General features: G+C 30.4%; 2 protein-coding genes and 1 long non-coding RNA gene across 12 annotated transcripts; 1 reads left to right on the top strand and 2 right to left on the bottom strand.

Annotated features, from left to right (window-relative positions):
- Positions 1–37975: 37975 nt before the first annotated feature.
- On the top strand, positions 37976–41707 carry LOC123201139. Of its 10 annotated transcripts, none has more exons than XR_006498723.1 (3): positions 37976–38105; positions 38423–39642; positions 40059–40569. It is a non-coding gene; the product is annotated as an uncharacterized LOC123201139 (long non-coding RNA). The 10 variants fall into 10 exon arrangements; XR_006498722.1 differs by having other exon boundaries at positions 37978–38105; positions 38412–39642; XR_006498724.1 differs by adding an exon at positions 41400–41707 and having other exon boundaries at positions 37992–39642; positions 40059–40113.
- LOC123201137 (G-type lectin S-receptor-like serine/threonine-protein kinase At4g03230) lies at positions 41122–44040 on the bottom strand. The gene is made up of 7 exons (XM_044616599.1): positions 43635–44040; positions 43178–43291; positions 42913–43076; positions 42444–42654; positions 42113–42350; positions 41717–41870; positions 41122–41601 (listed from the first exon to the last, which is right to left on the bottom strand). The coding sequence occupies exons 1-7, from the start codon at positions 44026–44028 to the stop codon at positions 41290–41292; spliced, it is 1587 nt and encodes a 528-aa protein (XP_044472534.1). The 5' UTR covers positions 44029–44040; the 3' UTR covers positions 41122–41289.
- Positions 44041–44043: 3 nt separating this feature from the next.
- Positions 44044–45567, bottom strand: LOC123201138 (putative receptor-like protein 16; the record flags this gene model as incomplete). Its single annotated transcript, XM_044616600.1, has 1 exon — positions 44044–45567. A coding segment is annotated over exon 1 (1017 nt), but the record flags the coding sequence as incomplete, so codon positions are not given.
- Between the last annotated feature and the right edge of the window lie 22356 nt (positions 45568–67923).

Here is a 67923-nt window from a genome sequence, read left to right on the forward strand (position 1 = left end):
TCATTCTGCCTCATGTCCACCTCCTCTAAATTTTTTAAGAAATATAATCCTAAGGATAAATCAAATAGAATTAATGAACAAAAATTATTATAAGAAGACTTGTGGAATTTTAGCATACTTACCTTGAATATCAACAATCCCGTTTAAATTATTTCTCTCTAGGTACAAATATTTTAACGAGGAAAGACCTACTAGAGATGATAAAACACTATTATTGAATTTGTTGTAACTTAAATCTAGTAGCTCCAAGTTTGTCAATTTTGATAGCCTCTCAAAACCTGCAAAACATTTTCAAGCAAATAAATTGCTCCATGTATATAATCATGTAATGTATTGCGAAATTATTATGATAAATTGGAAAGTCCACAATTTTTTTGAAGTCCTCCTATAATTTTTTTTGTCAATAATAAGAAATCATTTTATTAAAACCATATGATAATAGGTAGTTGCAAAGAAATTTATAGGAAATTAACTAAATATCATTGTACATGTAGAAATAATAAAGTTGAAGAGAGAAAGACAAGTGACCTTCGTTTTCAATACAACCGGCTATATTATTGCCACGCAAGTCTAGCCATTGTAATTGTTGGAAGGGAGAAAACAAAGATGCATTTAGAAACCACTCTTCCAATTTCCAGTCCCTTGTTGTATAAAGATTGAGTTGAATGACTCGGCTGGTGATGTTGTCACAAGTAACCCTATCCCATTTACAGCAGTCTGAATTCTTCGCCCAATCATAAGAAGAATCATAAAAATATGGTTCAAGTTGAAGTTGCAGAAGAGCGGTTCTTTCTTCATCCCAACACCCTTCACCCAAACAAACCAACTTCACTATTAACAATACCAAAAGCCACTTACAACCCATTTTTGATCAAAACAAACTGTATAATATTCTTATGACTCACAACGCATTGCCTTCACTCTATTTATAATATAATGAGGCCCCACCTCTCTTGGATTTCCAGGTCTATCCCATTATTACAATTTTCACACTTGTTTATAAGATATGGAAGAAAGGAGAATTCTTATCTCATCAATTTTATAGAATCCAGTTAACACGGCTTTGCCTACTCTAGGATTCGTTCAAGGATGCACTACAATTTTCAATTGCACATTTGTTTTCTAAGGAGACTTTTGAAAAAGCCTCACCGAATCCACTTTTCTTTGCATTATTTTTTTCAATAATGTCCTTGCAATAATATTATTTAATAAGACCGAAGTTTCGGGCTATATGAAAAGCATTTCAATGTATATATTTTAATCACCAAAGAAAATTACTGTTAAAAATGAAACATAATTCAAGTTTGACGGTGAACTAAAGTAAATAAAGGTTTGGAGAATATATACTTTAATTCGAGACTGAAAATAGAAAAAAGCAGATGAGAAAAACGTAAAACACGAAAGTAATTCTAGAATATACGGCTTTTCTTACTTTCTTAACCAATATTAGGGTTACAAAATTTTTTATATAGACACTGATGGCGGAGTGGTAATCCAGTGAAATACGAATGAAATGATTCAGATCCATTCGAATGAAAACATGGCTTTCCCCTTGAGCAAATAGTGCAATTGAGAGAGAGATATTTTGTTCGAAAAAAATGAAGGAATTAAGCATGGATAGAGAATCTTCTTTAAAATACTTCCTTTTATAAAAGCATCTGAAGCGACGACAGCATATATCTCATAGATAAAAACGCATCGTTTTATATTAAAAAGGGGCAACAGATGGCAAACTAGTAGCATACTCCTCACTCATTTGGCAAGTATCAAAGCACCCCCCTTTGTGCTAACTAAACACCCTCTCTTGTAAAGATTAAACACACCCCTTTGTGCTGATATTCTTTAGATCCTCCCTTGTAAAGATTCTCTTGCATGAAGAATATCAGCACTATTCTGCTTTTCCAAGAGTACTGCAACATCAATCAATAAAAAGAACGAAGAACTATTCTCCTCCCTGAGCTCAAAGCATCTCCAATGTCTCCCTACTTATTAAAGCATGATATATGTCAGTCTACACCCACATTTACTATATCATCTTCCTCCCTTGCCTTAAGCTACCAAAAAAATAAAATTTCACACACTTATTCCTCTCTCAGACTCACTGCAATACTGTATCCTCTTCAATTTTTCTGATATATTTTTCTGTTTCTTATGTATCTACACCTTTCAACAACTGCAACATTTTTTCACAATTCACAATGTTCAGTCTATCTATTAAGTTAGAGAATCTATTAACGGATAGAGGTTTTGTGGATATATTGTAGGCACATATCGTACACTAATCAAGTTATTGGCCACTTGTTCTCTGATCAAGTGCGCATCAAATTTAATGTGTTTTCTTAAACTATGTAGAACAAAATTTGAAACCAACAACCTAACCCCCTGATTGTCACACCATACTATTGCCTTGTTGGTCTAGGGAATTTTGATTTTTGTGAAAATGTTTATGAGCCATGCAATTTCATTTGCTACTAGGTTCAGAGCTCTATACTCATATTAAATTGAGGAAAGGGAGACCACTCTTTATTTTCTTGAGCTTCACTGAATTAAATTTTTCCTAAAATACACACAATATCCTTCTATAGATCTTCTATCTCCCAAATCACCAGCCCAATTGTCAAACCCATAGCCTTTTTCCTCTTTTGGTTATGTCTTATTTATTGCGTAAAAGGCCCTATACAACCACACACATCAGAGGTGTACACCCACACATGAGTCAAGGATGGCAAAATGGTCATTTTGTATATGACACATGAAGAAGCCTAAGTTTTGCAAGGGATATGACAATGTACAAGGATAGTGTATGCCCATACACCTGATAAATGAGGAACAATCCTAACTAGTTGAGATGTATGCTTGGGCATAAGGAATTGTATAATCATTCATGACATTTAATTATTGCATAAGAACATCTTTGGTGATTGTGGAATGTGTTATTTGCATTAAACCGCTCATACGACCATGCATGGAGGGAGCATAACCATGAGTGGCATTATTTGAGAATATAAAAAGAGGTAATGCGATGCTAGTAGGGTTATTTTTGTTTTACATTATTCTAGAGCAAAACAAATTACAAGAGAAAGTTCTGTGAGTGATTAGAAGCTATCAAAGGTTAGAGTTGTGACATTAAAAGCACCAGTAACCACATGAAGATCTGCATGACATCAAAATCCAAGTAGATTAATCTTTGGGTTTATGAATTGTTGGATGTATTTTGATCTTACTATGATGAATTTTATGTTTGCCTATGAAATTATGTAATCTAGAATTGAAGCATAATAATTAAAGCCATAATATGAAGTATTGAGATTAGTTAGTGAGATAAATAAAGCATGTATTGGTTAAATTCTAAAAATCCATGATCTAGTTATGTCTACGATGTTTCAATGCAAAAGGCATACATTATGGTGTGTAGAGACTTTCTTGGATTTGTAGGAAAACTGTTAGAACAGTAGGATTAATGACAGTGCAAAACAATACAAATAAAGATGCATGATTGTACATGCTCTAGGTAGAGAACAATCTGCCCGTGCATGAGTGCATACCCATATGGGTTGTATAATAAGGTCATATACAATCGAGCAACATGGGGTGCACACTTGTACATGTCATAAGAAGATACATGATCGTGAGTAGATAGAGTGCGCAATTATGATGAGTTAGATTCAGGGTTAATATATGCTAGTCAACCTTAGGTAGTCGTTAGTTAGAATTTGACATGCATAGTCGTAAGTCTAAGAAGTGTACACATATGCATAATAGTAACACCTATAGGTAAGTTCAAGGGCATTATAGTCTTTTTTCTTATTTTTTAAATGAGTTAATTAATATTTTTTAGAATGATACATGCCTATGTATAAGGGTATACATGACCATGTATCGTTAACAAGTTTAAATTTCTCGGATAAGGTTAGAGTTACAATAAAGTCAAGTGCTAACTTAGTTGTGCGATATCACACATGTCTGTGTAGAGTCTATAGATATTTGTGTGTCATATCTAGGAGGCAAAAATAAAAGTGCGTTTAATCTAATTTCTTTGATTATCTTGCACCAACCACACCCAAAAGGAGAGACTTTAAGTTGTTGGAAATTCCACCACTATGTGAAGACTATAGCATACTTCGAAAGTCAAGTAAGTAGAATGGCTTTCAGTTGATTATCCTCCAAAATCAAGATTATTTGATGATTGTTTGTTTTGATGAATCTATTTTGATGGATGAATGAGAAATACTTGGCCATCATCTAATTGTTTGAAAGTATATGCCTATACATATATAATATGTTAAATGTAGATATTACAGAAAAATAACAATAGTTGTGATGGCTTGTTAATATGTTTTTTCTCATACTTCTCATTGTTTTGATGATCCTATAAACATGTGAATATATATATATATATATATTTGTATGTATGTATGTATGTATATATGTATGTGTGTATGTATGTATATATGTGTGCGTGTATGTGTATATGTATGTGTGTGTATATATATATGTATACATATATATAGACACACACATACATACATTTATACACACACACACACACACACACACACACACACACACATATATATATATATATTATATTGTGTGGTAAATGAAAGAGGGGGTTTCTAAAAATATGCAATTGAGATTAATACTGTAGGTTAAAGATGTTGATACCTCTGATGATTCATGATAGGCATGTTAATATGATTAAAAATGTTGAAAGTTGCTTTAAGAAGATTAGAACCATGCCATAAAAACTTGTTATGTGATGAGATGGTCAGAACTTAACTAGAATAGTGCAAAAATCATAGATGTTGTGATCTCTAAATCGTGATACACGATTGTGTATGGCCTCACACATGTCCGTGCGTCTTTAGTTTAAAATAGGAAACTTTCATAATTTTCATGCACTTGTTCAGAGGTAAGCCATAAAAGATGGTATGGTATAGGACACACGTTTTTTGTGTGACTTTTCAAAATTGGATGTCGTGCTTAAAAAGAGGAACATGAGGGTTCACCTTTGGCATACACTTGTGTATTTAGGTAAAAGACTATTTTACCGTTAGTTCAAGCACAATAAAAGGGAAGAAGGAAAAAGAAAGAAGAAGAGACTTTAGTAAGTAAGACAAGCTAGATATAATTAGAAAGAGTGTCCAATTATGTGGAAGACAACATGAGACCCTGATTGCTTTAAGTGAAGTGGTTCACTTCTAGTTCACTAATAGCTATGTACAGAAGTGGCAAGACACATGAAAGTGATAGGATTGCATACCTATGAGATGCATCATGTACTCGGTGCCAAGGCGTATAGTCACTTAGTTTACTTTAGGTATGCATGGTAAGGATTATAGATTTTTAGATATTTTCTCACGTGGTTAATGGGATGCATCACATGTATACCAATGGTAAGGATCATCCCAAGATAGTTTAGACAGTGGTTTTGATTAGCTTATATGATAAGGGAAGAGATTGATACTAGATTTTTCCTCATGTGCTAGGGTGTCTCAGTTAGTTAGCCCAATAGGTAGTATGACATGTGTGTAGAGCATGACAAATAATGGCATACAAGGTGTCTATGCTTTTATGAGGGCATCAAATATGTCGATTTTAACTTAGACCTTAGTAACCTTTGCAGATGGCTTATGTCAGGGCATGAGAATGTCGAGCTGTAACCACATTTAAATTGCAAATGGAATGCTAGGTTGATCAGTTTTATAAGTATTCAAGGTGTCAAGAGATTACCAACTTATTGAGTATTTTCACTCACACGTTCCTTTTGTTGTTTTATAGGTAGAGGTGAGTAGTAGAGCATGTGAGGGAGCCAATGGTCCAACAAGCAACTATGCAAAGGTGAGAGGCATAATTGTCATTTTCATATTTTCATTGATTTATGTATTTTAATACATTTCAATTACAATTTATAAGTTATTATGTACATTCATTACTTATATTGAGTTTTAGACAGTGACATTTATGGAATGTTAATAAATGAGGTATTTTAGCTTTTATTTCAAATGTCACCTTTTTGTATGCTTTAAGGATTAAGTATTTATTACCATGTTTTTCCTTTAATTTTCAAATTTAGAAGTCAAGTTTTCCGTCCCTTTTCATGTCATATTTCATGAAAAGGTATGTATCCGAAAAGGGGTGTTAATTTATGATATTAGAGCATGATCTTAATACCCATAAAATGTGAGGAGATTGAAAAGGTTAATCAAGGATGCCCTAAAGGTCCCTAATCATGAAAGGAGCTATGTTGAGGCTCAGGTACAAGCATTCGACATGTTAGTTACATTATTAATGGATAGTAAAGCAATTTGATAGATAGTTGATGATATTCTCAAGTCAAATCAAAAGGCATCCAAGAGTGTTAGGCATTTAATTCATGCCCACTAATGCCAAAGTAGCTTCTAATTATTGAGATACCAACCTAGTAGAATACAGTAGAGATAATGGGTGGCAACAAAGGTTAGGCTTACCCTGTTTATAATCTAACAGATAGACACTAACCTTTTTATTTCAAAGGTAGTATAACTTCAGATAAGTTAATAGCTAAGAAGTGGTTAGAAGCAGTAGAGGATGTTATGATGGATGCAAACAAGATTTAATATGCAGGTCTTTTGCTAAAAATGATGCAAAGGTATTGTGGCGGATACTATATAGGACCTATCAAGTATCAAAGATAACTTAGGTTGACTTTAGATATACCTTTGAGAGAGAATACCTATCTACATACATTATGTATGTGAAAGCCTAAGAGTTCCTTAATCTAAGGCAGTGCAGTATGATAGTTAGAGAGTTTTCTACCAAGTTAAACTCCTTAGCCAAGTATGCTCTAGAGTACCCAGTTTAGACCAAGGCAAGTAGAAGGTTTTCTTTTGTAGACTTAGGTTAGACATCACCAAGAATGTCATGATAGGAGATAATCCTCTTAGATCTTTATTAGAGACCTGGGTAAAGCTTTAAGGTTAGAGGCCATGAGATAAAGGATGGCCAAAGAGAAAGAAATAATAAATTAGATAGTGCTAGTAGCCCTATCCTTGAAACAAGGTTAGATAGTCATGGGTAGTAACTAAGATAAGGGTAGCAAAGACTCTTGAGGTAAAAGATCTTTCTTGTCTAGAAACAAGAAAAATTAGAGGGGTAAAAAACAGAGGATAGAAGATCAATCAAGATACGATGATCCCTTGCTTGCCATAAAAGTAGGCAGAGACATGTTGAAGAGTGTCTTATCGATTAGATGGTATAGTGTAAGTGCAAGCAACCAAACCACTTTGTTAGATAATGCATAACCTTCATAGCACTAACGCTAGTAGAGTAGACAATTGAGGAAGGACAAACTCAGGTGTATGCAACTACTCAGACCCAGACTTGGGCCACTTTCATTCTTGTCATTTGTATGCATTTATTGACTCTAGTGTTACACATTGTTTCATTGCTAGTGTTAAAGTAGAGATTTGGGGCTAGAGCCCATAACTATTCCACAAATCAATATAAAGATGCCAAATGGGGTAAGAATCCATAATAGCTATATGTTGATTGGAGAGATGGTTTTTATAGGATGCCAAAAAATGACCATGGACCTAATAGTAATAGACATGTCTGACTTTGATGTAATACTTGACATGGACTTCTTAAACATATATGAGGTACAGATAAACTATAGAAAGGAAAAGGTTTGGTTCAATTTGAATAATGAAGAGTAGTTTAACTTAGGAAAGGGTTGAGTTCTCAACATGATTATCAACAGTGTCAAGGCTAAAAAAATGCTAAGTAAGGGGTACACAACTTATTTGGTGCATATAGTGAACAAATTAGATGAGACAACCCTAGGTGTGAAAGATACTTTAGTGGTGTAAAAATTCTCAAATATTTTCCTTGATAGCCTTCCAAGGTTAGCACTTAAAAGAGAGGTAAAGTTTAGTATTGAACTTTCGTTAGGTACAACACTGATCTTTAAGGCACCATACAGAATAGCCTTAGTTGAATTTCAAGAGTTAAAGAAACAATTGCAAGAACAATTAAATAATGGCTTTATCAAGTCAAGCCACTTGCCATGAGGTACACCAATTCCTTTTATGAAAAGGAAAGATAGATTAGTGAGAATGTGCATTAACTACAGGGAGTTGAACAAAGTAACAGTAAAGAATAAGTATCCACTTTCGAGGATTAATGACTTATTTAATCAGCTCAAGAATGCCTTAGTATTCTCTAAGATCTATATAAGGTCAAGTTATCATTAGTTTTGGGTTAATGAAGTTTGCATATAATAACGCTACTAGAAAACTATTAAAATGGCTCATATGAGGCTTTTTATGGTAAGAGATGTAGATCGCCATTGCATTGGGATGAGATATGAGAGAGATGTGCCCTAACTTAGGCTTTAGGATGAAAGATGACTTAAAGAATGATTAAAGATGCCAAATTGATAAGGAAGAGGATAAGGTAGGCTTAAGACCATCAAAAAAATTATTCAGACAAGTTGAGACATGATTTTGAGTTTAGTGTAGAAGATAAGGTGTTCATTAGAGTAGCCCCCTATAAACATATTATGAGATTCAATAGGAAAGGTAAGTTAGCATTAAGGTTTATAGGGCCATTTGAGTTGTTAGAGAGTGTACGTAAGGTTGTCTACTAGCTTGCATTGCCAGTGAACATAAATTGCATTCAAAACATATTTCATGTAACGTGGCTATGCAAGTAAATCGGTGACCTAACCAATATGCATAGAGTTAAAGATATCGAGCTGAAAGATGATTTGGCATATGAAGAGTACCTAGTTTAGATCCTAGACAGGCAAGTTAAAGAGCTCAAATAAAATAGATTTCCTTAGTTAAGATTTATAAAAGATTTACCAAGTTGAGGAGGCTATATGAAAGGCCGAGCAAGACAAAAGGTAATGGTTTTCATAACTTTTTAAGTGAATTTTAAGGATGAAATTCATTTAAGAGGGGAGGATTGTAACACCTACAGGCAAGCCCGAAGGTATTCTAGCCTTTTCCCTTGTTTTAAATGAGTTAATTAATATTTTCCAAAGTGATACATGCTCATGTATACGGGTATGCATGGTGATGTATCATTAGTAAGTTTGAATTTCTTGGATAAAATTAGATCGTGATAAGATCGAGTGTTACCTTAGTTGTGCAACACAACACACACCCATGTAGAGTTCATACATGCTCATGTGTCATGTCTAAGAGGCAAAAATAAAGATGTATTTAACCTAATTTATTTTATTATTCTTACTCTTAGTTGTACCTAAATGAGAGAGTAGTGAGAGGAGAAACTTTCAATCATTAGGAAAGAGTCGTCGATTGCTGGAAACACTACTGCCACGTGAAGACTATAGCATACTTCAAAAGTCAAGTAAGGAGAATGGTTTTCCAATTGATTATCCTCTACAATTAAGATTATTTGATAACTCTTTGTTATGATGAATATATTTTGACATATGAATGAGAAATACTTGGCCATTATCTAACTGTCTAAAAGTATATGCACATATATATATTTGTATGTGTGTGTGTGTGTGTGTGTATATATATATATATGTTTGTATGTATATATTATGTGGCAGATGAAACAATGAGTTTTTGAAAAATATATGATTGAGATTAATATAGTAGGTTAAAGGTGTCGATGTTTGTGATGATTCATGTTGTGCATGTTAATATGACTAAGAATGTTAAAAGTTGCTTTAAAAAGATTAGAACTATGCCATAGAAACTTGTTATGTGATGAGATGGTCGAAACTTAACTGGAATAGTGTAGAAATCATAGGCTTTACAATCTTCAGATCGTAATGCACGACCATGTATGACCTCATACACACCCATGTGGCCTTAGTTTAAAATAGAAAAGTTTAACAATTTTAGCATGCTTGTTTTGAGTAAATTCATACACGGTTGTGTGGTATGGGACACACACCCATATGTGGCTTTCCAAAAGTGGACGTTACACCTAAAAAGAGGCACATGAGGGTGCACCTTTGGTACACACTTGTGTATTTAGGTAAAAGACTATTTTACCTATAGTTCAAGCATAATAAAGACAAAGAAAAAGGAAAAGGAAAGAATAAGAGACTTTAGTAAGCTAGACAAGCCAAATAGAATTAGAAAGAGTGTTTGACTATGTGGAAGACCACATGAGACCCCGATTGAGTCAAATCCAAGTCAAAATAAAAAACGTTATGGGACGTGGTTCATATCTAGTTTATCATAAGTTATGTGCATAAATAACAAGATATATGAAAGCAATAGGGCTGGATACCAATAAGATGAATCATGCACTCAGTGCTAAGGTGCATAAACATTCAGTTTAGTTTAGGTATGCATAGTAAGGATTGTGGTCTTTCAAATATTTTCTTATGTAGTGAGTAGGATGTATCACATATGTACCCACAACAAGGGTCATCCCAAGATGGTTTAGATAATAGTTCTAATTGGCTTACATGATAAGGTAATAAACTACTACCAGATTTTTTCTCGTGTGATGAGGGTGTCCTAGTTTGCTAACCAAAGAGGTTGTATGACATGTGTGCAAAACACGATAGATAGTAACAAGCAAGGTGTCTTATGCTTGTATAAGGGCATCAAATATGTTAATTTCAACTTAGGTTTTAGTAACCTTTGTATATGGCCTATATTAAGGCATAAGAGTGTCAAGTTGTGACAACTTTTAGATTCTCAAACGGAATACCAGGTTTATCAATTTTATGAGTATTCAAGGTACCGAAAGGTTACCAACTTATTAAGTTTTTTCATTTATACGTTCTTTTTGTTATTTTATAGGCAGAGGAGAATCACAGGGCAGACAGGGGAGCCAATAGTCCAATAAGCATCTACATAAGAGTGAAGAGCATAATTGCCATTTTCATATTTTCTTTTATTTTTGTATTGTTATACATTTAAGTTATAATTTATGAGTTATTATGCACATTTATTACCTATGTTAAGTTTCAAACAGTGATATTTATAGAATGTTAATAAATGAGGTATTTTAGATTTTATTTCATATGTTGCCTTTTTTCATGCTTTAAAGATTAAATATTTATTATCGTGTTTTCCCTTTAATTTTCAAATTTAGAAGTCAAATTTTTTGTCCCTTTTCGAGTCATATTATGAGTAAGGGTATATATCTAGATAAGGGTGTTGCAATAACCTTTTAAATTATTAGTGTGCATGGTTAGTCATGCTTGTGCACAATAGAGAAAAGACTATTTTAACCCTATGTTATGTAATGGAACAAGGATAAAGATAATGAGTAAGGTTGGATTCAAGCCAAGCTTGAGCTCAATAGAGCTCGAACTCAGCTCAATTAATAAAGAACCAACCTTGAGCTCAAGCTTGGTAAGCCAAGAAAATGGTTAAAAAGGGCTACTCAAAGGAAAACTCTATCATCCACACTAAACTCCAAATCTTTATATCTCAGATTGACATAGCTCTTTTATTGATCTGGACTTATTTCATATCCTCAACCATTTTCTAAGTCAACTATGGTCTTAAAAACGGAACCAAGGTATCTCTTTCACCCAATTAATCCCAGTGTTAAGGAAAGTAACACCTCTTACTATAGAACACCTTATTAGGCACTATCTAAATTGTTGCCTAATAACTGTTATTATAGGTTACCTCTACCAAAAGTAGCATGTCTACCTAACTTGTCGTATGGTCCAAACACCAAGTTGTTAATATGTTTTTTAACACTTGATTGGTCTTCTCAGTCTAACTATTTGTTTATGAGTGATATGTTGTATTAAATGCCAAATTTATGATCTTTGAAGAACTTTCCAAAATGTTGACATAAACCATATGTCTTTATCTGATACAATGGCTTTGGTAATCCCATGCAATTTAACAATCTTTTGAACATATAACTTCCTTAATTGATCTGTAGAGGTAGTATCCTTAATAGGTAGGAAATGCGTTGATTTAGTCAATCCTTTTACTATTACCTGTAACACATTGAGACCGCTCTTAACCCTTAAGAGCCTAATAATGAAATTCATGGAGATATGCTCTCATTTCTACTTAATTATATTCAGAGGTTAAAGTAATCCTAACGGTCTTTGATGTTCAACCTTGATCTGCTGATAGGTGAAACACTTAGCAATGTATTCACTCATATCTCTCTTCCTACTAGACAACTTGAAACACTTAAATCTTGATACATTTTTACACCTTTGAGATAGGTAGTATAAAAAGAACTATGAATCTTTATAAGGATCCTCTATTTTAACTTATTTACTGGTGGAATAGACACTCTACCTTTAAACTTAAGAAAAATATCTACAAACTCAAAGTCTATCTCGAGACCCTTTTGAGTCCTCTAAACTCTCTATTTACACCTATAAGATGCATCATGCACTTAGCGCTAAAGCGTATTAGCCATATAGTTCAATTAGTTCAAGTATGCATAGTAAAGGATTATCACATTTTAGTTGGTTCTTCACATAGTCAGCATGATGTACTACATACATGCCCAAGGTAAAGGCCATTCGAAAATGGTTTCCAAGGTTAGTAATCTCATAGCTATGCATATGCGGTAAGGGAAAGACTGTGACCAGTTTTCCTATATGACTAGGTTATCATAACTAATTAGTTATATAATCCCATCTGTATGTGCATATGGCATAATAGTTAGTAGACAAACGATATCAATCACCTTTACCAACGCATTAGATTTAACAAGATCAACTTAGGCTTTAACAGTATATGTGAGATGATCTATGCATTTAAGGTAGGAAGGTACCGACAATAGACAGTCTGTTTTAATCATATAGAGATTTAGTAGTGGAACACTAATTTTAGTTATAAGCTATATACAAGGTGTTAAGAGGTTACCTTCTTACTAAATTTTTTTAATTCACACATTCATTTTCCATGGTTTTGTAAGTAGAGGTAAGCTATGGTACAATCAGGAGAGCCAGCGATCCAAGCAAGCTATTGCATGAGAGTGACAGGCAAAATCATCATTTTTAGATTTCATGTCATTTAAACATTTATGTTTTCAGATCTTAGATTTGATAAATTGTATTTCTCTACTATTTGAGTAATAGGATTTCGTACACTAATTATAAAGAAGATGGATATTTATTTTATGAATTTTAGTTATTCAGTTGTACCATTTTGCATGTGTTTTAGTTTAAGCATTTAATATCATGACAAGGCTTAAGAGTTGTTTGTTGACACTCTATTGATTGGTTAGCCATGATGTGCTTTTACAGATTAATCTTGGTCTGTGTCTAAATTTGACTTGAATTTGGACACTACTTGCTTGATAAAGAGTTTATGATTCAAATGAATAAAAGAAATGATTCAAACTTTGGAGGTATAGGGTTATTTGGTGATAATCATAGGGTGTTTGAATGAAGATGAAATTATGAATAGATTAGACTTGTTTAATAAGATTGGACCAACCTAGCTTGAGTTTTTCTTTAACCATGAACGTTCATTCATGGTGACATGGATTAGCTAAAACTTTATCTTAGTTTTATCTAAATTTACACTTGAGAATCTAAATAAATCATAGATCATACATGATAAGAATCAAGGATGATGACCATCCATCTACTATGAATGACCATTCATAATGTCTAATAAATGTGTTACCTAATTGTCTATTAACGATTGGTAAACAAGTTAGATATATGATAATCAATTAGTAAGGCTTAAGTATTACCTGATTTGCATTGTTTGATGATGAAAACCTATTTTAGGGTGATAAAGACTTATTTGGAATGATTTAAAGTGTAGAGACTATGGTTGATTCACTAAAAATCATTAGTTTTAGTAGGGTTAATGGTGATATACTTCCTTATAGTATAAGATGTACGTTTATACTTGGCTTAAGTAAAAGGTAGTTCCCCATGAGTCAATGCATGTCTATAACACTTGTAAAAAAGCTATGTGCGATCATATATACATGACATTAAGGATGTAGACCCATGACAATTAATAGTGCATGATCGTGACGAGTTAGATTAAGAAATAACAATCGTTAGTCAACTTCAAGAAGTGTTAGTCAAGATTTATGATGTATAATTGGGACATCAAAGGATATTTAACTATATATTACTCAATAGAGGCAATGGTGGACAAGGCTAAGTCACACTCGTACAAGGTAGTCAAAGGACAATTTTACCCTTATATTATATGTTGAAATGGGGATAATAATAGTACAAGATAAAATAAGGTAGTTAGCTAATCAAATGTGTCTGACTGTGTGGAAGACAACAACAACTCTAACCAAAGTGGATTTAAGTTGAATTTAGTAATGTGAGAGAATAAGATGTATAACGAGATAGTTACCAGTTGTGTACAATATGACATAGTATCATGCATTTGATGTCAAGGCATATTAGTAACACTATTTTATATAGGTTTGCATTGAAAAAAGAGTAACACTAATTAGTTTCTCATAATGGTCAGTAAGATGTTTCACGTACGCGCTTGTGGTAAAGGCTATCCATGAATGGTAATAGTTAACAGTCCTATAGTTATGCTTATGTGAAAAAGGGTGCTACAATTGAATGTTTTGGTGTGACCAAGGTATCAATGTTTTGGTGCAACACCCTTAAGTACACTCCAAGGGCATAATTATCCTTTTCTTGAACTTAGAATTGAATTTGATACAAATCGGGCCAAAAATTAGAAATAAAATATTCATTTTGGTTTGATGTACAACTACGCCTATTGGATGCATACTTGTACTTCATTCACATCGATGTATACCTATACATCATAGGATGTATGACTATACATTTATAAATAGGAACCTAGATTGAAGGACAATTCTTAATCGAAAAAGGAAAATGTCAACTATATTTTAAATTTTCCTCTTCCAATTAAAAACTCTAATCACCTCCTTCACTCTGAAATAAAGAGAACAAATTCTTTAAGAAAGAAGAGTCATCCAATAGCCAAAAACCTTCTAATAAGAGAACAAGAGGGGAAAAGAAGAGAAAGATTTTTAACCACTAAGAACTAAGAAGGATTTATAGCGAGTAAAGAAGAAACATGCATGTGTATCCATGAACATACCTCAATAAATTTGACTAAGAAATCAGTTACACTCATGATTCGATGAATGTCATTAAAGATATTATAAGAGGGCACTTATGAGATTCTCTACACATACCCATAGTAAGGCATAATAGTTCACAGTAGGATATAGTCACTTGCAATATGGTGTAATGGGCCAAAGTAGGTTTGAGTCATATCTAATAGTGTATGTAGGGAAATAGGACTACATAATATTTTAGTTCATACGATCAAGGTGTCAAATCCTTGTTTTGGTCTTGTAACACATTCAGGTACACTACAGGTGCACAATTGTTCTTTTCCTAAGCTTAGAATTGAATTTAAAACAAATCAAGACAAAATTAGAAACAAAATATTCATTTTGGCCTAACGTATGGACGTGTCCATTGGATGTGTGCCCATACATCATTCTCATGGATGTACACTTGTACATCATGGGATGTATGACTTTTCATCGCATCACAAATAGGAGCCCCAATTGAAGAAGGATTCCTTAATGAAAAAGGAAAGCGTTGACTATATATTAAGTTTTCCTCTAATTAAAAACCCTAATTGCCACCTCCATTTTGACAGAAATCGAAAAGCGAAAAGAGAAAGAAAGTCTTCAAGAGAAGAAATTCCTCCGAAAACCAAAAAAGAGAGTATCCAATGAGCAAATAAAGGAAGAAAAGAGGAGAGAGATTTTCAACCACCAAGAACTATAACAAACCCTACTAGCATGGCATTTAGGTAAGTAAGAGTGTTCTTTCCACCCTTCTAAAATGATTCTGAATTTCCTTTTATCATAATGCCCATATTATGTGATTGAAATCAAGATTAAGGTTGCATGTTTATAAAATTCAAGAACTAATAAGAATTAGTTAATATGGATGGACCTATCGAGTTTTAATTCTTGCATTGATATGTTGGAATATATAATGAATGCCAAGACATTGGAACTATATAAAAGAGACAAAATTTTGACAAAGAATGTTTAGTATTCAAATGGGCTAGGGCAGTGAACATAAACCAAGATGTATGCTTATGCTTTGTAACATGTACGCCTATACATCCCTCTAAATTTATGATTTTGCTAATGGAAGGACATGCAACATAGCATATGCAACCATCCATAGCTTAGAAAAGGTTTCCTACATCATGCACCTTTGTATGTCAAGTAAGTATAGTCATGCATAACCAAAAAGTATATTAAACTTTAGGGTTTCAAGATGGAAGATAATGAACAGTATCTGGGAGACATACACCTATGCACTCGATTCATGGATGCCCATACATCATTTTTCATACATGTATGCTTATGAGAATGGGCATGACCATACATGCTATATAACAAAGATGTATGCCTATGCATATAAGGGAGTCATGCTCGTAAATGTAATTGAGGATGTACACCTAAGACAAGTATTAGAAGTGATCGTATATCTATAGAACACCATGTACACTCATACATAGCCAAGCATACACTCATACATAGAAGGAAAGTATGGTCATGACTTGATTATATGATTTTTGTATAAGAATTTAGGCTCTTAGAGGTGTCGAGATATGTTCTAGTGATGGATTTTTTAGTGGACACTTAGATATGATCGAGAGACCCAAGTAGAGATATATTAGACTATAGTAAAGTTTAAGAAAGTTTCGAATGATTAGGTATTGATAGATATTCAAGTACCCCGAGGATATAAGATAAGAAGATACCAACAGGATATAGATGATGAGATTATGGGTTGATTACTGGAGTACCTATTATCTAGGCACACCCACGGATAGGGTATAGTCCATCAATTAATGTCATTAGATAGAGAAATGGTTGTTAGGACAACGTGTCTATTGATTAGCTAGGACTTACTAGGACACAAAGAATTTGATGATCAGGATTATAAGTGTGTTGATTGGCAAAGAAATAAGATAACAAGGACTAGAGAACTTTAAAGATTGGTCATTAGAGTGGGTAAGTTGACTCTTGATACTCGATTGAAAATTGGGCAACTTTAGATTTGAATAGAGATAGCTTAGATTAGAAAAGGAAAGAGATAGATTTGATTGGTTGAGTGTCAAATAGATCATTGCTACTTATTGAGTATTTTTCACTCACTCTCTTCCTTTTCGTTTTGCAAGTGACAGAGTTAGAGTTGATGGTGGTGCCACGACTAGTCAATGATGTAGTGACATGCATTGGATAGACTTGTAGGCTTGAGACATTGTCATGTTAGATATTTGGATTTATTCATGATTTATGTCAAACTTTGTTTATGATTATGATTATTCTAGTACACTTGGTTATTGATTTTGAGTTATTGTTCATACTGTTTGGGGATTCATTGGATATTGTTTTTATTTTTATTATTAAAGACATTGAGGCATTTCATATTTGATATTGACTTGTGCAATGTCGAATTTAGATTACGTGATTATATGCTAAGAATGTAATATATACACTATTAGAGTTGCTAGCACTTTACCCTAAAATGTAGGACTTTTAGGATGGGGTTCTATAGACCTAGTCCAACTGGCATAGGTTATAGTTAAATTTAAAGTATCAACTTTCACCTTAATATCCGTTATTATTTTAGTATGTATGTTTTTATGATACATTTTGAGTTTCAATTGTAAAGTTTAGACCTTTCTACATATTAGATTGTATTTGGATTGTTTTGTGGATCATTGTGATGTCTTTTGTAGGTTTGTGCTAGGTTTTATTAATACAGGTATTTTGGTATATATAAATTATAAGTGAAAGTTATTATGTAATTAAGTGAATACATGCTCAAACATTCGAAATATAATAACATTTTCCTCTAGAGGATAGTACTTTTTTAGAAGGTGCTACACACCATTTTTGGATGATAGACTGCAATGTAGTGATATTGAACTTCAAAATCTACACAAAAAGAATCACGTTTGGTAAGGAAACACTCTCCATTATCAACGTCAAAATTTTCAATGGTAGGTCACATTAAGTTTCAGCCATGGTTTAAAATTTCTTAAACACTCCAAAAACCTTTATTTTAAATTTCAAAAGGATATCCACGTTATCCTCGTGACATCCTCATACTTAACGCTGAAAGCTTATGAACGAAACAAAATTACCATTTAATTACATTATTTGTTCATTGAAAATTGTGGCTTTTTATTTAAAGTAACGAGCCTTTCCTGGAAACAGGAAGGAAAGTGAAGTGATTATAGAGAAGAGCCCTTGTTGGAAACGCCAAGTTCAGTCCATTTAATTGAAGACTTTCACTTTTTCAAACTTGGCACAAAGAAAATTGTGGACTTAAATTATATTTATTATTAAAAGAAGTCAATTATAAAACAATAGACTGATGCTTGCAAAGACTTCCAGTCAAGACTATAAAATAATCAAATATTCCCGTAATATAAGCAAAAATGTCCGGTATCGACACTGTAGTTAAATCATACATTCAAATCTATTGAAAGTTGGGTTTTTAAAATTTATTATATTTACTTAAATTATTAAAATTTTGCTTTGATATAATATATATATATATCACCTTCTAGTCGAACTCTTCTCCATCTAATGAAGAAAAAAATAGCCAAGACCAATAAGACTATAAATATTGTAGGAACTACAAGTGAAAGCCCCGTCCATCTCAATATCGTAGTAGCTGCACTACCCAATAGCGAAAAATAATTCACCCAATAGGTAAGAATGGTGCGGGATCATTAAATCTAAATTAGGCCGGACAATTCGTGTGATAGATTGTGTTTTATCTTGTTAGTTTAAATTTCGTGTTAGAGACTTTTAACTTTAACCTAATCTAAATTAAAATAGTATTGAAATTTTTTAACTCTAACCCCAAACTTTTAATATTTGAATTGATCCAATCTGACCCAATTCGATTTGAAATTATCTATTGTTTTTACTACTCAAAGTGTTTTTATCATTTTAATTTTTTCATAAAATTACCCTAACCTATTATTAATAAAATACATAATATAACATTTTATCTTATTAACAAATGTTCTAAAAATTTACATACTAAAACGTTTAAAATACGTCAATAATCTGACTTACAAAATCAAATTCTTAAGACTTAATAATAAGAGAAATTAAATTAAATGCCTAAAACTACAGGGGAATAAGCAAAATTGCCCAAAACTATTAAGATTAAGTGAAAATACCTTTTTTTGTGAAATGACCAAACTGCCCCTATATATAAACCAAGAATTTTACATAATTTCCTTGACATTTCCCACAGACTCACTGTTGAAATTCAAAGAAAAAACGCGTCTCCCATGGGTCTTCCACGGGGGAAGAAATTTTTGTCGACTTTTCATGTTTCTTGATGACCGAAAATAGAAAAGAAGGTTAGTACATCATCCTTACTCTTGCTTAAATCAATTATTATTAAAATTATTGAGATTTGAGAGAGATTTTGAGGTTTGAATTTTTAAGGTTCCGATTTTGAACAATGCATAAAATGTTTTGATTCTTGGTTGTTTTGGTTAAAATTCTTGAGGGGTTTTGTATTATAGGATGTGTAGATTTTATTTGTGTTGAAATTGGAGACTGAAATGACAATTTTTGATCGAAAAATGGGTTAGAAATGTCGGCGATAGGGTTCGCGGGAACAATGGATTCCACGAACTGAATGAAATCTTTCACGGGCAGGAACGATCACCTATGGGGTGGGGGGAATTTAGCTTTTTCAAAATATTAGGGCCAGGGAGATAAGAGGGAAATCCATGAGGGTCTATGTGAAATTTTACAAAAAATTATGGGTTGATCTGTGAAAACTTTGGGTTGGGGGGAAATTGACTTTCGTTAAACTGTAGGGCTTGTAGGAGATTAGAAAATTGATAAGGGGCCAAAGAAAAAATATTGGACCTATTTAAGAGTAGAAACTTTATATGGAGGTAAATTGATATTTTTCACACCCAGAGTTTTTCAATGTATAGTTTTCGAATTTGACGTCTATTTCTTCATTCTTTTTACTTTTCTAGGCATATTTTACGATGTAATTTTCAAAATTCAGATTTGTTTTTTCAGATTTTTGAGAGATTTTTCGATTGTTGACATTCTAGGGTATTTCAATGTATAGAATTTGAATTTTTATTCCATTTTTTTAATTTTTGTATTTTTAGATATATTGACTCATATTTTTCAGATTTTCGAGTAATTTTTCGATTGTTGATAATCTATGATATTTTAATATATAGAATTTAAATGTTAGTTTTGTTTTTCAAATTTTTATAATTTCTAAAATGTATCGACTCATACCTTTTAGATTTTGAGTGATTTTTTTATTGTTGACATTCTATGATATTTAAAATTATAGAATTCGAATTTTAATTAAGGTTTTCAAACTTTTGTTATTTCTAAAAAAGTATCGACTCATACTTTTTAGATTTTTGAGTGATTTTTTTATTATTGACATTCTATGATATTTCAACATATAGATTTCAAATTTTAGTTTCATTTTTCAGATTTTTGTCATTTTTGAAAAGTATTAACTTGTACTTTTCAGATTTTCGAGTGATTTTTTTATTGTTGATATTCTACTGTATTTCAGTGAATAAAATTCGAATTTTAATTCACTTTTTTTGTTTTTTGCCAATGTATGATATATCAACTCGTACTTTCCAAGTTTCTGTGCGATTTTTTTATTGTTGACATTATAGGACATTTCAATATATAAAATTGGAATTTCTGTTCTTTTTTTTTTTTTATTGTTTGTCATTTTAGGATATATCAACTTGCACTTTTCAGATTTTTGAGCAATTTTTTTATTATTGACAATTTACGGTATTTCAATATATAGAATTCAAATTTCAGTTCCATTTTTATCGATTTTTGTCATTTTATGATATATCAACTTGTACTTTTCAGATTTTCAAGCGATTTTTTTGTTTTTGCCATTCTGAGGTATTTCAATGTGTAGATTTCATATTTCAGTTCTGTTTTTTCTTTTTTCCAGTTTTAATCTTTCTATGTTATTCCAACATGGAGTTTTCGTATTTTAGCTCTGTTTCTTTTTTAATTTTTCATTTCCATATCTGTTTATATATCTATTTTTGATGAAATTCTTACAAACTTTCAAAATTTTTTGTAGGATACTTCTCATAAAAGAAAACAGGTCGAAGGTGATAGCAACAACACCCATGGTGGACATCTGGAAAGACTTTAGCCATTGTAGAGTATATAGCATGATGTCGATCCGAGATTATCGCCAACTCGAGGATGTCATGGATGCATTCTTTAACCTTCCTAAAAAACCAAACCAACATCATGATCTTCTTTTTTATTGACACCGAAACCAATGGGGTATATTTGGTTATTACCATCAAGGCCCACCATAAGGAATAAATGACCTAAATATTAACCTTTAAGGAAAATAGCATCAATGCAAATAATAGGTCAAAGATATTGTCTAAATACATAGACAAAACATCCTAATATCATGAAAAAATACTTAAATTGATGGTCATCGTCTGTTTCAATAACAGTTACGGTTCTCGGATTAGTATGCTATAAATTATAACAATAATATGGTAAGAGCATAAATGATTCTTTCAGTGAGCCCTTCAATGAATCTAAAGCCTAATTTTTTGCCCACCAAGCTTGTGAATATGAAATATCAATTTTATACTAGTCAGCGATGTCAACAATAATTTCTTTAGGCTAATAAATTTGATCAATCAACACAAATTTTGACCTCATTAATTGACCCAAAGCTCGAGCCCTAACTTGTCGATGATATAACATTATTTGATCGACTGAACATGTGTGGGTTTGATTCATTTTAATGATTTGGAAGACTTTATTGACTTTGGCTTTGGTTGCAGATATATACCAATGACATTTTTCATTATTACATTTAATCTTCCATCACCCCATGTTAGACTTCTTTACCCTGTATTGAAATCCTTTCTCTAGGGCAAATTGATTTACAACATCTTTCAAGTGTTGTTTGTTATGAAAAATATCACCAAGTTTTACAACATTCCCCTTTCGGATCGATCCTATACCATTTGATAATGTTGATAATTGTGGTAGAAAATCAGGAAGTCACCTAAATGGATCAGTGGGGACATTGTCAAAAAATGGCTCAGAATAATTTTCACCACCCAAAATAGGATCTTCAAGCTGTAAACTATTTATACCCCTTGTAACAGGTGACATATACTTAGATTCTGCTTCATCAAGAGGAATATGAGTCATGTCATCCCCCTTAAAGTCACTTCAGTCAGGAACCCTATCTTTCTCTCCATGAGCCCATGAGTTTGTAAATATACAATGCATCGTTACTGAAATTAATCAAGTCTTCCAAATCATATTTTTTTTCACTTCACTAATTTTTTTCTTCTTCTTCTTCTTATCCATCGACCGAGGTACATGTAATAAAAACAAGAATACATTCTTAGAAGTATTAAGACATATCAATAAGACCTTAGAATCTTCATCATTTTGGATCTATATGAGGCGGTCGAGCTCAATTTTTCTCGATTTTATAGATAGTTGAAAGTAGTTTTTAATTGGATCAAGACCACAATGCTCTTTCAAAAGTTGGATAAATCCCTCAAATGTTGTTCTAAAGGGAATTTTAATCAATTGTTTACATCCTCTAACATCTTTCATTGTGTTGTTATCACATTGAATCTAGTCTCCTTAGAAACGAACCGACGTATAACTAGCTATTTTAATTATCAATCCTACAATGACAAATTTTTGAAAAAAATTAAACATTTATAAGAAAAAATGCACAATAACCATTTATTGATATATATGTTACCTGTGATTTCTCAAAATGTCTTAACCTACTCATAACATGTCATTTAAAACTGTCTTAAGATGTTTAATATCAAAATACCCTCCAGATTTTTCTAACATTCCATTAACCCCCTATAATTATCTAACATTTCATATAACACTCTCACATGTTATCTTGTATGAAAATATATTTATCTACTTATAACATATCATTTAAAACCGTTTTACAATGTTTAATATTAAAAAACCCCCATATTTTTTTAACATTTCATTTAATCCCCTATAATTATCTAATATTTCATTTAATACCCTTGTATGTTGTCTTATATCTAAATGCATCTATCTATTCATAATATTTCATTTAAAAAGTTTTTACAATGTTTAATATCAAAAAATCCCCCATATTTTTACCCTCTATAATTATGTGACAATTCATATAACACCTTCATATGTTGTCTTATATAAAAATGTATCTATCAACTCTTAAAATATTATTTAAAACCGCCTTACAATGTTTAATGTCAAAATATACCCTACATTTTTTTGACATTCTAATTAACCCCTATAATTATCTAATATTTCATACAATACCGTAACATGTTGTCTTGTATGGAAATGCATCTATATACTCATAACTTATCATTTAAAACCATTTTACAATGTTTAATATAAAAAAACCCCCCATATTTTTCTAAAATTTATTTAACCCCTATAATTATCTAACATTTCATTTAACACCCTTGTATGTTGTCTTGTATCAAAATGCATCTATCTATTCCTAACATTTCATTTAAAATATTCTTACAATGTTTAATATAAAAATACCCCCATATTTTTCTAATGTTTCATTTACCCCCATAATTATCTAACATTTCATTTAACACCCTTCTATGTTGTCTTGTTTCAAAATGCATCTATCTATTCTTAACATGTTGTATAAATCCTTCATATATTATGTAATAACAAAATGCCCCCATATTTTTCTAACATTTCATTTAAACTCTAAATTACTATCAAATATCTAAATGCCCCCTTTATATGACATATGAACTAGATTTAACAAATAAAATTAAGTTTTGAGTTAAGATTCGTATAAATACATTTTTCTCAAGAATTTACTTTTTTCGACTTGAATTTAGAAACACGAACTTCTTCCTTCCAAATGAACCTGTAGTAATTGATATTGAGTAAAAATAAAAGTGAGAATGAGTGTTTAAGTGATATGAGAAGTGTATGTAATGAGAGTGAGTGTGAGAGGGTTTATATAGATGTAGTGAAGGGTAGTTTTGGTATTTTAAAAAATATTTAGGGTATTTTTGCTTAATGAAAGGGTAAAATGGGTATTTAATTTAATTTCTCTAATAATTAAATAAAATATTTAAGTAAAAATAATATGATTAATTATAATTGAACAAAATATAACTATATATAATCTGTAAAGATTTCAAATTCTTACTATATATGTGCAACATATAATTATAATATAAGACCTTGAAAAAACATGTTTATAATCTGACTAATCAAATTAAATTTTTACTACTTAATAACAAAATAAAATATTTAAATAAAAATAAAGAATAATATGAGTTATTATAATTATATAAAGTTACAATTATATGCAATCTGTTAAAGTAATATTTCTCCAAAATATTCGTATCGATTTGGATTATGTTAGGTTACTTTTGTGTAAACCTTAATACTATCTGATTTAATTTTGAGTCATGTCAGATTGACATGAAATGAATTTCATGTCGAAAAAATTCAACCCTAACCTAATATTTTTTGTGTCATGTTATGTTATGTTAAAAATTGTCAGCTCTAATCTAAATTAATAAATGTAGAAATGCTTTTAAGAACTTTAATATCCACAAGATAAAACCAAGTTAGTTGCCAATATGAATTCACATAAAAAATTCCAACAATTGTTAAAAAGCATGACTATATAGATAAACTCAAAACATATATAGAAAATGTTCATGTAAAAAAAATCACTATCTTCTTCTTTTTTACTTGATGAAGCTTTTGAGCTAGTGATGGTGATTCCCACAGGCTACAACTTTTGTTCAATGGCAATCTACAAAGAAATTCTCTTGGAAGGTGCAAATTGTTTAGCACGTTTTTGTCTTGATAAATTATTATCTATCACACACAAAACAACAAAAAATTCTCTCTACTAGTTTAAGAGAGATTTTTTCATTCAAATGGTTATAGGAAAGATCCAAGCTCTCAATATATTTGAGATTTGAGAATGTCATTGGGATTGATCCTATCAAATTATTTTTAGAAAAATTAAGAAAATGAATCTTGGTAAGATTTCCTATTATATAAGGAATTCCATCGGACAATTTATTGCATGAAAAATCAATTTTAGATAAAAATTTGAGGATTCTTCCTTTAAAAGACAATGATGCACTTTTCATTGTGATTTTTATAGATATTTCACTTCTCCTTTACAGCCATTTTGCACTACCATACAAACCTTCATCCTCAAATATAAAAGTTAAAGCTTTATCATTCCCATTCCTTTCCTAGAGGGTTGTAAAATATAAGCAAGAAGGAATTTCATCATGAATTTCTTTTTTCAGAAAGATCTAGCAAGCATAGCTCTACTTAATCACACAATTGAGTAGGTTATTCACCTTCAAGATTGTTGCTACTTAAGATCAAGTAACTTAAAGAAGAGAGTTTCCCAACCCAACTTGGAATTTTCACTTCTAAGATGTTATGACTAAGATCTAAGATCACCAAGGAAGAACTATTAATGTAGAAAGCATCTTCTAGTTGTCCTTGTAATTTATTTCTTGACAAGTGTAGTTGTTTGATACTTGAAGAGCTAAAACAAGATGGTAAAATTCTAGAGATATTGTTTTTTGAAATGTCAAAAATTTGAAGAAAATGATATTGACAAAGTTCCTTTGAAAATGGACCTTCAAATTGATTATTAGGCATCACAACACCAACTCAATATGACATATTTCCAAACCATCTTGGGATATTGCTCGAGAGACGGTTATCATTGAGAAACAATACTTCTAAAGATGAACAATTTAACAAGCTTTTTAGGATCTTTCCACTAAAATGATTTCCATCCAATTGTAACCATAATAATTTTATCAATTTCAAATTATTGGAGAAAATATGACCTTTCAAATTATTGTTTGATAGCCAAAGTATTTTTAGTGAGAGACAACCATGGCCAAGTGTTCAGGTGCTCCACCAGATAATTTATTGTTGGATAAAGTCCAAAATTCTCAATGGCATCATATCACTAAAAGAAGATGGAATATTACAATTTCTAGACATGTTTAAAGACATTTTGGTAGTTTTGCACCAATCTGCATTGGAATTTGACCATTGAAAAAATTGAAGGAGACATCTAATGTTTTCGTATGCATATGAGCCTCAAATGGTAATTGAAAATTTCCTAAAAGAAAACCATTAACTAGACAAAATTGGGCATTGTTATATAATAACCAATAAGGAAAATTTCCACTATGGTGAACTTCTCCCAAGTTAGTTTGTTGATAAAGAAATTCGGGATAAGTACCAATATTTCCATTACCGAACAAAGTTATGGAATTTTGGGGTGAAGGAATATGAAATAGTCTCAACATATAATAGGTTTTTTCACTCTTGAAATCTTTTAAGTTTGAAACGTTAAAAATTGGATGGAGTGAATTTGGGATTTGAAAGAGATTGTCTGAAATGTGAAGGACTTTGTTGGACACTAGGTCCTTAAGGGGAGATGGAGAGATGTTTTTAGTAATTTGATTCAATGAGATATTTAATTGTTGAATTAAAGTCAAATTTGTAAGACACAAAGGTTATGTACCCTTTAAATCATTGTAGTAAATATGCAACTCTTGCAAAAGGACCATCTCACACAAGCTTGAAATAAAACATGTCGTTTAATTATGATAATATAGAATGAAAAAAAATTGTAAATCTAATTTCCAATGACTATAATATCTTTTTTTGTCATTGTTCATTATTTCAATTTCTTCAATCAATACAAGTAATCATTGTGAACTCATCATGAATTGTGTAAATCATTTATTACTTTGATGGAATAGCAATCTTCAAGCTTAAAAAAGTCTTTTTGTATGTTTTAATACTTATAATTCCATTATATTCTCGTCATGTCTTTAAAATAAAGAAGTTTGATTTTAACTTCTAGTTAAAAATTATTTTGGATTGGGGAGTAGAGAGTACATGAGCAAATTACTAACCTTAATCATACAAAGTGCCATTGAGTCCATAATTAGACAATGATAATTTCTTAATAAAAGTTGTCTTTCCAAATATTTTGGAAAAGTTGTTGTTGAGAGTAGATTAGTTTATGAACGAACTTTCCAAAGTCTTGAAATTAGTTGGACCTACAGTATATTGACATGAATGTTGGTGATTTTTAGTTTGAAATATAAAAATTTAATAAAACCCATGCGCTCTGAAAATCATATTACATTTTGAAAAAAATAAATATAAATTAAGCTCAATTGGCAGAGTCTACCTAAATTTTTGTAGAATACTAAACAAAAGTGTTATTTTTAAAGATTAAATGAGGCGGACTCGAAAAGTAAAATGATTTCAATCCAATCCATTTTTGTTATGAGCCTTATGGCCAACATTTAAGGCTAACTGAAGGCTTGATTGATTTAATTATAAATATTTAATCTCATTTTCGGAATTCCATAAGATAAGAGATGTTATACTAAAGAGAGAAATATTTTTTCAATATGTATACAGATTAATATTTGATCTCAGTTTTTGACCATTTCATTTTCATATCTAACTTGAATTTAAAAAATTTTCTTTGTGTATAAAAAATTCATAGATAACTAATTAATGGGATAGGCTAACTAAAAGTGTTATTAGGTGTCTTCTATCCTAAAAGCTAGCTCAAAGTGTGAGATTTTCCCTCATATTTATATACCATTCACCTAACTTAATTCTCAGATGTGGTATACTTAATAATCCTCCTCTTATCACACACTAGATCATTGGTCTAACACTACTCACAATAAATCTGATACAAACCTCACATCAACTGTACCAAGAAGGGAGTAAACTGGTCAAACCTATTGTGCCTTTAAGGATGGACTTTTATCGAAGTTGAAGTTGGAATTTATGGATTGTTACCTCCCCATAAAACTTTGGATAGAATTATTCTTAAACCTAGTGATGGAGGCATCGTGGGAGCATCGAGCCATCAAGGAGATCCACTACAAATTCCGATTGAGCCAATTACGAGGACTAGAGCTAAGAAAGTGCAATAGGCCTTAGTAGGGCTCGGGGAGGGCTTAGAGACTAAAACTAGCTCACTCAAGGATGACTGGATGCTTGAAGGAGCCAACAGAGAGGTCAGCCTGATTCAGGCCAAAGCCCATGGAGAAATCTAATTTGAAACGCACAGATAGACTTTGAACTAATATAACTTTTGATCCGGGAGGAGTTACGGGGCCTGTAACCTATCAACATGAAGCTCGTTTCAAGCTCTATATCAACAACTAGCTTTGCCAATTGAATCCAATTTGTTTGCCTAAATAAAAGCCATTTTAGTGTGTATTATGCAGTTATATTTTACCAAATTTAGGATTTTCGGGTTTTTATGAATTTTGGTCTTTCTTATGATCGAGCTAGACTTTAATGAGTCCAATTGTCGTATTACACTTTAATTAGAATTTTGGGTAATTAATTAGGTAATGGGCTTGGGAAGTTTGGAAGTCTATTGCATCATGGGTAGTTTTACGGTTAAGTTGGCACTTTATAAACTTAATTTTTATCATGAATAAAGGATGTTTGGCCGACTTTTTAAACTTATCAACCTTTTAAACTTATCAAGATTGATGTGTGGCATTCACCATTAACGATACAAAGGTTCATTCAATTCCATATTGATTCAGATCAAGGGTCATCTAAGTGACGAAACTAATTTAATTCTAGGAAATATCTTCTTGAATGTCGGGTCTTGCATCATATCATCAAGGTTTGCGTCACCTAGGTCTAATACCACTTGTCACGTGGAAACCCAGAAATCAAATAATCAAAGCAACAACCAACCAATCGACGCATGAGCAAAAGAACACAAGGATTTTACGTGGAAAACCCAAAAAAGAGAAAAAGCATAGGTAGAGAATGACCAAACCAATCAACGCATCAGCAAAAAAACACAAGAATTTATGTGAAAAACCAAAAAAGGGAAAAACAATAAATAGAGAATGACCAAAACAATCAACACATAAGCTAAAGAACACAAGGATTTATGTGAAAAACCCAAAAACTAGAAAAACCACCACAAGCAGAGAATGATGATGAACTCAACGCCATTAAAATCAATGCTCTGGTATTACTTATTAGGCCTACCAAAAGAGTTATTGGGTCTCTCCTACTTTAAGAACTAGCTTAAGAAGTGAAACTTTAACTCATACTGATATGCACACACCCAACTTAATTCTCAACCAATGTGGGATACTTCACATAATTATCGAGAACTATATGAGGTATTTGATGCACAAATCAAAAAAAGAACCTAGGATTAAGTTTGAAACCATGTCTAGCTGAACTCGTCTTATATTATGAATAAATGTAAATAAAACTAACTTTGAATGACCTTGATAATGTGATAAGCCATTGAACTCACAAGATGCCATTGACAAATATTTCAAAGAAGTAGAAATTGCAACAACTTGTAGAAAACTTGTATGGAGTTTATAATTATCCAACATCAATTTTTCCAAACTAGTTATATTGTACAACCCTATTGAACATAGTGAAACATATTTAAAATTGTCAATGATTTTGTTTCAACATCATCTCATAACTTTAAATTATTTGTTACCTCAAGCAATCAATGTTGATCTAAAATTATTTTGTGAAAGATCAAATGTCCTTGAAGATGGGAATGACACCAATGTTGATAGGAAAAGGGTAGTCACATCAATGGTCTTGGTATCTCTTAGACTAAGGATGTTTAACTTCTTCAATCCTCTATAATTTGTAAGTTAAAATATTGAATTTATAATTCAGAATTTTCAATGTAATACCAAAAAAAAACTTTACAAAGGAATTTAACGTTTACTGAAGTTTCATTCATTTAATAAACAAGATTAAAATTCATTCTCATATATTAGAAATTAAAGAAAAAATGATATATATAGTTTTACGAATGGGAGTATAAAGATTTATGAAACACAATTTTTTCTTTTATAAAAAAAATATAGTGTTAACCTCAATAATTGCGATTAATGGTTTTGAAAATAAAAGAGGAAGGAAAAAATCTTGGGCTTAATGGTTTCTAGTCATTAACTTAAGTCTTTCTTTCATATAAATAAATATTTATTTTTAAAATTAAAAAAAAGAAAATTATACTCAAGAGTTCTAGTAATATTTATAGAACACAAAAAAATTATTTATTTAATTTATCCCACATTTCCAAGCTAGGTTTAATAGCTTATATAAACTCGGTTAAATAAAAATAAATTATTTTTCTTTTTAACATAAAATTGTTTGTTGAAATGTTTTTTTTCATCATTATCTGAATAATACCATATGTACAAACAAATCTTATTAATTTATTTATTTAATTCAATACAGTAACATATGAATGAGTAGTTTTAAAGTGAGAAAAAGTAAACAATTATATCATTAATTCACTTATTGTCATGTCTATATATATATATATATATATATATATATAATTATATATTTTTTTAATACGTATAGTATTTTTATTTTCATTACTTTTAGGGGGTATTTGGTTGAGGGTTAATAAAAATTATTATGATAATTTATCTTTTATCATTTATATTACTTTATTTGATTTATAAGTAATAAAATATTCTGGTAATTTTCTACTATCAATGGTAACGTGATAGGTAATATAAGAAGTAATCTGATTATCACATTTATCTTAGGTATTAAAAAATTATCAAGATAATTATTAATTTATTATAACTATATTATTATTTATTAATTTTTGTAGCATTTTTAATTAATATAAAAAATAATATAAAAAATATTTATGAATAATTATATCAAAGAACATTTAAGTAAAATAATATATTAGTATTTTTTTTACCTCTAACCAAATACAATAATTATTTATACCTATCAATTTCTATTCAATTTTATCAAATATAATAATAATTGATAGTTAAGAATCCTCAAATAAATCTTCCAATTTTGATAACAAAATATTAGCCAAACCAAATGCCCCCTTAAAGTTGATATATTGATGAATCCTACTTTGCCTCATGCCACTTCCTCTAAATTTTCCAAGAAATATAATTCTAAGGATAAATGAAATAGAATTAATTAGTAAAAAATTATTATAAGAAGACACAAGGAATTTTATCATACTTACCTTGAATATCGATAATTTCATTCAAATTATTTCCCTCTAGATACAAATATTTTAATGAGGAAAGACCTACTAGAGATGATAAGGCATTATTATTGAATTTGTTATAACTTAAATCTAGTAGCTCCAAGTTTGTCAACCTTGATAACTTCTCAAAACCTACAAATATTCAAACATTTTTAGTCATATAATGTATCACAAAATTATTATTATAAATTGGAAAGTCATAAATTTTTTTTTGAAGTCCGTGTATAATTTTTTTGTCAGTAATAATAAATCATTTTATTAAATCATATGATATTAGGAAGGTGCAAAGAAATTTATAGGAAACTAAATATGATTGTGCATCTAGAAATAATAAAGCTAAAGAGAGAACCCACTTAAAATTTTATAGTTTTTGGCTAAAACATGAAAGATTCCTCTGATGGTCTAGGAAGCTTGGAAGAAAGAAGTAAATGGTAGTCCCAGGTCCACTTCCTCTAAAATTGAAATGAAAACGAAATTATAAATGCAAAAAATGATTGTTTGTGATTTTAGAGAGTTTTAGAATAAGAGTTGATGCAAGAGTATGAGATTGAGAATAATGAAAGATTGAGAGATTAAGAGTGTAAATGTGAGTGTATATGAAATTTGGAAAAGGGAAGGGGGTTTAAATAGGAAATTTGACATGAAAAAAAAATAAATTAAAAATATTTTTTAATTTTGCCAAACGACGACTGGTATTTTGCCAAAATTTTAATTTTATTTATTTATTAAGTTTAGCGAACAGTGCACAAGCTTGGTTAGGCCAGCTCGAAGACCTACAGGCTTGGCACAACCCGTTATAGTAGTAGGTTTACCCTTTTAGGCTAGGTCATTTTTTAATGCTTTGGGCCAAACCGCTGGCCGACTTGACCTATTTGTCATGTCTGTGTAGGCATCATGGCAACCTATAAATGGTGGGGCTTCTTATAATCATAGTTATTAGTATCTTACGATATACGATACAAATAAAAATAATATGTGTCATAACGTATATTGAATTAATATGATACAGTAGATGTATTATATGATACGATACATATTTTATGATGAGATACATATTATCGATATAGATTGATATACATTTTTAGAGAAAATGATTTTTTCATAAAGGTGTATATAAAAAATTTTAAATTTTCAAAAGTATTTGTAATATTTTTGAAATGATGATATGTCAATTTAAATTTTTTATTATTTTTTTTTTTTTCAAAATTGTATCCTAGGATACAATATACGATATGAAAAATTAAGTTTTTAGTACACGATTTGACTATCATTTTTGTAACAACATGAGTAAGCTGATTGATAAACTCTTTGCCAAACATACAAAAGTTACAAGTTAGATTTATGAAGAAGCAAAGCTATTTCGGCTATTAGTAGTCCAATTTTAGCGTTTTCATCAATTTCCCATTAGCATGATTTTGGAAGGACAGAAGGGGCATATTTACTTATTTAACCATATATCAAGAAAAGCATTACTCTCGTGTGCTCCCTCTAAACTTTCTAAAACATCTTTGCTTGCTACACGTGCATGCATTACTTTTCTTTTTTATTTTTATTTGATTAAGCATTCTTTGTCCTTCCAAGTAGGGCTAGATTTGAATCGAGTTTATTTAAGTTTGGCTTGAACAAGCCTAAAATGAGCCACACAGGAACGAGTCCAAGCCCAAACCTAAGCTTTATGCATGTGAATAAATGAGCTCAAGCCTGAGCCTAGAACCTAGAGGCTCGACTCAACTCGTGAGCCATATTAGCTCGCCCAATGGTGACATTTTAACTTTTATTAATAATTTTTAGTCAAAGTCCCTACTGAGAACTTCTTCTTCTTCTTTTATTAACAATCTTTAGTTATAGTCGGTGAGAAGTAAAAAAACTTTCAAAACTCACCAATCTTCTTCAGCTTTCACACATGTCTTCTTCTTTCAAACCTCCTACAATTCTCCTCTTCTTTTAACTTTTACAAAACCTCATCAGTCTCCGTCTCCATCAGACCATCGATGACATCAAAATCCAGTTGACTCCATCTAACTTTCAAGGTCAAGCACTTCGTTAGTTCTCCAGTCACAAATCATCTCTACTTTCGGCTTTCACGTTTGAAGGCAATGACTTCGGCTGTTCAAAGACAACAACACAAGGACATAACAATTACCAAGTTTATTGTTTGTTATTTGTTTACTTGCATTTGTTTATTTATTGCTAGAATTGATTGAACCCTAATTTTGGAATTAGGGATTGTAATTTTAGAATTAACCAACCTCAAAAATCTGTGTTAGCTCTTATTGATTTGATTTCAGCTTGTAATTTTGATATTTAATTTCAGCTTGTTGACTATGTGTTACATATCCAAGTTTGTTATATCCAGTACATCCAGGTTTTTACACGAATGTTAGCTTTTATTGATTTGATTTGTATGTTTTGTAAATATAAATGATATGAAATCAAGGATGTGAAATAGAGGGAGGGTCTAATCAAAATCTTACAGTTTGCAATACATTAGAAGTTGATTATGTTTTATTCCAATGTCTACTTTCTCTTCCAATGACATATTTCACAGGCCAACAAACACACATTCCTGTTGCCCGCTTTCATTCATTTGTATTTTGTATTAATAGTGTTTAATAGTATCCAATTTTCAATTGTTCTTGTTTTTATAAAATAAAATTTGGTACTAGACATAATTTTTTCCTATTGCCCTCTTTCATTCATTTATCACTTGCCATACTAGGTTAAAGACATGACTTGTATGCTTGAAGATGCAATTGAAGATGCTAAGTAGTTTCTGTTGTTCTAGATTTTGGAGCTGCGCTTGGCTTGTATTTGTGTTTTGGAGTTGTTTTGGATTTAATTGATTGTGATGAACAAAAAATCTAGGGTACAATAGAAGTTATGGATGATATGTTAAGCTGCATTAGTAGTCTAATGTGTTTTGGATTTAAATGATTCTAATTTGTATGCTTTTGGATGACTTTCAAGAAAGGGAATTGAAATTGTGTTATGTGTTATTATAAGTACTTTGACTTCATAATATATGTTCCATATTCTGTATCATGAGTAATTCTATTACTTTTTATTGTTTTTTTAGTTGTTTAATGAATTTTGATTAAAATAATGACATTTATGCATTTTTAGTTTATTTGATGAGTTATCATAACTCAATTTTGTTTTAGATTATTTAAAATAACAAATAAAGGCGCATAAGCTTTGAACAGTAGACTTATAGCTCACCAAACTCAGTTAGGCTTGGGGTTGTTGAGCCTATCAAAACCAAGCTCATGAGCTCGAGTTCGAGCCATCATTAGCTCAGCTCGAGCTCGCTTAACCATTTATCAAGTTGAGCTCGATTTAGTTCGAATCCAACCCTACTTTCAAGTTCCAAACAATTAATTCAATCTTTTAGTATTCTAATAACAACATCACCAGAGAAGAGACACCAATGAGATCCATGCCACAGAAGTGTGAAGCCTTCCCTTCATTGATTAAAAGACTAAACAAATATATCAGGCTCAACCAATCAGGCCCATAACTAGATTAGAAGCGCAGACATATTTTCAGCGGGGAAATATTCAGTAAAAGCTAGCAATTTTCCAGGTTGATGAATATATATATATATATATATATATATATATATATATCTTAAAAGTAAAATGTAATACCAAATTTATGTGTTTGATAATATAGGAGTTGATCAAAGGACACCGATACACATCAGTTACCACATAAAGCTTTCTTGCAGAAAAGTGCAGCATCCCAAAGTTCAAGTTTCAGAAAGGATAAAAATCCAAAGCAACTCAAAGCTTCTTTTAGAAATTCTTTGCTCATGTAAAGGTTCCGGGAAAAGGATAGCATATTAATCCTATATAAACCAAACAATAAATTTATGTATATATACTTTTGAGTATATAGTTGATGTATCATTATTTGACTAAGTAATTTTAAATTAAATATAAATTAATATCTAATCACACGAAGATACATTAATTATGTATTTAAAAATATGTATATATAACATTGCTCTTAATCAAATCTTATGAAAAGTGAAATGAAACTATAAGTTCGGTCTATCCACCAGGCAATACTCTATGAAAACTAGGCACTTGTTCAAGTTGGTTGTTACTTGTAGTAAAAGCAATGAATTATTTATGGAATATATTGTTTCAAAACTCATACAGAGACCTTTTAATGCTACTATATGGTCAAAACTTCCACCAAAAGAAGTTTCCATGCTACAAAGCCAACAAAGTTCCAAATAGACAGCTCTCAAAAGTAACTTGATTGACAAGTAGGGGTGTATACAGTCCAGTGTAGTGTAGTTTGAGAGCTTTTCTAAATTAAACCGAAAAAAATGATTTAAAAATTTTTCAAACTAAACCCACCTATTTTAGATTTCAAGCTAAACTAAAAAATATGGTTTAGCTCGGTTTGGATTACGGTTTAAACTATAGTTATCAGTATAAATACGTATCTTATCCTATGATACAATACAATACAGATAGAAAATGATACGTATCATAAAGTGTATCAAATTAATATGATACAGCTGATGCATTCTATAATACAATATGTATCTTATAATATAATATATATTATCATTATAAATTGATAAACTTTTTTAGATAAAATAATAATGTATTAGGGGTCTATATGAAAAAATTTAAAATGTTAATTATGTTCATGATATTTTTCAAAATAATGACGTGTCAATTATAATATTTTATAAGTATTTTATTATTTCAATTTTTAAAAAACGTATTACACAATATGATATATGATATAGTAAATTAGGTTTTTGATATACGATACGATACACGATTGACTACCATAGTTTGAATATTTTAAAATCATTTATTTCTAAATATATACATCATTTACTAAAATTAATTGAATTATAGTTTTCTAAAACATAATACACAAGTATAAAATAAATATAAAATACACATATAAAGAAAATGAGAAAATAAATATGAAAAAACAAGTTGTACACTTAATTATTTATAAATATTGTTAATCATAGTTATATATATATATATATATAAAATACCGTTTACAAATTCGTTTAGTTTGAAAATCACTCAAATCGTAACCTAAATTGAAAAAAAAAAAGGGTTAATCAAATCATAATTTTTAAGTGGTTTAGTTTTGTTTTACAATTTAAATTGAATTATGGACACCTCTATTGAGCCTAGTTAGTAAATACGAAAATAGAAAAAAAGGGTATGCAAATTATGTGGGCATAATATAGTGAATAATGAAAAATATATTTGTCAAAAAAGACCCCTAAAATTTACATATAGGAAAAGTATGAAATGTGTATATAGGTGGTATAATACAGGATATCGTCAATAATACATTTCTAAAAATATAATAATATTATAATAATTTTAGTACTTTTCTCAAATTTCCCATTGAAAATTAATATAATAATTTAAATGTAAAATAATTAATTAATTATTAAACCTAATATAATATGATATGTAATCAAAATTCTTTGTACAATAAGTTGAGAAAAGTAAACAAATTAATTAGCTTGGATTTCAAACTTCATATCAAAGTGAGTCTTTATACAGACGATAGGGAGGAAAACACAAAATTAAAGATAAGAATTAAAAAAGAAATGTTGTTAGATTTTTTTTAATGACAGCGATATTTTCATAAATAATTGAAAATAAAAGAGATAATTTTGTACTTTAAATTTAGCCAAAAATTAAAAAATACGACAAACGTAAAATACAATGTATAATTCGCGTTTAATACGTTTTGGATTAAAAAATTCTTTTGAATGTGTTTAATATGCAAATTTACTAACTAGACTACTGACAAGAGTTGCGACATTCTCTTGCAAAACCCATAAGAGGGCAAGGGTTTGAGAACCCCTAACGTAAGAACAAAATAAAACTTTTGAATTATCCCTTACTCAGCCTAATTAGTCAGACCCAATATAGTAATTTGTGCCAACTTAGCATATTTAAAAAATTCTCCATACAAAACCATGTCTAATTACATTAATCTAAGACCATATACCTCCTAATCTTTTTTTTACAGAGAACTGTTTATGAAATCAAATTCCATTCCCACATAAACATGATCATTTATTCTTCCTAACAATTAAAAGGCAATTTTATCGATGAATCTAACCAACAAGCTACGGGCCCAAAAGATTAAAATTATAAATACAAGAAAAACAAGTGAAAATCAAATTAGAAATTCAGCTAAGACAAGTTTAAACTATACATTGCCTAAACCCTAAACCCTGCAAACATTTTTAAATACAAATGTTGTTTCTTATTATTATGAAAACATTTTCTCTGTTGGAGTGTCATCTCTCTCTTAACATTTTGGAAACACACCATTGTTTAACAATAATAGACATTATGGTAATTTATTATATTAAGGTTTTTTTTTTATACTCAGTTATATTTTGAATATTTGTGATCTATTAATATCGGGATCTATTAATTTATTTAAAGAGGTGTAAGATAAAATTGTAATATTATATAATAGTTTTTAAGTGAAAAAGAATAATGGTGGGAAACAGTATCATTGTTCAAGTTCATGCTAAATTCGAAAAAAAAACATCCTTTTATTTAAATAATTAATAAAATCATCCGTTCTATCCGTAAATTTGATTTGAATAAAATTATAAATTTGAATTATCTATTTAATTATAAATTGAAATTAAATAAAATTATAAATTTGAATAATTTATTTGAATCTATCATAAATAAATATTATTTAATTTAAATTTGATTAAATTTAAAAAATATTTAAAACATGCAATAAATTATTTGAAGGAACTGATCGATTCTACAGTTGAATCGATCAAATCAATTGAATTATAAATTAGTAAAATAACCGTTTCGATAATTGGCCCGACTTTAGGTTTGAAGGATACGAATGCCAGTACTACGAGCTCTCAGCAAATCTTTCCAGAAATGCAAGTCAGCTTCTCTTCTTTCCGATACAGGTGTTATCATACTCAAACACTCTTTATATCTAACTCAAATATCAATTTCTTGGTACTTCAATTTTACATATCAGAAGAAGGAAAAGGTTTTGGAAATAAAATCTGGCGTAGATGATGCTAAAGTTTTGGTACTGTATTTTAGTTGATTATTGTTATAACTTAAAATTTTATGTTTTTAGTTATAATTTGATGTTTGGTTTCGGAAAATGGGTTAAGGTCCATTATCCATTTCTATATTCAGTCGAATTACATATAGAGTTAGGGAACGATGTTGTATTTCATGAGTTCTTCTAAGCCTGTCCTCAGCTTATTGGCAGTCAATTTATAATCAGCTTCTAAGAAGCCGCCAAAGGAGATTCTCAAAACGTAACACTAGGTCTTGGAGATCACCCCGTGCTTATGAGCAAGCCAGTGAACAACCGTGTAGTCATCAACGTATAAAATTTTTGGGATTTTATTCGATTTTCGAAGCACAGACTGGTATATTATTGTGATTTTGGGATTTTATTCGATTCCATTCACTTCGCTCAGGTTCTTCCACTAATTTTTGCCACTCGTAATTTTTCCACAAATTTTTGCTCTTCGATAACTGTAAGAGGATTCTTTGCTCTCTGATTTTTAATTTGTTAATTCATTTATTCCTTATTTTGTTTGATTTGGTAATTAAATTGTCTGGTTGATTTTAATTTATTGGTTGATTGTTAGAATTGTTGGTATTATTGTTTGAATGTTGATTATTTGTGCATATTATGTGTTTGTAAAAATTGGTGTGAGATGCTTAATTGTTATTATGGTCTTGTCTTTCTTTGTTGATATTATCGAGTCTGAGAATCACAGCCATGGCAACAGGGGTTGGAATAAAATGCTGGAGTGGATAAAAAACACCAGGTAATGAAATTTCAAGAGCAAATGCATATGTGTTTCTCAAATAAATTGGAACATGTGAGGCTGGAGCTTCACATGATTTTTAAGCAATCGGTGAAGAAAAGGAGCCTTCACTTTATAATTGCTTGAGAAATAATAGGTATGATGAAACTTTTTGTTTATGGTGTCTTTTTGTTTGATATAGAAATTTGTGAGGTGGGAAGCCTACTCTGCCTTTACTTTTTTGCATGAAGTTTTACCCTTTATCTTTGTGAGCTATTTTTTCCTTGCAGCTCATATCTTAAAAAAATTGTTTATAATTGATTAAAATTTTGACAGTCTTATTCTGAACCACTTCTTTCCGTGCTCCTATTGAAGCTTCAGTTTTTGAAATTCTTAATTTTGAAATTATGGAGCTGTATGGAGTCAATATATTGAAGATGCCTTTTTCGTGGATGTCATATGGCAATTCATGCTTGATACTCAAATAAGTTTCTTTTCATTTGATTCGATGGGATTTGAAATTCCTTTGTCAAGCGCAATGTTGATGGAACTTCTGTGAGCGTTGCTGATGTACAGTGAAAAAGTTCAGGGATCCCACAGCCGTCTGAAAGCAATTCTACAGGTCAAAACAATTCAGTTCCACCACTTCAGCAAAATAAAACCATTCACTGTACGAAGAATGATGTTATATTGTAATTTGTTGTTTACTTAATCTTCTTAGTTAAAAAATTTGAAATTATGCCCAAGAGACCTCATTATTTTTTAAATAATGCCTGGTAGTGAAGAGAAAATAAAATTTTTCTATATATTTGTGTTAAGCTTTTGAATTGTTTCTTGTCATTATTGTTTTCCATTGCAATGTTTATTGATATGTTTGTCAATAGTTAAATTTATTGTTGCTTGATTTAAATTTATAAAATTATTTGGTCTAGTATTATGAATGTCTACTTGAGGCTCTTTTTAATGTACTAATTAAACTTGTCTGATCATTGATAATATTATCATGCTTAAATTTCTTTCTTTTTACTTCTTGCTTCTGTAACTCAATCATTGTATTGTTTTGCAATTTGGCTTTGTTGTTTTCAGGTAGAGGGTCTTGTTCTGGATCTTGATTCTATACAAACTGATATGAAACAACGAGGTGAGAACAGCTACATATTAACATATAATTTGTCATTGGAATATGATAAAAGGTGCATATCTAGAATGTGTATATTCTTTTTTTTGTTAGCATACTTTTTTTACATGAGTTTATTTCCTTTGCGGCTTTACAATAAGGTTATATATCTATATTCACATATTTATACAAACAAATATCTATACACATTATGGAATGTAAAAACTGATGAAAAATTTTGTTTGTTAGGTCATTACAGGGAGGAGAATCAATTGTTTAAATGATCTTTTAAGTTTTGAACCAGTGAAATGAATGTTCAAGCTCTACTTATTAATACTTCTTACAATTGACCATATTTTCTCACTTAGATCATTTTTCAACTGATTCAAGTATTATTGAATTTCTCCTTTTCACTCCTATTTGGATATGTCTTTTTGCCAAATTTACTTCTATCATCCATTAATAGTTTTCTCTTCTCTATATTTTCTATGTTGCTTAGTATGAATTGATTGATCATTTGGAACAAAATTTCATCAATTATTAGAGTTTACTAGGTTTGAGAGTTATATGTTTTTGTTTTTTATTAGACAAAATTTTAATTAAGCTATTGGATGTGTTTTAGAAAAACTTAAAATATCAATTATGTTTATGACATTGTGTAATTTTGTTATCTATAATAAAATGGTCGAAATTTGAATAAAAATATGTTTGTTTTATATTTAAGCAATAATTAAAATTATTATATATTTAATGACAATTTTAAATGTTATAAATAATTGTCACGATATCATCAAATTTTCTTGGCATTTATTTTGTGTTTATACTGATAATATAAATAACTGTTGATAAAACTTATAATAATACTGGATTTAACCGTATTTATCTATGTGTTGCAATATCCTAGTTGTCAAATGATGAAGAAGGGGGTAATTTATATACTAACCCAAATGCAATTGATTGCTGATACTTGTAATACTAGCTTATGATTCACCTGTTCTATCTGTGACATGATTCAAAAACGTACCAGACTTGTAACTAATTAATGTCATTTGTCAAAAACATAATGTATCAGAAAAAGTGGTCACAAAGTGTCTTATTTGTTCACACAGTGTATTGTCATCATAAACTGAAAGATTTGTCATCACAATTGGTTGGCCAAAAAATTGAAGTACAAATAAAGTTTTGAGTCTGACTTAACCTTTATCGTGGATGCATCTCAGTCATGGTCACATTATTTATTGTACAGTTGTCTGCCTGGTTTATTCCACTCGGATTGTCCACATCAATCTTCCTTTCAATGGAAAATGCAGGCTGTTTTGGCATCGGCAACGTCACTCCTTCGCTTGTTAACATAGAAATAACAACCGGCATTGTAGGTCTATCAATTGGATTGTGTTCAACACAAAGCAAGGCCAAGTTAATGCATTTCAGAACTTGGTCTTGACAGTATGAAACACTTAGTGTTGGATTCATTAGTTCCATGGCTACATCTTCCTTCCACAATTGCCATGCCTGTGTCACTCAGAACCATTAAAGTCTATTATTGAGATGCATGAATGATAATAATTGTGTAAATGCATGTTGGATTTAACACAAATTAAATTGCCACTCTACAACATGAACTTACATATCCAATGAGGTGGAGTGGTTGATCATTATAAAAGATATTGTTGTTGCTCCTGTAACCACTTATAATCTCTAAAACTAGAACACCGAAACTGAATACATCAGATTTATCTGAGAAAAGGCCACCTATAGCATACTCTGGAGCCATATAACCACTTGATAGGTTTCATTCATATGAGGAGAACAAACAGTTAGTATGTAACTAAATGAATGATCAAGTTTCAACAACTTTCCTTGTATTTGCTTTATGCACTCAATTGAGTATTCAAATGATATGTCATCATGTAATTAGGTATTTAATTCAATAACACTTAATCATACGATGACATGTTATTTGGATACCTAATTGGGTACTCAAAATTGGGTGTAAATAGCATTGTTCATCTTTATTACTCACCGTGTACCAGCAATTCTATTCGTATTTGCAACAGATCCAGTAGTAGTGAAAATCTTTGCCATACCAAAGTCAGAAATCTTAGGATTCATATTTGTGTCAAGTAATATATTGCTTGCTTTCAAATCTCTATGGATTATTTTGAGTCTTGAGTACTTGTGCAAATAAAGCAGCCCCTGAGCTATTTCACTAATGATGTTGAAACATTTGCTCCAATCAAACAACATCCTTTTAGATTCATCTGTTATAAAAATAAAACAAGTTCGAAAACGTCTCAACTTAATAATGAAGCAAAGAAGTTTCAATATTAAGTAAGAGAAATCTGCATATTAACCAAAAATATATGTGTCCAAGCTTTTATTCGGCATGTATTCGTAGACCAAAATTTTCTCTTTCCCTTGGATGCAAAAACCCAAGAGTCGCACCAGATTGGTGTGTTGTAATTTAGCCACTACTATTAGCTCATTCTTAAATTCCAATAGTCCTTGCTTGGATCTTCCAGACAGCCTCTTTACTGCTACCTCTTGTCCATCAGGCAACATACCCTAACATCATGATAAATGAGACATACTACATAAGAGCAATGCTATACATATACATTTTTAAGTGTACAATTAGTTATACAAATGATATGTCATTATAATTGAATATTATTTTATTTTTAATTTAAAATTACTTTACTATATAATGACATATTATTTATGTACACAATTGTGTATATATAGTTTTATTACTTGCATAATGTGCTAGAGATAAAAATCTATGTGGAAACAGTTTTTGTCATTTTAGGTCTATAAATTTACCTTGTAAACAGGTCCAAAACCACCCTCTCCAAGTTTATTTTGAGATGAAAAGTTATTTGTAGCAAGCATAATGCATGATACTCTATATACTTTCAAATTGGAGCCTTTCTTTCCATCAATCTCAAGCTCCTTTGCTTCACTCATTAAATCAAATAGAAACTTGGCTGTAATTTGGACATCAACACAGAAAAGGTTGATCAGCTTGGCATTCGATAAAAATAATAATAATATTTGCTTCTCATTGTTAATTCTAAATATGTATCACCTTCTAGTCGAAGTCTTCTCCATCTAATAAAGAAAAATATAGCCAAGACAAGTGTTATCATAAAGGCAGGAAATACAACAAGTGAAATCCCCATCCATTTCAATATTGTAGGATCTGCACTACCAAAACAGCGAAAAAAAATTTACCCGACAGGTAAGGATGGTGCTGGATCATTAAATTTAAATTAATCAGAGTGTAGAAATGCTTTTAGAACTTTAATATTGGCTAGTCAGAACTAGCTAGGCACTAATATTTAACAATTAAAACAAATAGCTTTTGTTATGATTAACCCATAGATGTTCATGTTTTGAGATTTGTTATAGCATCCATATTTTCACAAGAAAAAACCAAATTCGTTGTCAATATGGATTCACATAAAAAATCCTGAAAATTGCTAAAAGCACAACTATATAGAAAATGTTCATGTAAATAAAAAAACTATCATCTTCTTTATTACCTGATGAAGCTTTTGATGCCAATGATGGTGACTCCAACACGTTGCAACTTTTGTTCAATGGTAATCCACAAAGAAGAGGATTCCCATCATAACTATCCTCTTCAAACGTTACAAATTGTTTAGTTCTTTCAGGTGTTTGGCCAGATAAATTATTATATGCCACACTGAAAGTAGACAAACAGTATAACTCTACTAGTTTAGGAGGAATTTCTCCATTTAGATTGTTATAGGAAAGATCTAAGCTCTCAATTTGTTGAAGATTTGAGATTGTCATTGGGATTGATCCTCCCAAATTATTATGAGAAAGATTGAGAGCATACATCCTGGTAAGATTTCCTATTGTATGAGGAATTCCATCAGACAATTGATTGCATGAAAGATCAATTCCAGACATATATCGGAGGATTCTTCCATGATAAGTGTATGATACACGTTTTGTTGTGAATTCTATAGATTCTTGACTTTCCCTTCGAAGCCATTTTGCACTACCATATATACCTCCATCCTCTAAGCTAGAAGTTAAAGTTTCATCATTCCCATTTCCTTTTTGGAGAGCAGTAAAATATAAGCAAGAAGGAATTTTACCATGAAAATTGTTATTTGAAAGATCTATCAAGCGTAGCTCTCCCAAATCACACAATTGAGTTGGTAATTCACCGTCAAGCTTATTGCTATGTAAGATCAAGTAACTTAAAGAAGAGAGTTTCCCAATCCAACCTGGAATTTCCCCTTCTAAGAGGTTATAGCTAAGATCTAAGATCACCAAGGAAGGACTATTAATGTAGAAGGCATCTTTTAGTTGTCCCTGTAATCTATTTCTTGACAAGTGAAGCGTTTTAATACTTGAAGTACCAAAACAAGATGGTAATCTTCCAGAGATATTGTTCATTGAAAGGTCCAAAATTTGAAGAAAATTTAATTCACAAAGTTCATTTGGAAGTAGACCTTCAAACTGATTATTATGCATCACCATATCAACCAAATATGATAGATTTCCAAGCCATCTTGGGATCTTGCCCGAAAGATGATTATCATTGAGAAACAATACTTCTAAAGAGGAGCAATTTAACAAGCTTTCTGGGATCTTTCCACTAAAATGATTTCTATCCAATTGTAACCATAACAATTTTACCAAGTTCAAATTATTGGAGAAGATATCACCTTTCAAATTGTTGTTTGATAGACAAAGTATTTCTAGTGAGATACAACCCCTGGCCAAGTGTTCAGGTATTCCACCAAACAAGTTATTGTTAGATAAGTCCAAAATTCTCAATGACTTCATATCACCAAAAGAAGATGGAATACTACAATTGAAACCATTTTTAGACATGTTTAAAGACATTAGGTTTGGTAGTTTTGCACCAATCTCCTTTGGAATTTGACCATTGAAGAAATTGTAGGAGACATCTAATGTTTTTAAATGCATATGAGCCTCAAATGGTAATTGAAAAGTTCCTAAAAGAAAATCATCAACTAGACAAAGTGTTTCTAATTGGGCATTATTATGCAATAACCAATGAGGAAAATTTCCACTCAAGTTAATGTGAGAGAGGTGAACCTGTCTCAAGTCATTTTGATGATGGAGAAACTCAGGATAAGTGCCAACACTTCCATCACTAGACAATGTTATGGAATTTAATTGGAATTTTGGGGTCAAAGAGTATGAATTAGTCTCAACATATAATTGATTTTTTTCACTCTTGAAATCTTTAAGGTTTGAAAGGTTAAAAAATGGATAGAGTGAAATTGGGATTTGAAAGAGATTGTCTGAAATATAAAGCACTTTGATGGACCCTAGATCCTTAAGGGGAGATGAAGTGATATTTCCAGCAATTTGATTTGATGAGATGTCTAATTGTTGAATTGAAGTCAAATTTGCAAGGCACAGAGGTAAGATACCCCGTATATCATTGTAGTCAATATACAACTCTTGCAAATAGACCATCTCACACAAGCCTGAAATAAAACATACTGTTTAATTACGGTAATATATAATAAAAAATATTATAGAAAATATTAGTAGATCAAATTTCCAACTTTAATTTGTCAATGTTTATTATTTCAATTTCTTCAATTAATACAAGTGATCAAACTCATCATGAATTACTTTGATGAAATAGCAATCTTCGAGCTTAAAAGAGCCACTTTTTATGCTTTAATACTTATAATTTCATCATATGCTCGTCATATCTTTAATATAAAGAAGCCTGACTTTGACATCTAGTTTAAATATATTTTGGGGTCTGGGAATAGAGAGTATATAAACAAAATTACTAACCTTGATCATATAATGTGCCAGTGAGTCCACAATTAGATAATGATAATTTCTTAATAGAAGTTTTCAGTCCAAATATTTTGGAAAACCTGATATTGAGAGTAGAATGGTCCATGAACAAACTTTCCAAAGTCTTGAAATTGATTGGACCTACACATATTGACATGAATTATTGTGATTTAATAAAACTCATGCATCCTGAAAATCATATTACGTTTTGAAAAAATAAATATAAATTAAGCTCAATTGCACAATCTACTTAAATTTTTGTAGAATACTAAACAATTTTGTTAATTTTAAAGATTAAATGAGGTGGACTTGAATAGTAAAATGATTTCAATCCAATCCATTTTGTTATGAGCCTTATGGCCATCAGTTAAGGCTAACTAAAAGCCTGATTGATTAAATTATAAATATTTAATCCCCTTTTTGGAATTCCATAAGTGTTATAATAAAAAGAAGATATATTTTCTATATGTATACAAATTAATATTTGATCTCATTTTTTGAACATTTCATTTTCATATCTAACTTGCATACAAATAATTTTCTGTGTATAAAAAATTCATTAATACTTTGAGTAATCTGATAAGCTTAGCAAAAGTGTTATTAGTTATCTCTTACCCCAAAAACTAGCTCAAGGGGTAAAACTTTCTCTTACATTTATATACTACAGAACTAACTTAATTCTTAATTGTGAGATACTTAACAATCCTCTCTTAATAACATATTAGATCATTGCTCCAACATCACTCACAACAAACCCAATACTAACCTCCTTTTAACCAGACCAATAAGGCAATAAATTTGTCAAACCTACTGGGCCTCAACGATGAAATTTTTTCAAAGCTAGAGTTGGAATCATATGGACCATTACCTCCCCAAAAACTTTGGATAGAATTATTCTTAAACCTAGCTCTAATATCACTTGTCATGCAAAAACCTAGAAATCAAATAATTAAAGCAACACCAAAACAATCACACATGAGCAAAAGAGCACAAGAATTTATGTGAAATGAAAAAAAAGGGGAGAAACCATAAGCAGAGAATGATGCTGAAATTGATGCCATTAGAATTAATGCTCCAACATGAATTAATTATTAGGCCTACCAAACAAATTATTGGGCCTCTGCTACTTTAAAAACTATTTTATCAAGTGAAACTTTTCTTCATACTTATGTCACATACTTGACTTAATTGTTAACCAATGTGAGATACTTCACATAGTTATCAAGAATTATATGAGGTGTTCAATGCACAAACTTAAATATATATATATATATATATATATATATATATATATATATATATATATATATATAAATAGAAGAATAAGTTTGAAACCATATCTATCTTTTACTTGTCTTATATATATGAATCAAAGTAAACAAAACTAATTCTAAATTACCTTGATCATTAGAGAAGTCATTTAATTCACAAGATGTCATTGACAAATATTTCAATGAAGTAGAAGTCGCAACAATTTGTAAAAAACTTATATGGAGCTTGGAATTATCCAACATCAAGTCTTCCAGACTGGTTAAATTGTGGAACTCTGCTGAACACAGTGAAACATATTAAATATCATCAATTATTTTATTTTAACATCATCTCATAACTTTAATTTTGTTTTACCTCGATCAATAAATGTTCGTTTAAAATTATTTTGTGAAAGGTCAAGTGTCCTTAGAGATGGGAATGACACCAATGTTGATAGGAAAAGGGCAGTTGCATTAGCGGTTTTCATGTCTCTTAGATGAAGGACATGTAACTTCTTCAATTCTTTATAATCTGTAAGTTAAAATACTGAATTTATCATGAACAATTTTCAATGTAATACCAAAAGTTGAACTTTACAAATGAATTTATTGTCTATTGAAGTTTCATTCATTTAACAAACAAGATTAAAACTCATTCTCACATTTTGGAAATTAGAAAAATGATATATATATAGTTTTACCAGTGGGAGTATAAAGATTTATTAAACATTTTTTTCTTTAATAAAAAATATTAGAATTAGCCTCAAGAATTGTGTTTAATGGTTTTTAAAAAAAAGAAGAAAAAGAAGAAAGCTTAAATAAAACAATATGGGCTTGACAGTTTCTAGTCATTAACCTAAGTTTTTCTTTCATAAAAATAAATTTAAAAAAAAGAGAAAATTATACTCAAGAATTATGTTTTATTATTTGTAAAAAATATTTATGGAACAGAAAAATATTTATTTATTTAATTTATCCCACATTTCCAAGTTAGGCTTTGAGAGTTTAAATAAACTTCCGTTAAATAAAAAAAAATTATCTTTCTTCTTACCATAAAATTGTTTGTTAAATTTTTTTTATCATTACCAAGAAATATTATATATACAAATAAATTTTATTAATTTATTTATACATATAATCTAGTGTGATAATATATAATTAAGTGATTTTAAAGTGAGAGAAAAAATAAATCTTGTATTATCCAATTAAATATTGTTACATTAGTTTGTGTGCATGCGTGTGTATATATATAAATATTCTCATTACCTTTAGAATTGATAAATTTGTCAATCTTATTATGCATCAAGTTCACCTCCTCTAAATTTTTCAAGGCATATAATCCTACAGATAAATAAGACAAAATTAATTAATAAAAAATTATTATAAGAAGAGGAATTTTATCATCCTTACCTTCAACATCAAGAATCCCATTCAAATTATTCCCCTCTAGAGACAAATATTTTAATGAGGGAGGACCTACTAGAAATTGTAAGACATTATTACTGAATTTGTTGTAACTTAAATCCAATTGCTCTAAGTTTGTCAACTTTGATAGACTCTCGGAACCTGCAAATACTCAAACATTTTCAAGCAAATAAATTGTTTCATATATATAATCATGTAATGTATCACAAAATTATTATTATTATAAATTGGAAAGTCTATAATTTTTTTTTAAGTCCTTGTATAATTTTTTTTTTTGTTAATAATAAGAAATCGTTTTATTAAAATCATATGATACTAGGTAGATGCAAAAAAATTTACAAAAAACTAAAAATAGTTGTACATGTAAAAATAATACAGCTAAAGGGAGAAAGGAAAGTGACCTTCATTTACAATAAAACCGACTATATTATTGCCACTTAAGTTCAACCGTTGTAATTGTTGGAGAGGAGAAAACAATGATGCATTTAGAAACCACTCTTCCAATTCCCTGTCTCTTGTTGAATAAAGATTGAGTTGGATGACTCGGTTGGTGACGTTGTCACAAATAAGTCTTTCCCATTTACAACAGTCTAAATTCTCCACCCAGTCATAAGAAGAATCATAAAAAAGTGGTTTCAGTTGCAAAAGAGCTCTTCTCTCTTCATCCCAACACCCCTCACCGAAACAAACCAATTTCACTACTAACAACACCAAAAGCCACTTACAACCCATCTATGATAAGAATTAGTAAACTATAAAATGCTCTTGTGACTCACAACACACTGCCTTAACTCCATTTATAATATAATGAGACCCCACTTCTGGTGGATTTCCAAGTCTTTCCCGCTATCACAATTTCTACACTTGTTGATAAGATATGGAAGAAAACATGGAAAATTCTTAGCCCATCAATTTTATAGAATTAATATACGCGGTTTCACCAACTCTAGCATTTGTCCAAGCTGCAATACAATTTGCGATTGCACATTTGTTTCCACAAGTAGACTTTTGAATAAGCCTCAGCCAATCCACTTTTCTTCACTTGATTTTTTTTTAATAATGTCCTTGTAATAATACCGTTTAATAAGACATTCCAGCACTATTTCTTGTGAAGAATAACCATTTTTCTAGTTCACTTATTTGATGAGGATTAAGGGCTATGATACACACACACACACACACTCATTCATACATATATATATATATATATATATATATATATATATATATATATATATATATATATATATATATATATATATATATATATATATATATCTCACACGCGCACACACACATATATATATATAAAATTATAATTTTCTCTTATCAGGACATCTTGATGTTTTTTCATCATGGGATCTTAAATTTAGGATAATGGATTATATTGATGGTCAAGATTTATTTAAATTATAGAGTTGACTAATATGAATAAAACTATGCACACCGAGTTTTGAGCATTCAATTGCAGACTCAGATGTTGGGTGATTTCGAAACAAGGATAAAGTAATATTTAATCATATGATGATACATCATTTGAATACCTAATTAAGTACTCAAAACTAGGTGCTTATTGTTAGGTAGCTCTTGAGCCAATTGTCACACCATTGCTATTTAATTAATAAAAATGAAATTTATATTATTTGTATTTTGTATTAACTAAATAATTGTCTTAAAAATAGTTAAACCGTGATGAGGGTACCAATGCTTAGCACCTGATCATGAAAAATCTATGTGCACAATAGATGGTTTTTCTTAAAATATATATAACTCTGATATTACCATGATAAAAAGCATGAGTAATAGTGATAAAGTTATCATAATATTGAATAACTTCATCAAAAGATGATAATAGTTCTTATGTGTCAAAGTTATTTGTTAACAACTTAATGTAATATATGGATGCACATTGTAGATGTGCCTAGCAGATTGACCCATTAAAAGGATTCCTTATGGATGGTTGTTCCAATGTTAATAGAAAATATCTTTTTAGTGAACGAAGATACATGTGATCTTTAGACTTGAGATCACCTATAACTCCCATTAGTATGTCTAAGGATATTTTGGTCTTTAAGCCTTATGTGTAATTATTTGTGCTTAATGATGTATAAGTATGCAAACCTATTGAAAACATGATGCACGACTGTATGGGGTGGTCACACACCCGTGTATATTGTGGCAAGGGGCAAAATAGTCTTTTTCCATACATTTTGCATAAATTGGCTAAGTTTGGATGACATACACATCTACATAAGGAGGTATACACACTTGTGCATTATCAATGTTTTTGAATTTTTGGATAAAGATGCATTTCACGGGGATTTTGGAACATGCCTTTAATGAGTAATAACATACATGTCTATGTATCATGTTATTCAACAAACAAAAAAAAAAACATATCCAGAAGCATTTTGGCACACATTCTTGCATATTTTTCAAAAAAGTTGAGCATTGTGAGGGTGAGCCAAGCAAGGATTTAGCCAGGGAAGATCATTGTGAATTGGGGGATCGAACTCTTGCCCCATGAAGACATTCACACTGTTAGAAGAAAGGTTAGTAGGCTAACCTTCTCCTTAACAAAATATATGATTGAGTAGAATTATAACTTATTGATTGAATGTTAATGGTGATTTTCGGTGCTTTGAAATCTATTATGAAATGGGCATGATTAGTTTTTATATGATCTTAGTCACATGTGAATCAATTATTGATGGGATGATGTGTAGATTTTCAAATACACTATTGAGTAACATGTGTGATTATTGGAATTAGTTGTTGTTGTGATTGGGTGAGAATATTGATTTGAATGAGTATTAGAGAAATTACTTTATGATATTAGTTGGTTCTCTTAGAAATTGAGAGTGAGTAATAAATAATTGAGTGAATTGGTGTATGATTCATGGTTGAATGTTGTCGATGCTTGTTTTTGGACTTAATATACTATAGTACGATTTGGGAATAACTGATCATGATATGATGAATATGGGAATATGCTTTAAGAAACGCAAAACAAAAAGAAAATGAAATTCTGGAAAATCCACGACACACACCCATGTGTCATGTGACACATAGCTATGTAGTTTTGGGGAAAACTCTCCCTATGTGTGGCATGTACAAAGGCATGTGTCAGAGACATACCCCCATGTACTTTTAGAAAACAAGGAATTTTGGGATTTTGAATAGGAGGATGTTGCATATAGTTATAGAAATAACTACTTTACCCCTACAGGGTAATAAATAATAGAAAACAAGAGGAAAAGGCTCTAACAAAGGCTATAAAAGATGTGAATTGTCATGGGGATGCCCAACTATGTGGACGGCTGCACGAATCCTGATCAAAGTGATTTCAAGTTGAAAATCCTAATGATGCACTACTAAATTCTTTCCACCAACCTATGTGCAATGTATATTCCACCAAACTTAGTGTAATGTGGAAAAATCACCTAAGTGCAGTGTGACTCGTCACTAGGCTATGCGTAGTGTGATGCATCACTAGGCTATGTACCAATATAATGTAGCCACTGGACTTTGTGCAATATGGTAATAAAAGCAAAAAGAGTTTGTTTGTGTGACCTTGACCCTAAACTTGATCGATTCATATGTAGAACACATTAGATAATTGATATTAATGATGTCATATGCTTTCACTAGACATAAAAAATTGTCTATTTACGTCATTGGACAAAATTCATTGAGGATGACGTGATTGATTGAAATTAAAACTTGAGTTCAAGCTAGTATTTTCACATTTTAAAGCAAGAAAATGAAAGCTATCACTAGTCTGGTCAATTATATATTTAATAAACAATGGAGAGATGCTTGTGGAAGTCTTTAAAAAGTCCATTTTTGTCCACAAAATATTTATAATGAGAGAGAAATAATCACCCTTTCGGGTTTTAGTCTAGTAGGTCTTAGTAATGCCTTTTGAATACTAGAAACACTCTTTGGTTTTAATTAGGGTTAGTCAAAACCATTGACTAAAACTAAATTGATGAGAATACCCTTGCAAAATTAAGTTATATTTTATTTATTTAGTGGCTTATTAGTTTGGATAGTTTTTGAGTTGTATATATTTCCTTATGACTAGTTCCGATCCATTTGAATTTTTAAGGTTATGAAATTTTAACATTATTGTTAATTTGTAGGAATTTTTTTCCTTCCATTTTTAAGTTACGATTTTACAAAGGCCAAATGACTATTTCCCACCCAAGGTTTGATGTTTTCTCAAGTTTCTACCCTTTAACTATAGAAACACCAAATACTTACTCATGGTCAGTTAAAAATAACGGTGGTAAGGGTAAAATCGTCATTTTCTCTATACTATTAAAAAATAAACTAAAATATAATATATTTTTACCCCCCTAAACTTTGAAAACTAAAATTTTCCCCTAGCCTAAGTTTTAAAAAATGGCAGTTTCACCCTAGAGTTTGGTTTTGAAATCTCTGACAACCTCTCCGGCTCCATTGCCGATGGCCTCTCCCTCCTGAGACATCCTCTCCTTCCGACGATCCATTTCCTCCCATTTAGAGGCCCAATCGGCGTCGGAGACGCCTTGGGAGAGGAAGAACTTCGTCAGGGAAGACGAAGTTCTTCGTCTTTCCAAACGAAGATGAAGTCGTGCCCGACGAAGTTCTTCCTCTCCCAAGGCATCTCCGATGCCAATCGGGCCTTCAAATGGGAGGAAAGGGATAGCCGAAAGGAGAGGATGTCTCGAGAGGGAGAGGCCATCGGCAATGGAGCCAGAGAGGTCATCGAAGATTTCAAAACCAAACCCTAGGATGAAATTGCCATTTTTTAAAACTTAGGCTGAGGGAAAATTTTAGTTTTTAAAGTTTAGGGGGGCAAGAAGAGATAAAAGTTTTAGGCGTTAGAGTTTTGTTAAATTTAACCGGTCATGGGTGGGTGTTTGGTGTTTCCATAGTTAAAGGGGGGACATTTGAGAAAACATCAAACCTTGGATGGGAAATAGTCGTTTGGCCTTTTACAAACTCTGATTAGTCCAAGGGGGAAATTTCCAAGTATTTGAAATGGCCGGATCTAGAATCTAAGGGAAATGCAATTTACATATATTATATATATAAATATTTTTTATTAACTCATTCATACAAACTAATATAATAATGTATGATTGGTAGGGTGGCGTGATTTTAAACTTATTTTCTCACTTAAAATTCAGCAAAAACATGTTATCATATCGGTTTATTAAACTTTTTGGACTATCTAATCTAACCCTGGCATTAGAGCATTGAAAAAAACAAATAAATATGTGATAATATTGATTGTGCAGTTATAATAAACATTCCTTTCCTTAAGAATAATTATAATACAATAGTTTTTTGAAAAAATAGAAATAAATACCAATATTCATGATTTTTAGGAGATCGCTTAACAAAAACAAATTTCCCCATATTATATATAGAAAGAGTTTTCCTATATTGACAAATGAGAAAGAATTCTATTATAGTTCCTATAACTTGCAATCATATTAATGTTGATAACATTCAATATAGGATTTTTTTTTTTTTTTTACGTTACAAGAACTAAAAATGTTTGAAGATGAAAGATGGAAATTTGAGAAAATGAAATATGATGTTTTTAATTGAGTTTAAAGGATGAGTTATGAATATGGAAAAGTGGAGTGTGTGAAGAGTTGTATAAAAATATCTCCTATATTCATTCACTACACATATTTGTTATCCATTCTACAAACCTTTTTTTTTTTTTTGGAGAGAAAATACTAGTTAGCAAAATATATTCTTTTAATGGAGCTTGGGTTAAACAATTTGTGTAGAGTTGTTATAAACCAAAAAAGGGAAATGTTGGGATGTTGTATCCTACAACACCGATTTTTAAGATTTTTTAACTGTAAAGGGCTTAAATCATCTTGAAGAGAATGATATGTCCACACCTCAAGCTTTTAGTTTTGTACAATCTTCATTATTTCTTCTTGTATCTCTTTGTAATAAAATTATTATTTTACTATATTTTTTTTCACCAATAGGACCAATTACCAGTGGTTAAAATTATTTATCATTTACTAAAATATCGAATCTGTAATCATAGAACCAAGAAACTTTTTTTTGAAGTGTAATATTTAACGAAAGAAAAGAGCAATACCTGTTGGAAACGCCAACTTCAATCTATTTAGTTTACTTTCACTTTTTCATAGTAAGCACGGAGAAAATTGGTTGCAAAGACCTCCAGTCAAGTCAACCTTGCCAGTGCATGAACCTGCTAAAAGTCTATAAAATAATCAAATAATCGCGCAATATAAATGAAAGTGCTCCAATTTATCCCAAAATAAATAGGTTATATATAAAAGAAAGTTCTTTTTGGGATGTGATTACGGTAAGTCAACTAATCAATGATAGAATGACATACAATGAATGGATTCAAATTTGAGACATTGTCATGATAGATATTAGATTGATTTATAATTTATGTTAGGTATTGTTTATGATTATGATCATTCTAGCACACCTTGATGTTGATTTTGAGTTATTATTCATAATACTTTGGGATTCATTGGATATTAGTTTTTTTTTAATTATTATTAAAGGCATTGAGGCATTTCATACTTGATATTGGCTTGTGCAATGTCAAATTTAGATTGCTAAGAATGTAATATATGTACAATTAGAGTTAATAGCACTTTATCTTAAAAGGTAAGACTTTTAGGGTATGGTTTTACCAGTCTAGCCAATTGGCACATAGTTATAATTATAGCTACAATTATAATTAAGTTATCAACTTTTCACTCAAATATCAACGTTTAGAGAGTCATCAAAGTTTAAGAGCTTGAGAGAATCTTAGAGTTTCCCAAGGCATGTTGTAGGATCAAAGGAGATCATAAGTTATGTAATTGAGTAATTAGATCCATTTCATCTAAATGTAAAGAGTCTAAGGTGTATTCTCAATTACCAAGTTATAATACATTAAGCAAGGGAAAAATGATGATTGAGTAAAAGTTTGAGTCTTGTACTTATTAAATGATTATTTCATGTAGGTAATATGTAATCATCGTAATAACTACAATGTGAGAAGGTCAATTGGTGTAAGCAAATGTGAAAGGTATTTTCGTTATTTTTTTAGTATTTATGTTTTTATGATACATTTTGGACCTTGCTACACATTAAATTGTATTTGGATTCTTTTGTGGATCATTGTGATGTCTTTTGTACAATTTTGCTAGGTTTTATTAATTAATACACCTATGTGTATATGTTTTTTGTGTATAAATAATATGTCATTAAATGATTAAATGATTTTAAATTAAAAATAAAATAATATCAAATACATTATAATATATTATCTGTTTACCTAAATCATGTATTAAATATATATATATATATATATTATGAATTATAAGTGAAAGCTATTATGTGATTAACTCAAACAATTAAAATATGATAATACTTGTTTTTAAAGGACAATATTTCTATCCACGTTATTCTCGTGGCATCCTCAGACCCAATGCTCTGCCCAAAGCATGTGGATAAAATAAAATAAAAACCTAATGCTTAAAGTTATTATTTATTTATTTATTTACTGAAGTATCAAATCCGTAATCAAGCGCAGTGTGTAATATTAAATGGAAGACGAGCAAATTTCTTCGAAATAGGGAGGAAAGTGAAGAGATTATAGAAAAGAGCGATGCTTGTTGGAAACGCAAGTTCGAGTCATTTAATCGAGAACTTCCACTTTTTAATAATATTAATAATTTAAACAGAAGTCAATTATTCAACAGTCAACTACTGTTTGCAAAGACTTTAAGTAAACCTTGATTGTGGCTCAAGCTTGACTCATGACAGTCGAGTTCGATAAGTTTTAATAGAATTAAAATTAAACTCATATTTGAGTTAATTATTTTGGTTCAATTTAATATTAAAATTTAAAAAATTATTTTAATAAATTTTAAATTTAAAAAATTATGTTCTTAAAAAAACAAATTGTAGTGTTATGAAATAGAATAAAAATAGATTTATTTAAAGATATGATTTAAGACGAAGTTTCATTTAAAATATCAAATCCATAATCAAGGGTGGAAAAAATTTTTTTTTGTTTTTTTGAAGTGTGATTTAAGACGAAGCAAAGAGCCTTTCCTGGAAACAGGAAGGAAAGTGAAGAGACTGTCGAAAAGCGCAATACCTTGTTGGAAACGCCAAGTTCAATGTATTTAATTGAAGACTTTCTCTTTTTCACACTTGGCACGAAGAAAATTATGGACTTAATTTTATTAATAATTAAAAGAAATCAATAATAAAACAAATAGACTGATGCTTGCAAAGACTTCCAGTCAAGTCAACCTTGCCAGTCCATGAACTTGCTAAAAGTCTATAAAATAATTAAATATTCCCATGCTACTTGACTTCCTAGTCCTCCGCTTCATCCATGCAAAGGAAGAGAAGCTTCCCAATTCGCTCCCAAGAACCCAGAAAATGCCGATTCAGATGCAAATATTTATGATTGCTGGCATGATACTTTCCCTTGCCGCAATAGCTCATGCCACTCAATGAAATGTAGCCCTGTAAAAAGCCCCCTTACACCGAAAGGCGGATTTGGGCCTTTTGAGGGTAGGTTCAGACACAACCTCAAATTAGAATATTGTGATAAAAATTTATTTTGGCCCACCTTCAAATTAGATCAAATGAAGGTCCGCTACTTTAACCCACCCTTAATTGTAAATAATTTTAGACAAAAATATTTAAAGATATGTTATAAAGGCAACCCTCAAATGGGTTTGAAATTAAAATTAAAGGTTGTCTTCATGTAAAATAAAATTTTAATCTTAGCGTAGAATTAAATTAGGCTATCACCCAAACATTATATTTGTATAAAAATCCAAATTGCATGTCAATTGAAATCAAGAAAGCTAATTTAAAATATCGGATTTATTCTTCTAGATCTTCAATTTAATTTTGGCAACCATACTTCATGATTTTGTTTTCAAAAAACAAGGTTTCAATCTTTCAAAAATTGGTGTTAAACTAAATAACTCATATTCAAATATTCAAATATATAAATATATTATCCTAACTTGATTTTTGATCAGGATATAATAAAGCGTGTGGATCTTTAATTTAGAAAATTAAGTTTTGATTTTATGAATGGATTTAAAGTTATAAAACTTAAAAGATTGATTATCTAACTAATAAATTTAATCAATATATTAGTTAATCTCTATATATTTTACTTGTATTAGAATTGTTATTGAGCTTTAAATTTATATGGAATATTTTTCATATATTGTGGCTGACATAAACAGTTTTAATTATATTAGATTTAAATCAATTGTTAGATTTCCGTGGTTTTATTTTCTCTATTTACATGTTGTTTATATTATTTCCTTTAATCAAGGATGGTTGCTTTTTGTTTTTTAAGTTTTCACTTCTTGATTGATAAACAATAGCGGAGACATGGAGGTAGGTTTGAATCCAAACCGAGCCAACTTGTCTCAAAAGTTGGTTCAACTTGGTTTGAATTCATTTGATTTGAATTTGATCTAAAAGATTTAACTCGTTTTTAAATTCACAAAAACTCAAGCTAGGAGGTGTTCAACTTAATTTGACTCGAATTTATAGCTCCAATTGGTGATTCGAATTCATAGCTTAATTTGGTTTGAATTCGAGTCAAACTCAAGCTGAATTGAGTCGAATTATTTTTTATTAAACCCAAACTCGAGCCACCAGTAATATTGGTTCAACAAACTTAAATCGAACTCAAACTAAACTATTTTTAATTCAAGTCAAAATCAAGCCAAAGGGTATTCGAACTCGATTTAGTTGATATACATCCCTACATAAAGACCCCCGTCAACAAAATTCTTAAGTCCACCACTCCTTGCACCCATAAGTATACAAGAAATCTGAAGTGTAAGCATGTATATTTAAAGATCAAGATTTCCATTAGTTGGCAACAATGAACAAAGAACAATTTTTTTTTTCAGTTTTAATAATAATAAAAAAATGGTATATGTTTTAATTGACATCTTTGGGTGCTACAAAGTGGTAAGATTATTTTGTATTAGGCCAAAAGACTTGTTCCTACCCAAGGTACAGTGAAACCCCAAAGTCCTATCTTTCAATTTTTAAAAACCCAAACACTTATTTATAAGCTAAAATCCATTAAAATTTTTAGTTAGGGTTAAGAGTAATATTGTCCTTTAACAATAATATTTAAAAAAATTTTACCCCCTTAATTTGAAAAAATAACAATTTTCCCCCAAAATTAAGTGACATTTTTCCCCTACCTAGGGTTTCAAATTTCACTGATGAATTTTCGGTGAATAACAGTCAATTTTTATCCCTCTCGATGACATATCTCCCTTTACAGTTTTCCCTCTGATCGACAATTTCTAGATTCGATAGAATCTAGATAAAGTCCAGACAAAAAGTTAAAACTTTATGTCTAGATCTTCATCGTCCATATGAAGTCAGCTTTATCTGGACAATGATAATAGTCCAGATGAGAAGTCATTAATAGAGACGAAGATACTCTATCAGAGGTGGCACTGACTCTCCCTGCTCATTTTCAAAGGTTTTCGTTGTCGGAGATGGTTGTTGATGTGGGGAGAAAAAAAACCTAGGGATTTGAGGGGTGAAATAATTACTTTTTAAAACTTGGAAACTTTGGGTAGGAGAATTGCGAGATTTTTAAACTTAAGGAGTAAAATTTGATAAAAAGTTTAATTTTTTAAATTTTTTTTAGTAAATGATGATTTTATCCCTAACCTAAGTGAGATTTTTAAATTTTTTTTAGTAAATAATGATTTTATCCCTAACCTATGGGTTTAGGGTTTAGGAAACCCCGCAAGCGTGTATTTGTCTTTCTATTAAAACTTAGGTGGGAAATAGTTCTTTGACCTTAAATCAAATAGATACTTGGTTTTAATTTAGATGTATTGGTTTGGGTCTACCCATAACAGGTCAACCCGATGTAATTGTTGCAATTGCCAATAGGTAGTTAGAAGGGAGATGAGATGGCTATTGGATTGATATTTATTGTCCAAAAACTGTCTCTTCCTTATGATGGTTATGCTTTTTACAGTAGAGAGGTTTTCTTCTTCTCTTAGAAACCAAAAGTCTCCTAATGAAAATGTAGTATTTAGGCAAATGTTGTAGTGAAAATTGACTTTGTCAAACCCTTAAAGCATATTCAAACCATCTAAGTGAACAAAATGCAATCTTGGTACCCATTTACATTTGTTGTGAAATTATAGAATGGTATATGACATGCTTAAATTTTCCAAATATTAGTATCAAAGTGTTCGTTGAGTGTATGCCACCTAATTTGTGATTTCATATTATGGATTCTATGAATTTTATTGAAAATTTTAATCAAAATCAATTTTTGGGCATGAATTAAATTTCGCTAAATTGCATGAAATTAAAGTGTGTTAATGTATTAGATTGATGGTTGGATACTTATTACAAGCATTGGATTGAAAATCGCATCAAAATCAACCTTAAATCTACATATTCAAAGGCTTCATCAAAGACCATAATGTGCCATTTAAGTATCTGTTTCACCAGATTATGGTGACGTTGGCCCTATAATTTGTTATGAGTATAACTGTCAACAAGAGAGCTTTAAAAGCCCTATGATGTTGTCGCCAATTGATGGCCAAAATCATCGAATCAAATAGAGGAAAATTACGGTTCTTCACTACTGATTTGGGTTGCAATCAGGTTGGGAAAACCTGATTGTCTGACTCATTTGGTCAACAGGTTACCCAAACCCACTAGTCAATGAGTCAACCCGTATAGTCAGTGAGTAACCTAAACCGATCAATGCCTACTTAGGGTTATTTGACTAGTCAATGGTCAATATTTGATCATCAATGGCAATAATCAACAATAGGTCCACCGACATGTGAAAGCTTGTAAAGGCATTTGTTACGTCATCTCAATATATAGGGTTATCTTTTGGCACATGACAATGCATAAGCTACTATTTTGGCACATTTAGGCATGTGAAACCCATTTTTCGATGCATGGCAACTGTGTGATGCTTGAATTTGCATGTATAATGTATTAAATGGGTCCTACGACACGTAAAGACATGTGATACCTTATTCTATTTCAGAAAGCATGTATCAGTGTTTCAAAAACGCATGTCTCTAATTCATGTAAACTTGTTAACTAGAGACTATCAAATTAAGTATATGATGTGACCATATGATAATCTAATTGTGCATGTTGATACTATACATATATAATAAAAGATTAAGACTTGAAGATAAGTCGTACTCTCTTATTTGGAAGAGAGATGATATATATTTTAATTATATTCATGTATGCCCATTAAATTTTTGTAATAAATGATTTTGTTCAGGACAAAGATACAAAAACTTTTAGAATTATATGGGTATATTAAAAGTTGCTAAAGAGTGTGCATAGTAATGACTGTGAGAAAATTCATTGTTTTATCCTTATTTATTACAATATACAATGTCCTCTCTTTCTTCCTTGGGGTTAGACCTAAACTGAGTTAACTCAGTTTGTTTTAACCCATTTTGAAATTGAATTAAACTTAAACTAAAGAGAATTTGACTTAGTTTAGCTCATGAGTTGAGTAGATGGTTAGATTCAGTTTGAAGTTGACTTAAGACTTAATTTGAATTATATTAAGTAATTATTATATAACTTTGTTTTATCAATAAGTCACAAATTCAAACTATGAATTTGAGTTACATATTCGAATCATGAATTTGAACTTAGTTTGAGATATTGCATGATGCAAGGGGCATTTTGATCATTTTGGGACCATGGCTACTATTTATGTTCTTCAAGCTTGTTATGATGTTTATGCACATTGGATTTTGTATTTGCTATTTAAACACAAAAATTCTTGGTTTTGGACTATCATATTGTTGTTGTTTTAATAAATATGCCTTTATGTGATTGTGGGATTTTATTATATTATCATGCATTTAATTTTCTTGCATGCATTTAGGGGAAATTTCCAGCTAACACATTTCTTAGGGTGCATATTTTGGGGAAAGATATGTTTTCAGAGAGAGGTGTTACAATATATTTATATAATCTTTTGTTTAGTTCTTGCTATCTAGCCTCGTATTGTTTGCTTTGTGACAATAGAAGGTTAAGGGGAGCTTAGGTTGCTTTTTGCCTCTTAGCTTGATTTTATACTATTTTCTTAGTTACCGAAAAAAAAAAAAACCCTCCACAAATATCTATACTTGCTAAACCATAAAGATACAAAATTAGGGTTTAATTCGAGCTAAGCAACTCGAGCTCGTTAAACAACTCAACTTGAACATGCCTAAACATTACATATTTTTGTCAAGCTTAAGCCTAGAAAATTAAGTGGCTCAAGCTCAAACTCGATCTTGAGCTTTAAGAAAGTAGAAATAAGCTACTTGCAAGTAACTTGTTTATGCAATAATCATTTTTCATGGTTGAATCTGATCCAGATGCATATGGTTCATATGATATATAAATATAGAACTAATTATGTCCCATTCAATAAAGCCAAGTTGGTCATACATTGTTCACAAACAAAGATAAATGATGATAAAGAAAAGATCTTTGACTCAGAGTTATTGGAATTAGAGTGTCATTGACTCTGTAATTATTTGATTTTGAGTTCTCACATGAGTATCAATAAATACTAAAAACAAAATCTTTAGCCAGAGTCTAATGTAAGTTATATGAAAGATGTTTTTGAGGACACATTTCAAATATATCAATCGATGATTTGGTGAAATATCAAAACTAGGGTTTTGATGAACCATGAACCTATACTCGATTAGAATTTGACATCAGAGGGATCTTAACTTCACAAAACATATAAGCGAAAAAAAGGTTTGATAAAATGTGTCTTTATCGTGGTTTAAAGATTATGACACATTGCTAGATATTTATCATAGTCATTAACTACCTAGATGTGTTTTTTGGTTCATCCGAAAAAGACTTAGGCTATGCCATGATAAACTTAGACAATCATACCAATAACCCAAGCATCTTAAAGAGATAGAGAATTAATTATCCAATGATGGCTAGCACTTTCCAAAGGTAATAAAGGTCACATTATCTATGAAGTATTAAATAGCTGAGAAAATGACATTTTAAAGGTTAAAATGTCCATAAGATAAAACTTGGGTAGTTAATGTATCTATTGGATATACATGCATGACTATTATGTAAATTAAGATATTTACAAGATGCTATGCAAAATTATATATTTGCAATTTGATCCACTGTTGTAAAAGGAAAATGTTAGTTCAGTTTAATTACATGAACTCATTTTGCTAAAACAAATTCTCTCACCTTACTTTCTTTCTCTAATTTCAGCCATGGGTCAAAAGTCACTTGGTTAGTGCAAAGTTTAGAGGTTTCACAAGTGTTTGCTCCAATCCATTATCTATATAAAAAAATTAGCTTGAAAAATGTAAAATTTCAAACTTTCCATGCTTTCTTTGAATGCCATTGATTCTCCCTTCCACTATACATGTATTGCCATTTCCATCACCATTTTATCCATAATTTTACAACATCTTGAACATCTATGGAAAACATGTGACATCCCAAATGTTAAATATAAAGTTAACCCAATACATTCATTAGTTAGGTTTTGGGCTAAAGATACCCTATCATAAGAGGAGAAAGATATTGAGGGCTAAAGTTCACCCAATACATTCATTGGTTAAGTTTGTCCCAATATTACAAGAGCATCCCAGATGTTGAGGTGCTCTGTGTTAGTTATAGTAAACATATGGGTATCAAGGTCATATAGATGGTCATACAAACTAGTTCTAATGCTTTCGTAGCCATATTACACATAGCTTAATGGTGAGACCACACTGCACATAGCTTGGTGGCAAGACCACACTACATATAGCTCCCTAGTGAGAATAAGAAAATACATCATTTTCAAATTTCAATTTGGAATCGCTTCGATTTGGGTTTGTGTCATTGTCCACATAATTGGACACCTCTAAATACTTTTCGTGTCATATTTCCTTCGTGAGTAATATTCACATTCGCTTTCGTTAGAACCGTTTATTTATCATTTCTCACATTCATCACTCATAGAGGTAAAATAATCATTTTTATAACTATTTATAGGCATTGCTAACCTTGTACATATTGATTTCCAAACTTCTCATATATACATGGTGGTGCATGTTTCATACATGGGTTGTACTTTGTTCAACTTACACGGGAATGCATCCAGCTTACATGGGCACGTAACTTAGGGCAGCACACATGATGGTACTGTGTCTTATACCACATAGGTGTGTGTCTATCCCTAAATCAACACCTTCATGGATTCTACTAACATAACAATTATTCTATCTTAAACATACACAAACAAGTGTATCTACCTATATAGATGTGTAGTGCCATTACGTAAAATTTCACCTTGTTTGAATTTGCATTCTTTGATCCTTACATTTCCTCCCAAAATTAACCATTCACAACAGTTAGTAACCAATCAGATCTAAATAAAATTCTAACATATACTACTTAGCATCCAACATCATTGAATAATCCAACTAATACTCTAATTTACAACATCTAGAACAATCACTATTATCATCATATAATAAAGTATAAATTTATCTACCATTATGTAATTTTACATAAATCATAACTTATAAGTTCACCATATCATAAACACATGGACATGGCTTAATAATTCTCATAGTAATCTGAAAACAAAACTATAGCATGCAATTTACCCATTTAAGATCATCAACATCTTCATTGAAACTTTTTTTATGGCTAGAATGAATTTCCCATGACCATTTGGATTTTCTTGGTTCTAAATCCTCTTAATTCTCCCTTATTGCTATGGAAATTATTTTTAACTAAATGTTTTTGTGCTACTTTTATTTTTAACTAAAAAACACGATGCACAATTATGTATTTCATATACAAGGACGTGCTTACTATTATCTATTAATGAAAGTTCCTAAAATCACTGCAAAACTGCTATTTATCCAAAATTCAAATTGTGTTGACCTCACAAAGGCATGTACCTCAACATACATAGGTGTGTGTTTTTTCCAGATTTTGCCATTTTCATGCACTTAGTAGAAAAGACTATTTTAGCTTTGTTAACGCACACTTGGGCATGTAGTCTCCCCATATGACCGTGTACCACCAAAAACACTTATATTCAGTACATAATTATATTTTAATAGGCAAATAACCAAAATAACCTTGGATGTACCTATTGGTGTTACACATGCATCATTGACATACACGACCATTCAACATACTTTAACAATACTACATGTATAAATGCAATTAAAAAATGGAAATGACTAAAATAGCATTATGACATACCTATAGGTGTGACATGGGAGTTTATACCAATAACCTGATCAAGGTAAGAAACTTATTACTTTGTCAAATTTATGCTAGAATAATCTTGCAATGATATATTTTGGCTTTCATTGGTCATAAAGAAAACTTGAATTTGATTGACAATGGTCTTATAAATCTTTTTTTATCTCTATCATTTGATATTAGAACTTAGTCTTAATCCATATATGAATTAACACAAGTTTGATTAATCATTTTTTGGTAAGTGATTAATTAATTAATTGATTAATCATATTTTGTAACATAATCACCAAGATTTGAATTATTTTAAATTAAGTAAATGATGTAAGACAAAATAAACATTTTAGAAATATAATATACTTTTTCTTGTTATAATATAATGAAATAAGAGAAGAGAAAGAATAATTATAAACTGAAGAAGCCAAATGTAGGCAAGATTGAAGTGAAGAAAGATGTATAATATGTAAAAGCTTTCAAGTGAAGAATGATGTAGAAATGCGAAGAAACAAAGAGGTGTATATAGCCTATTTCATTGCCCAAGGTATAGTAAATGTGCTACTAGACAATAAATGTTACCTTCCAAAGTCCATTACCCATGTTCTAACACCCATTTTCATTTAAAGGATTCTCATCTTCATTTAATGCAGTTCTATCATCATTTAATGTTGTTGCCCACATTTTCTTTCACGTTGTGGAAAACCACTATTTATAACACTCCCACTTGGATTTTTACTATTTACAGATAATCACATTAACTTTGCTAAGGAAAAATCCAATGAGATAAAAATCAAAGTAGAGGAACATAATTATTTAATATCATATAAAGTACTATTGGACGTGCTTAAACCGCCTTATTAAAAACCTTACAAAGAAAACATAGTGAAGGAAAATAGAGTATAATACACATTTTGTCCAATATATGACATTTTTAAAAAAATTTGCTCCCTTTGATAAGTGCCCCCTTGATAAATGCCTCCTTGATGAAAGTTTCCCCTCTTTGTAGTAAGATTAATTTGAATTAACTTAGTTACTTGTTGACCCATCACATACCATTGTTATATACTAACTTTTCAAATGTTGATGTTAATAATGTCTTGGTGAATAAGTATGCAAGATTGTCATTAGATTATATATGATTGACATTAATCTTTTGACTCTATTGGAGCTCATGAGTGTAAAAAAACTTTAGTGAGATATGTTTGGTTGTATCTTTTTTAATATATCCTTCTTTAATTTGCACAATACATATTGCATTGTCTTTATATAATATGAAAGAAGTATCAGCTATAGAAAGAAAACTGAATGTATTTCAGATGTGATGGATGACAAATCATAGCCATATGCATTCGCTCGCTTCATTGAGAGCTAGAACTCTTAATGATTTGAAGATGTTACAACCAAGGTTTGTTTGGTGGAGTGTTATGATATTATTATGTCATTATAAGTTAAAATATATCTCGTTTGCAAGTAGGCCTTATGATGATAAAAAAGATAACCAACATTTATATATCTAACTAAATTAGGATTTTCATAGAATTTGATAGAATAGAATAATCTTAAATCTCTAGCTTTACATAACTAACAAAATATATGTTTGATTCCGTTCTAGTGGCGACGAGTTGGTGTAGAGCTCAATCGAGCCAATAAATTCACTGTGAAGGATATATCTAGTCTAGTGCATTGGGCCAAATATAATAAGATACCAATGACATTAAGAAATGGTACATTGAGATTGAGTATTTTTTCATCTTCTTATTTAAGAAGAAATTGATCCTTTTTCGAATGAAGAGACTAACAACCATTGCCGTGCTTAAAGGATAAACATTATTCATATTAAAGCATTTTAGCAATTTATTGATGTATGATGATCGATGGATATGTAAGTATTTAGTTCGCTCTGTAAAGCAAAACAATATTTTATTTCCCCAATCCTTCATTTCAAGTTCCATTTTCAAGTATTCAATAGTTTTTATGAGTTCTTCAAAAGTTCCTATTAAATTCATATTATTAACATATACTACTATAATGGCAAATCTTGATTCTAACATTTTTATAAAGACACATGTGCATATAAGGTTGTTCATATAGCCCTCTTTTATCAAGTATTTATTGAAGCAATTGTACCACATTCTTCTGGATTATTTCAATCCATGCAATGATCTTTGTAACTTGATTGAGTACATGCCACTTGGATTGATCTTTTTTACTTTAGGAAATTTAAATATTTCAGGGAAATTCATATAGATTTTAGTATTAAAGTTTTTATACACGTAAATAGTAACTACATCCTTTAGATGTATATCTAGTCCTTCAAAGACTGTTAAACTGATTAGATATATGAATTTGATTATATTCATCAAAGGTGCATATATTTCATCAAAGTCTATACCCAACCTTTGGGAAAAGCCTTAGGCCACAACTTTACTTTGTATATAATAATCCCATTTTTCTTATTTCTTTTTCTCACAAATACATATTTATAACCAACAAGTTGTAGGTCCTTAGGTGTTTGGACTACAGATCCAAATACTTAACATTTTGCTAGAAAAGCTAATTTTGTCTGAATTGTTTCTTCCATTTAGACCAATCATGCCTTTTTTCTACATTTGTCTATAATACATGATTCAAAATCATCACTACTAATAATTTCAATAGCTAATGTAAATAAGAATACATTATCAATGTTAACCATTTCATGATTTCACATCTCTCTTATTTATATAATTTACAAAGGTTTTTATTTTCTCTTTTTCTTGTATTTTAGGAGTTTGTTTCACTTAGGGGCTTTAGACCGTAATCTCTTTTGGAGAAGTGTTAGCAAGTGTAGATTTTTCTATCATTTTAGAATCACCATGATTGATACCTATTTGATTCTTTTTCTTTTATTTTCAAAGAACAATGTCTTTTGATCCAACAAGTCTATCATGCTTTTGGGACATAATAGATTCATCAGTCAAAACTTGAATAAATTGTTTAGCAGCCATATTAATTCTTATTGGTTCATTGGTAGCTATTA

This window comes from Mangifera indica, chromosome 17 (genome assembly GCF_011075055.1).
Source record: "Mangifera indica cultivar Alphonso chromosome 17, CATAS_Mindica_2.1, whole genome shotgun sequence".
Classification (NCBI taxonomy): domain Eukaryota; kingdom Viridiplantae; phylum Streptophyta; class Magnoliopsida; order Sapindales; family Anacardiaceae; genus Mangifera; species Mangifera indica.

Coding starts and splice junctions, on each gene's coding strand:
- LOC123201137 (XM_044616599.1), bottom strand. CDS start 44,028: ATGTCTGGAATTGATCTTTCATGCAATCAATTGTCTGATGGAATTCCT. Junction 41,871..42,112: donor AATAGAATTGCTGGTACACG/GTGAGTAATAAA, acceptor AAACCTATCAAG/TGGTTATATGGCTCCAGAGT. Junction 41,602..41,716: donor CACTCCACCTCATTGGATAT/GTAAGTTCATGT, acceptor TGAGTGACACAG/GCATGGCAATTGTGGAAGGA.